Genomic DNA, 72,089 nt, shown 5'->3' with positions numbered 1-72,089 from the left:
GGAGGGGGAAAAAGAGGTTAAGAGAAGAGTCTCAGAAAATGGCTGAGCGAGAGCTACCCGTGGAAAGGATGTCAAAATAAAAAGAGAAAAAGGATTGTTGAAGTAAAAACCAACACTTTAAAAATAAACATACTTATTTGCTTCCAAAGCTTACAGAAATCTTATTATGCAAATGCAAAAGACGCTGTACGCCTGGATTTAGCATTGTCAGGAATCGTCCTTATGGGATGGGTGGCACAGTTCCAATAGTTTTCTCACCCTTAGCACCTACTTCAGCCCCATTTGGTAAATTAGAGAAGTTGTCAGAAGCAAATGGAAAGAAGGTTCTGAAAGAGAAAGGCCAAAAAAAATACTTTTGTTAATTCAGATGGTATTTATTTAGCCTCCATTATGAGCAACAAGCTTTCCCGGGCACTTGGAATATGTCAGCGAACCAAACAAACAAAAATCCACGTCTTCCTGGATTTTTTTTTTGGGTGAGTGGTTTGGGGGGGGGGGAGGTGACACAATATTCCCACATCGGTTTAAATATCCAGTGCAGCTGAAAGGTCTCGTAGTGAGTAAAGGGGACAGACGTTTGTGTGCTCTTATTTAAACAGTATCAAAAGATCATCTTAGTGCTCTTCGAATATTTTTCCTTCTTTGAGGACTACTGTGTCATACGCGCCAGGAAACTGTTGGAGGCACAACAGTCTCTGCAACAGCCTTTGCCCAGTCTGCCCCGGTTGCTACTACCATCCATCCTCCATAGAACAGTCAGAGTACTAACAACATGAACAACCAGACAGAAAGAAATCAAAGGAGGAAGGCAGCGAAAGAGAGAGAAAGGATAAGAGAGAGAGAGGGAAAAAGGAAGGAAGGAAGGAAAGAAGGGAGAGGGAGAGAGGAAGGGACAGAAGAAGGGAGGGAAAAGACAAGAAATAAACATACAGACTTAAGTTAATATATAGTGTGCCCTACAGGGGTGAGTGTGAGCTCAAGCCCTCTGCCCAGAGCCCAGTCTGTTCCCCACAGAGCCAGCACTGGTGTGTGGCACTCAAACTGGGCTGATCATAACTTCTAGGAACACTTCCCCCGGGCGAGGTTGGCGGACTTCTGTTTTACAGATTTTTTCAAAGAAAAAGTTTACCTCAAAAATCTGATGAGGATTATTGTAATGCTTGATATAATCATTTATATATATATATATATGTATATATATATACATATATATATATGTATATATGTATACATATATATACGTATATACGTAACACTTCCAGTAATATTCATATATATATATACATATATATATACGTATATATATGTATATATATAGGGTTTTTTATAATATTTATATAAATATTCAAATAGGGTTATGGTTAGAGATAGGGATTCGGGTTATATGTAATCATATATATATGTAAATGATTTATATATATAATCATTTATATATATAAATGGTTATATATATAAATGATTATATATATATGTGCGTATATATATATACACATATATATAAGCTCATGATGGGATAGCCTAGCTCATGTCTAGTTTCTCTTCAATAGGCCCCCTCTGCTACTGGCATGGATATTAGACACATTCTAAAAGAATTTAAGAATGTTTTTATAACATTAGTCCATGTTTGAGGTGAAGGACATGAAAAGTGCTCACGATCTTAAGTGTTTCTTTGGTTCTGCATATACTCTCGGATGAGATGGACTTTTGTTCGAAATGGTGGCATTTCTGGCATTCACATGTGTTCAGTTTTGACTCTGGAGGTAGCATTCATGGGAAATGAAATTTTACCTTGATGCTAATGAAGAACTCACTTAGAACACAAGAGGTGTTCTAAGAAGTTGTGAACTTCTAGGAAGTGTTCCTAGAAGTTATGACCATGAACAATGAGATCTGAGGTTAAATGTGATTTTGTTAAAACAGAAAATCTCCTATCCGAAGAAGATTCTGGAAAATTATCAGGAACACTAGAATTGGAGGGTGAGCTATGGAAAAGGATAAATGCATTTACTCTTATGAAAAATTACTTCTATATCCTCAGTCTCCGTTCTTCCAGTAATATTCAGCATCTTTTTTGGGCAATATGTTTTAACAGCATCATGAGAATATAAGACTTCCCAGTTTTCTCATTTTCTTGCTATTTCTGCCTAGTTTTAAGCTTCATTTGCTTCCAGAGTTAGTAAATATCCACTTTCCACAATTAGTCGTGCTGAGAACTATGACAATGTGTGAGTTCCCAGGTGTGCACGTTTGTTCTGAAAGATCCTGGAGAGAATAGAATATCTCAAACAAAAATAAAACACATCTCTCTCTGAAATCCCTCTTTGACGTCCGTGATCCTTTAAAAGTATTTTCTTCTTTTCTTTCCAAAATTAAACAACTTAAACTGTATTTAAGAATGTTGCTAACTATAAAATTCGATGAAGTTGGACAGAAAGCCATTATGGTTTATGTAACTCAATTTACTACAGTTCACTATACGGACCAAGTACACGGCTGTTCACAGTTTCCCCCCTCAGTGGCAGTAATTTAATGGGAAAGAATGTGGAATAAAAACTGAAATAACTACAGAGATTTCAGAAGAAGACGTTCCTCCGAAAGGGCAGTGGGACAGCAAGCACTCAGCGCTCTGTGGACGTGACCTAATGTCTTTTGTGGTCGTCATAAAGTCACAGTTAAAGCAATAGCTTCCACATTGCTGCTGGGAACTATGCTAACCAGGAAATCACAAACTAACGTTCGGAGGTGACCTCATGATTAGCCCTTCCATGGGAAGGTTCCAAACAAAGCCACGTTGCTCGCGACTGAGCCAGCAAAGGATTGTTCTCAAAGGGCAGACATGGGTGTCGTGGAACAAGGTAGTCAAACAAATGTCAAAGAAGTCTTAGAAAGCTTAGGCATGTGAAGCCTGTGTGTTCATTTATGACCGTTTTCTAACACTGGCTCATGGGCCGTCAGAAGAACAAATAAGTCAGGGAGAGAGAGGGAGGGAGGGAGGGCGAGAGAGGGATGGAGAGATAGAGAGAGAAGGAAGAGGGGAGGGAGAGAGAAAGAGAACCACGTCAAAGTCGCTGGCCCACGTAGATACATTTGTGAGTAAGTGAATGTGTTATGGAGGGTAATGGAATAGTGAGCGAAGCTTCGCCAGGCTGAGAACAGTGACTTAATAGATTCGTATCACCTTGGGGTCCAGGTCAACCATAAAAGCATTTTTCTCACGGCCGGCCGGGTCTCAATGAGTTCTGGTATTGTAGAACTGTAGTAGAGACATAGAGTCAGAAGATCCATTTCAAATCGACCTTGGCTGTGACTTCGCCGCTTTGCCTGTGGTTCCTCACCCATGAAACAGACAGAGAACCAATGGGAGCACGTCCTGCCCCTGCTCGCTCCCCCTGCCCACAGCAGCACACCGCGGCTGCTTCGTCCTTTCTTACCTGGGTTACAGGCCTCCTAATCGGACTCGGCGCGATCTTCTAGCACATTCTCCACTAACTTTCAAGAGCAAAGATAGAAGTACGCCACGCTCTCCATTCTCCACTTCTATCCAAAGTTGAAATACTAGGGATTTCCATCTAAATAGAAGTTATGCATTGGTAGGAGAAAACTCTTAAAAAAGAGTTGGCAACATATTAACTCTTAGAGACAGAATTTTCTTGCTTTTGAAAAATGCCGTGTTACTCTAAGATAGTGGTTCTCATACTTTCTCATCTCGTGGACCCTAAAACACTTAAAAAGCATCAAGGACCCCAGTGGGCGATTGTTTCCATGTCTTGTACATGTTCACCTTTACCGTACTCAAAATCAAACCTGAAATAATTTGAAAACCAAGACAATAAAATCAGACCTTTCTTAGCCATAAAAATGATGCTGTCATGACATGTAGCACCTGGACAACTCCACTGCACCAGACAAATGAAAGGCACATCATTTTACTAGGGCTGTGAAATTAGTTTTGACCTCACAGACTCCCTGAATGACCAGAAGAATCTTGGGAATTTGCAGGAATGGAGAGGGTTTTAGTCTTCCACAGGCCCAAGATTTAGCGGTCACCTGCGTACTGTTACCCAGATCTTAAAAGGCAGGAAGCCCTCAAATGACATACGAGTCATGTTTATGTATAATGATAATACGTTGGAAACAACGCAACAACCAACAGTAACTGGATGACGAAACAATTTTATGGAAGCTAAATCAAAATGCTAAAAATGACAGTTTCAATAAATATTTATTGGAAAGTAAAATGCTAACATTACGAGAATAAAGCAAGACTTAAAATTACTTGAATCATATAATAAATGTAATATATACCATATAAAATACAAACAAAAATACACCAGGAGAAAATATATTTAAATATTGACTTTCTCTAGATGTGCAATTGATCGATTTCTCTCTTTGCAGTTTTCTGTAGTTCCTTATTACGTGTCTGCAATAAATATTTTACATATTGCAAAATTTATAAAATCAGAAAATAGTGTTCAAAATCTTTTCGTAGTTTTCCGTTGCTTTCAGGATACAATCCAGACCGACCGTGTTGCTTCCCAGCCCGTCGTGGTGGCTGTCTGCCTCTCGGTCGGCATTTCTGCTTCCCCGTGACGCACTCACCTCTGGCATACTGGCCTGCACAGATGGAGGCCGCGCTCCCCGTGGGCCCGTGCACACACCCCACTGGGTGCAGGGACCGCCCCACCCCTCCTTCCACATAGGAGCCTGCCCCTCAGGACTTGGCTCTCCCTCCTTTAAGCAGCCCAGGCTCCTCGGTACTCGTGGGCAGCCCTGGTCCACGTGAGCCTTTGCGGCATAAGTGCGTACGAAGCTCTGTCTCTCCTTGTACAGAGAGCTCCTGGTTAGATCTTTCGTTTTCCTTGGCTTGCTTCATTTTGGGGTTTGGGCGGTTTGTTGCTGGAGGAGCTACTGAGACGCAGACACAGAGAGAGACCGTGGGGAAACTAGAGGAAGGCGTCTCTCTGGAATGCATTCTCCCACGTGCTGCCTTTTCAACAATACTTGAAGTCACCGATATGTTGACAGGACTGTGCTCAGAATGATTCAGAAAACTAGAGGAAGCCGCGTGGGTCCAGCAGTTGAGATGCGCAGAGAAGGGACAGGAGGTGAGGCTGTCTTCTGTGGTCCCTATAAGACAACCTGGCAGGCTTCTCCCCTACCCCCAGCCGCGGCTCGGTTCCGCTCATGTTTCAACCTGGTAGCTTTTCATCAAGAATGTGTAAGTGCTCACTAATATGTCTGTCTTTTTTTTTTCAATGGTTGGATGACGAATGTATTAGGGGAATTTCGACTGTGGTATATAATACATTACTGATGCAAAGCCCAGTGCAATGGTACTTTATTGGCAGGGACGTTGATGAACGATGGGCGGGAGGCAACGTTCAGGGAACTGCTGTGATGTGAATGAAGTGGATCATCAAAGGAGGGCAGATGGGCTGGGGGAAGCATCACTGTTTAAAGAAACATGGAAGCACAGCTTCACATTGGGCCGCAGTCGAAGTCTGCCAGGAAACTGCAGCTGGAGACCAGCTGACCCAGCACAGAGCAGGCCAAGTTTAAATAGGCCAGGAGATAAAAAGTCAGGGCAGGAAATAATGCCAGGTTATACAAATGAACAACTACTACCAGAAACCAGAGGCCTTTCTTAATGGTCTCTGCCGTAGAGAGAAAAACACTCCTGAGCAGCGGAGAGATCATGATCAAACCCAGGGCATCAGTCTCGTCTGCACAGAGTGATGTAAAGCAAATGCATGGATTTGTTTATAAGCGATTCCAGCTTTTGGCACCACCCCCAGTTTTCATAATGATGGTAACTTACTGCTTCGGTACAATTCTTATAACACAAGGTTAAAATACCAGCCATCCGCTTGCATTCATTGCTGCAAAGAAAATTCTAACCCTTTGACTTAAAAGTCCCTGATGAAAAATTTTAATACGTATGTGGATAATTTATTGCGCATACTAGCACAATTGTGATTCTTCATTTCAACTTGTCCCTGGGTTACTTTGGAGCTAAGTTTTCTCATCTGTGAGTTGAAGGTGCTGGCATAGGTGAGCTCTGTGGGAACTTCTAACTGCAAACTTACTCTATGGTGCAAGGAAAGATTTAACCATTCTTAATTCCATTTTCTTCTGACATGTTAAAATTCTGACCTTTTCGGGTGAAAAAAATAATTCTCAAGTAATATTAAGTCTTATTTAAAACCACAAACTCCAGATAATTTATAATATGTATAGAAAATAATGGTATCTCTTTATTCAATTGTTCTTCTATACTGATTGGGTGGTGGTTTTAATCTGTGAGCCTAATAGGGTTAATTAAGGACCTCAAATATAATTTGAAAATGTTTACAGACAGCACATTTTAGGTTGCCAATCCCATCTGTGGACACTGCTATATTAATGACACAATATTTGTTTTAGAGGTCATAGTGCTATTTGCCAGGTTAAACATTTGTAATCTGGATACAGCCTTAAAACACCCTTTCAAAGAAAGCCACAGACAGCCATACACTACATCAACAGCACTCTTCAATCGAATGGTTTGTCAGGATTACAGAGGCAGCTGCGCCAACAATAACAGGCACCTTCCTTGTGGATGCTAATTAGAATGTTGACATAATAAAGCCCCTTACTGGGGACAAGTCAGCGTTCAGTACTTGCAATCCAACATCATGCCTAAGGCAAAGCTGTTAATAGAATTTGTCCCCAAAGTGACCAAAGGCAGAGCACAAAGAGCTGCAGCCCTGTTTGTGCCCTGTGGCGGTGGTGAGTGTGTGGGTGGACGCTCCTGGCTGCATCCTGCTTAGGATGACCACACAGTGGTTAATTTGTATTTCTCCTCCCAAATATCGCTTTTAAAGGTCACGCTTCTGTTTACTAAACTATACATAGGTAAGCAACATCAGAACAGAGACCCAAGTGTGCATTCGAGCTTTACCATCTTGCCCTTCTAAAATGATTTCAAGTACGTATTACCTTTATTGTACTTTTTATGATATTCTAGAAGATTTATGTGTTTATACAGCGTCTCACTCTCGAGTTTATCGTAATTTCACATATATTGTCTCATCCTCATTTTTAATACTCCTGTGAGATAGGAAAGGGATTTAAAAATTTTAAGCAGTTAGGTAGACTGAGAAAATAAGACAGAAAAATACAACTTGACAAAGCTGCAGGTTGCGTGGTAGCAGGTTGCAACAGCAGTAGCGACAACAAGAGCAAAAGCTAGTGAAACAGAATATGGAAGGGTAAGTGGCTTTCAGACCAGACAACCTCTAAACTCTCGAAATTACAGCACATAAAGACAACCAGCCAACCAGCCTCCCGTTCTTGGGCATCCATGATACGTCCGGCTCTATTTGCAATTTTTACGGTACATTATTGTTTTATTTATATGGAAAACTTTAACCTTAACTGAGTAGTGCCAAACTTTAACCTTAACTGAGTAGTAGAAAGAATGTAAAATGCCTTTCCTCTTATAATTGTCATGAGACAAGTTCTGTCTTTCATCGTCTCTGTGGTGACCAGACATTAAGAACATCCCAAATGATCCCAGAGTCTAATCCCCTCTCCTTGAGTGTGAACCGGCCTAGTGACTTGCTTCTAACAGATTAGAGCAAGGGAGCAGAATGTCGCCTCCATGACTAGGTGACATAAGAATAGTAATTTCCATCTTGCTAGCAGCCTCCCTTTCTTGCTGGCTTTGATGAAGCAAACTGCCCTATGGAGAAGCCACATGGAACCGGAGGCTGGCCTTCAGCCAACGTCCAGCAAGGAATGGAGGCATCAGGTCAGTGACCCTCAAGGACCTGAGTTCTGCCAACAGCATGGAGGCTTGAGCGGAGAAGCCAGATAAGCTACGCCCGGACTCCTGGCCCGCAGACATTGTAACGCAACGGCCGGTTGTTGCTTAAGCCACGAGGTTTGTGGTGATTTGTTATGCATCAGTAGATACCTCATACTGTCTCTAATGCAGAGAAAATGGATTTCAGGTTTGAGATTTATCATTTACTTTGAAAGATACCTCGGCTTAACTGTTGGCACAGGGTGACCCACGAGAATGTCCCACCCTAAGGGTACTTTGGTAAAAAGCCAGACACTAGAAATCGCTGCTCATTTTCGTGTTTGAATTAACTTCAGAATAGTTACTTATTGAATACATCCCTAGATAATTCATAAAATGCATTAAAACTTTCATTTGTTAGCCACTTGCAGAAGCTTTTTTCTGTATTAAAATATCTATTAAAATAGAAAAAAAATGATATTTCTCATTTGATTGTAACAAAAATATAAGAAACTATAGATTAGATCAGTAAATTCATTCTGGGAATGTTTTTTGGAAGAGTCGGGTTGCATGTCATGATGTCAAACCTTAATCAAAATTATTTTATAGGTTTAAAAACCACAATGATAGCTCATAGCACTGTTTGGGATAATGAAATTATTGATGTTATTATCAATTGCCATAAAATATAGTATTCTTTAAATTTGGATCTAAATATAGTTTCTCGAGCTTAATCTCAACTCCTACCTAATTTTATTTTTTAAATTAATTTATTTACCACCTAACTAATTTTAATATACAGCCATCACATTTGGAAAAGTTAGTGTCCACACTATTTACTGGATTTCTGATTTCACAGTCTTGGATGATATCTCTGAACTGCTGTAACCTTTTTGCTTTAATGGATCATTTTAAAAAGTCTGTTACTGCATACATGGGGGCCTCTCATCTACTTTCTTATATTAACTACCCTTCTCTGAAATGAGCCCAGTTTCTGTATGCCATTCACAATCTGCTCAAAATATTCCAGATGCACAATAATGAGATAGCATACGCTCCTCCAGGATCCTGTGGAAGGATTGCCTGTTTCACCTGGCCACGTCTTTGCTGCGTGGTGCCACTGAGTTCACATGGGACCTGGAGCCTGGGAACAGATAAACTTAAAATCCATTGTGTGGCATTGGGCAAAATACTTCTTTAAGCTGTAGATTTCTCCTCAGTAAAACAACAACAACAACAATAATAATAATAATTCTTGCTTCGAAGAATTATAAGTGTACAAGGAGAGAAAAATATATTTTTTAAAATTCAGAACTGAGCATACAAAAGGGAGTGCATCATTTCTTTCCAGATGACTTTATCTCTACCTATAAAGGAGAGACTGTAAAAAACTCCAGGCATAATTTTCAGAGAGGAAAACAACGAGAAAGCTGCACTTTTCTGCACAAAGAAGTTCTGGAGCAAAGGAGAGCACAGAGGAACAGAGGTGGAAGTGGGCGGGCCAGGCGGGCCCAGAACAGGGTTTAGGTGGAGAGGTGGGTGGCCATGGAGTTCTGGGGAAAAACACCAGAACTGAGCACTTCCGGTCATGCATATTTCTAAGAAACTCTTAAGGGATGCAAGGTGATCTTATTGCTCCAAAACTTAATAAATTCTGTTGCACATGAAAATTTCTACTACGAATGCTATATGGGGACATTAAACATAAAGGACAGTTGGGAACCACCTCTGGCCATGTGGAAGCAAAAAGTGCAGCTAATGGGATGCGATGAGACCCGATTGGGAATGGAACCTCGAGGGAGACAGGAAGCTGAAGAAAGAAATGGCCTTGAGAAAGATCACAAGGTCCCTAGAATTCTGGGAGATCAAACATCCACAGGAACATGGGAGAGAGAGTTTTGACTAATGGTTTGCAAATCTCAAAGGACGGAGTGACCCCAGCTGCCATTCAGATAACCTAAAGATTTAAAATATCTAGAGCAGAGCCTATTTCAGCACTGAATAAAACAAAGTCGGAGATAGGTCTGGGGAGTTTAAGGAATTACTTTCCTAGATTGTACTCTTTGAAATAGCAGCTCACCTGCCCAGCATACTCACCCTGATTCCTGCTTTCTTAATTAATTTATTAATGCTCCTCCAAAGCAGTTACCAGTATCCAACGTACTGTCTGTTTTACTCGTTTATTTTTTGCTTTCTCTCCATGACATAAGCTTCATGAAATCAAGGATTTTGTTCTTTACTGTTTTCTTCAATGTCATTTCTTGATCACCGAGAACGGCGCCTGTCACCTAGTGAACATTCGGTGACGATTTGCGGAATAAATAAGTGAATTAATGAATCCTTAACAAGGAGTAACATAAGGAGATGCTATGGCCTCTGTTCTGTCCATCCTGTTTTTGAGTTAACGTCATAGGTTCTGAGTGGCTTGCTCACCTGCTACCGCGTCCTCTACCTACTTGTGCTGCAGTCATCACGGTTTTGAAGCAAGACTGTTATGCACACTGGACTCTCATCATTTCTATCCACACCTGTTTTAAATTCACATTTTAAAGACAAAATATTTTTGAGAAATCATTGTTTAAAAATATGTTTAATGATATGGTGACGAAAGCAATTTTTTTTTAACTGGGAAAATGGTTATAGTTGTTGCAGTTTATCTATTTTATTTTAAACATGCCACAGTTTCTATGACAGGGAAGCTCGTTACGGGCTGATGGCATCACTGAAGCCTCTGTAAGGGGCCGATTTGTCTTCTTCCCTCTTCTTGGGATGCTCTGCTGTCCTCGATGGCCTCTTACCTGTTGCCACCAGGTCTTTCTACTTGGCGAGCTCCTCCCCTCTGCGATGACTCTGCTCCAAGTCTCCTCCTGGCTCCTCTCACTTCTTGTATCAAGATGATCGAGATACCACAGAAGCTTGAACTTCAGGGACTCGCCCTTGCACAGGCCCCTTCCAAGATAATTTTATATTTATAGTTTTTGTAGTCTTTTTCTTCCCATTTCCCACTCCTATACACATATCAAATTGTGTAAGCTCAGGCTGCTATAACAAAAAGACCGTAGATTTGTGGCCTAAACACACTTATTTCTCACAATTCTGGAGATTGGTAAGTCCAAGATCAATATGCTGGTTCCTGGGGAGGGCCCTCTTCCTGGTTATATCCTCATAAAGTTAGGCTGAGGGGAGAGGGAGAGGGAGAGAGAGAAAAGGAACACTCTGTGGGGTTTCTTTTTTGAGGGCACTACCTCCCCAAGGCCCACCTCCTAATCCTACCACGTTGGGAGCTAAGATTTCAACATGAGCTTTTGGGGAACACGGACATTCAGACCATAACACCTCACAAAACCAGGTCTGCCCTGCGATTGCCTGACAGAACTTGGTAGGACCTAAAGGACTCACTACATGTTACCATACTTACCTGTGTGTGGATTGTATTCACGCAGAGCATGACCTTCGAGTCCAGGGTTCATGTCGTACTATCTTTCGATTCCTGAGCGTGTGTACAGTGGTCACTCAGTGGGCTCTTGTGGAAATGATTTTTTGAGAAAGAAGTGGCAGCACCATTCTCTGACTCCGTCTCAGGACTTTCTCAGCCCGTACTGCAGGACAGCTTGTTTCCTTCCCCCACCCACCCAGAACGTTTCTTTGAGTTAATAGCTTCCTACGAGCAGTTACATTTCTCATTTCACTCTTTTCAAGTTGGAGATACACTGTTTACATACTGAGAAGGGGCCGAGTGTTAATGGAAGAGGGATGAAGTTTTTAGCTTTAGATCTGGAGCAGCCACCTACCGTTTGCATGGCTGCAAAGAAATCCTTCTCCTCTGTAAGCTTCAGTTTCCTTATTTATAAAAGACCAACAAACAAGCAAACAAACCAAAGGGGCAAGAAGCCCGGGGGAGAGCAATATTTGACCTGGTAGGATCACAAGCTACTTGGTAATCACATGAAATTATATATATGAAAGGCCTGACACTAGATAAATGTAAAGTGTTAATATTATTTGGAAAAGTAAGGGGTAACTTTATTTATATAACTTTATTTATATATAAACATGGGTTAGCATTACTCTTTAGTTAAATGATTATGATCTCCCAAGTTCACAAATTTAAACTCCAGGATCATAAAGTGATTCAAAGATCAAAAGAAAAAAATACATAAATGCACTCATAATTAAAATGTCATAATAATAAAGTTCACTTGCTACTTTTGATTTCTTGGGGTTTAGAAACAAACAGCTCGCTCAGCATATTTTGGCAGGACTTCTTTTTAAAAAAACAAGGTTAACTACAGAATTATGAGGACAGCAAATGGAAAAAAACAACCGTAATGTTGCTAAATAAAAATATGAACACAAATTCTATATTGGAGATCTAACTAGTATGTTTTAAATTGGAGTTTGGGTGTTTTGTTTTGTTTTTTGTTTTGTTTTGTTTACTTCTTATATTGGATAAATTTTCCAAGAGTCTTATTATACTTGAAAAGGAGTGCCATTCTTTTGGTTCTTTCCCTCCAAAGTATGAACATTTAAAAAAAAACAAAACTCAGTGACGTCTATTGACAGAGAAATAAATAAATATGTCCCTCTATTTCAGTCTTATTTAAATATGTGTGGTATGTAAAGGTGTGATTAGCACTAAAAATACATGTTCCATGCTAAGAATTTGTATCTTTAGGGTATAACACGTCATAGGAATGTCATGAGAAACTTTCCATAGCGTGTGTGACATAAGGCTCCTTGGCCATAGACTTTCAATCGAGGATGTCGGTGTGGGCTTTGCCCACCGACTGGGGGGAAACACAAAGGGAGCCAGCCCGTGGGCGGACAGCTCTTCCTAATAATCAGATCCACAGCGCTTGCCTCGGGAACCCCCCAGGGCTCTACCAGTTTGTGGGGGTGGGGGAACCAAATTGCTAAGACCACCACACACAATATTTCTAGAGTCGCTTTATTTTAAAAAATAATATCCTTCTTATGACCAGGTAGACTGGCTGTGTTCAAAAGATTTTACTATTCAAACAGTGATGGAAACAAATTGCAATAAAGAAAATAAATATATTTTAAAACCACTGGCTTACAGAGCATAGAATAGCTACGCTGACACTACGTGAGCATCTAGTCCCGCTTCTTTCAATCATTGACTTGACTTGGTTAAAACTCAAGGGTAGTGAGACTACCGAGCTGAAACAGTTTCAGGAGCTGCTGTGAATCACAGACCCTTTCAGAAGGTTGAGCATCTTTCTCCTATCGGCTTCCGCAGCGACCTTGGAAACAAAACATGTTCCCATTCCTGGTCCCTTGTTTCCTTCCCCAAGTTTCATTCACTCTTTACCCAACTCGTAGGCAACTCTGCTTTCGCTGTCCTGCGTGCTCTCTCATTTCCTGGGCCCTCGCTTCTGCCGCGATCTTGCTGTCCTGCTTGGCTTGTTCGAAGCGTAATTTCGGGCTGATATTTCCCACGAATTATCAGAATGTTGAAAAAATGTTTACATGAAAAAAGGATTCCATGGGAAATAAGTTTGGAGAAACTGAGTTAATTAAACTGCAGAGTTTCTCAGGTTTTAAGTATGATATTTATATCCAGGGTGGAAATAAAATATGGAGCATTCCCCAGAATCATTTGATTGTGGAACATTTTTTTTTTTTTCTCAATGGAGAATATTTTAAGAAATGATCCTCTGGATGGAAGTGATGTAGTGTGAATTCTGCTCATAGGCACAGAAAGCCTTTCCATCTCTGTTCGCAGTTAGCATCTCAGCTTCTTTTGCCTGCTCCTGCTCGCAGCCATGTCTTTGGTGTGAGAGCAGCGGAGACGGGGTGGTGCAGAAGGGGATTGGGCACAATTTTTCAAGCATCCTGAATCGACCCCACTGTCTCCTCATGTTATAAGACTATTTGAACCTCAGTATATCTCATTTTTAAGACTCCTTTTCCCTCTAAGAATTTTTTGCTAAGTTTCCCAGACTCTCAAATGCTTGAAATTTTATAATCTTGTGCTAATATTTGAAGATCTGTGGACCTTGAGTGCCATATGCTCAAGCTCTGGCTGGCCCTCCTTCTCAGATTTTCCATTCGGTCCTGTCTGTAAGAATAGTGTTGTACAATTTTAATCTTTGTTTAAACATGCAATAATAATAACATAGAGACCTTCTGAGTAAGTTGCCCTCGTAAAATCTTACCTGTCAGGATCCTAAAGATTAAATGAAAAAATGTGTAAAACATCATGCCTGCTACATAGTGCCTGAATAAATGGTAGGGACTCTTTCTCTATAACTAAATCTTGAGGGTTCAGCTTGCTTTCGTCAACCACAGCTATGTTCTCTGGCCATGGCTAACTGAAAAACTTCACTCAAGCTAAATCAAACACATTTCCTTTATTGTCCCAAATACTAAGTGGCAGATGATCACTTCCAAAAAAAAAAAAAAAAAAAGATTTAAAAAAAAAGCAAACAGATAACGACAAAAAAACTCCAACCTGTCTGAGCCTAGAAAGGCCCTTTCCTGGAGAATTTCTCTGAACCTAGGCAGTCTGAACACCTGTCCTATAACTTTGTTAATTTTATTTAAATTGTGAGGCTAGGAGGTTACTACATTGTTTTAGTGTAGCTGTTCTTTTGTTAGCCAGAGACAGTTTGGCAATTTAGAAACTTTCCGTATTTTTCTTTTTTTTACCTATTTCGAGTACATTGAGATCAATTCCATATAAATGGAGTCCCGACTGGGTAGGTCATTATTTTGACTATCTGAAGCTTATTATCTTTTTAAGGCAAAAGAATGAGTATAAAAATGAGTGTCATATAAAGTGGAGTAAGCTCCATGAGATGTGGCAAAAGGCTGTGGTAATGTGGAGGAGAGGGATGTGATACAGTATCCGTGGAGACGCAGAAAGACTTCTGAACTGATGTAGCAAGTTCAATTGCCGTGAAGGCCAAAAAGGATTTTAACAAATAGAAGAAAGGAGTGAAGATATTCCAGATATGGAAAAAAGACACATTAAGGAGCTTGACCAGATATTAAAGGTGGAATGAGACCAGCTTATTTAGGGAAGAACTTTCAGAGTGGTTAAGATCCCAAAGGACAGCAATATAGAGAACAAAAGAAAGTGTTCAGAACAAACCCTCAGATGTGTCTTTAGAGAACATCACTCTTAGAGTTTGGAGATTGAAGAGTCGAGGAAAATCAACGAGAGACTTTAAAGAAGGAAGTCCAGAGAGTAATTGTAAGTACTTCTGAGGTGTTGAGAAGGACTAAAGCTGAGAAAGGATTTTTGATTTTGGTGATTGGGACACAGTTGGAGACGGGTGGAAGTATCATTTCTGAGAAAAATAGACAGTGGTGGAAACCACATCACAAGGGATTAGTAATTGTAGTGAAAATGTGCTAGAGATGGATGTAAATGATTTGTTGAAAATTTTCATGATTAAGAAAAGGACATTGCACCTTGGAAAGGTAGGATATGGAGTCTGAGTGAGGGAAGGACCCAGAAGGAGGAGAAAGAGAAGGAGGAGAAAGAATAGATTATAAATGAGTATGATTATTTGAAAGATATATTTTGCTGGGCATTGGACAGAATTTTTGGAATATTGTAAAAAATTAATTTTAGGTGCATCACAAGTTAAACCAATAAAATATAATCTACAAGAAATTATAATATATTTTCTGGTGTTCATTTTAACATTCACATTTTAATAATATATTGGATTATCATTTATCAAAAAAAGTGATATAATTACTTTGCAATGATGCAGGAAAGGCAAGTGGTTCCATAACACAAAGTCACTAATGTTACATAAAAGTAGAGGTAAATAATAGTAATAGCAGGAAAAAAGATAAAAGTGGTACCCTCTGGAAAGCAAGATTGTGGGGATGCTGTTTGTTTTGTTATTGTTTTAATATAAGCCTTTTAATAATATTTGCTTTTTTTAGTCAAATGCCTATATCTGGCAATATAAAAATTTTGATAAAATTGATTAAAAATTTTATTTTAAAAATTTTATAAAACTTCAATATACAGTCACTATAGCCAACTTTTAAATACATGGAACAGACATGGCAGACAGTTAGCCACGCAGAAGTCAGAGGATATGCAGCCCTGGTCTCATGAACAATGAGATGTTTTCCAGGCGGAGTCAGAGGGTGTTGATGGGGCAGACAGGTGGTGATAGGCCTTGCATATCATGGTGAGTTGTTGAAACTTTGCATTGTGGACGAGAAGGAGCTAGTGTGTATTATAAACAAAGAAGAAAGAAAGTTAATTTTTTTGGAAAGATACCTGGCACCAAACTGGTGAAGAGAAAGAATTTTGGAATGCAAAATAATAAATAGCTGTTACAATAGTTTTGAGACATGATGAGGGTCATAGAGCAAGTAGAAATAGAGAAAGGTCCAATTCAAGAAATATTTCTGTGATAAAATCAGTAACGGTTCATGAAAAATTGGATGCAGAGAATGAGGGACATATTCTAGGGTAATTCCAAGCTTTCTAACAAGGGTAACTAAGAGATTAGTGACCCATATTATTGAGACTAGGACACATGAAAGAGATCATTCTGCTGCTGCAGATAGCTGAGAGAATGAATAGAACACATGTGTCTCCAAAGTAGGCGGCACACCCAGACAGTTAGCGTGGGCGTGCACTTTACAACGTCAGAGAGTCAGATGTGCTGAAAGCAGTTTTCCTTCTTCATAACGAAGTCACCTCTGTTCGTATGACTTCAATTCAAGTTATAATAGAAAATATAACCTTGCTATTCTAATGTAACTTCATCGAGCCCAGTTAAATCTTCATCATCTTTGGGTAACTGTTTGGATTTTTCCAGCTTCCTCTTCTCCTTTTCTTATTACCAGGAAAAGGGAGCGATCTACATTCTTGTTTCAGAATACCTAATTAAGAAGCAGACTGGTACATGGGGTGGCTTGTGAATTGTCCTGGCATCAAGGGAAGTGTGTTTATTCTATGGTCCTCGCATGTCCTTGCTGGCTTCAGCTTGTACCCCACTGTCTTGCTCTGTGGCCTCTATTCTCAGTACAGCCACTGCCAATGTCCATAGTCTTGCCACAGCCCCTACTTCTCAGAGCCACATGTTACGCATCCTTCTCTCCCCCAATGAATGGTTACTTCTTCTCTTCTGGCCCTCGAAGCTATTTCCACACCTTGCTCAAAGGGTTTTAGAATTCCCCAGTGTTTTCCCAAAAGCTTCCTGGCATGGGCTGAAACTTGTAAGCCTACACTCTAGACGCTTCCCACAGACTTAGCAACTCTGGCACTCAGGAACCATGTCGAAGTCTAGGCTTCTCCATAAAAATCTGTATACCTATGGAGAAACAACACTTTTATCTCTTTCACTGATGGAACTCTTCTTTGTTTTTCTCTACTTGAACATAATTTATTTCTTAGTTCCTTCTTATTCCATGTATGAAGTTGTCTGTGGATCTCTTGCATGATTACTAAAATACTGTTATTTTTTTCAGTGCAAAGATACTAATTGTTAATTATTGTAAATTAGGTCTCATGGATCCATACTTTTTATTAATCCACTGAAATGATGCATTTCTATCTCAATTTATAGTATGTATTATCTGTCTGTCTCTCTGTCTATCTATCTATCGCTATTTCAAGTAAGCCAGTCACTTTCAATTACTTCCTTAAGCGAGTCACAGTATATGTGAATCTGACAATTGGAGGTCATGGCAAGAACATGGCTATCGACAAAAATGCAGAAGGATGAAGACTAATGGTTAAGATTTAGAGGAGCGATCTTTACTGTACTGGAGTTCAGCAAGAACGAATGATGGCATCCACATCAGCTTCTCCGCTCACGATCGTTTCAGGATACACCGGGATTCCCCTGTATCCCTCGGTGAAAGGAGAAGGAACAGGGTTTGGGGGGTAACTGGGGTGATTAAGTAGTTACGCAAGACGGACTTAAAATTGGTTCCAAAGATGATTTTCATTTCTTCATAGACTGGTATGCATCTTCTTCTGCAAGAAAATATAAATAGGAATTAATACCAAAATGAGATGAAACATATAGTATACACAGCTTTCCATCTGTAAATTTAAAAGAAAATGTTCTCTTAATACAGCAAAGTAGAAATAAGCAAACTAAATGAAAAATGTTTAGAATTTGACAATAACAAAAACTTTGTACATCAAAACCTACCAAATACAGAAAAATCAGAAAATTAATAGCTTCAATCATTCACATAAATAAAATAAGCATGAAAATAAATAAAAAATCAACTAAAGTATTAAAAAAAATGAAACCATCCAAAAACACAGAAGAAAATTGTGAAGATAAAAATAGAATTATTAAATTGAAAAAGCAATGAAAGTATAATTCTGGGAGTAGTTTTTGAAAATGACAAAAAAAGTTATTGAAATAGATTCTTTTCCCCCAAACTTTATAAATAGGTAATTCTACTATTATTTGCACTATTTCAGAGTATTGTAAAAAGGAAAACTTTTACATTTTTTAAATAAGTTCAGTACATTGGCACTAAAAGCTATTAAAATTAAGCAAAATTAATTTCAAAAAATTTAGTAAATTCTGCATGAAAACAATGCAAAATATTTGCAAAAATTTGAAAAACTACAAAATGTTTTTTAAAGAGTTTTTAGACAGCTAACATATTTAATAATTAAAGAGGTTATTCAAATGTGGAAACCAAAACCAGTTACCAAACAGGAAGACAGGCAAACATTCAAAATTATTTTAAATTAATGTTATGATCAGCCACAATATGAGAAATAAAAATTAATGTATAATGGGATATCATTTTTCTCTAATCAAATATGCAAGAATTGAAAATTATTGATTAAAAATATTTTGGCCAGGGTGTGTCGATGTGGATTGGAGATAAATTCAACAATAACCATTAAAATTTTAAATGTACTTTCCCTTTGACTTAATAATTTTACTTCTATACACTCAACCTGTGGATAAATACAACAGCATGCATTTCAACATTCATTTTATTATTTTTATGGTAACAAAAATTGGAAGTGACTAAGTATCAGTAGGTTAAGGTATATCTATCCATATGAATATGTACATTTTATATTTATTAAAAGCAATGAGTCAGGTCTGTTTTTATTGATATGAGCTTATTTCCAACGAATATTAAATGAGAAAAAGCAAGAGGCAGAACAGTGTACACATGTTATCATTTGTGTTGAAAACATGCATACATATATGCTTTTATTTGCGTTAAATGTTTATAGGATGATACACAAGTCAGTGGCAGAACACTTGCCTTTCAGGAGTTGCTTTGTATTGGTTGCATTTTGTTTTTAACAAGTTCATGAATTGTCCATTTAAACAAAGGAAAGACGGGAAGGGAGGGAGGGAGGGAGGGAGGAAGGAAGGAAAGAAGTAGCTATTGAAGGGAGGCATGAGTTTAGTTTTAAACCAGTCAAATATGTGCTGTTTGCAAGATCTCCGGGGATAAATTTTCAGTAAGCAGATGGAATTCCAGTCTAAAAGATGAGAAAGGAGAAATAAAGTGTTAAAAAGTTAGTGACTCATCAGTGTACAGTAGAATTCAGAGGACTGGATAAGATCGTCTTGAGAGAGAGAGAACGGAAGTCCTGAGACAGGAAATGTGGGAAACAATATTTAAAAAGCAAGCAGAAGAAGAGAAGCCACGAATGTCACAGATGAGTGACCAGAGGAAGGGAGACAACAAAGCAAGAGGGGAGGAAGCTTCAGGAAGAAAACACACCCCTTCTCACACGTCTCAAGGCCACTGCAGTAACCACGTGGTGTGCTGCACAGACAGCAGATGGAACTCAGAGCAGAAACTCTCTCGTTCCGACGTTATGTGAGACTGCAGCCTATCTGCGCCCACGTGCAGATGTAAAACGCTACATTTCGAATTGGTAGACTGTATTCCTACTTATAATAATTATTATTTTTGCTTTGTAGGGGTCTAACAAAGAGTCCTACAAAAACCTAGCATTTAATCTCACGAATCAAAGGGTGAATCAATAGACAGTGTTTGACATACTGTAGGAACTCAGTAAGTAGCTGTTGCATAAATGTCAAATAAGCACAATCGCTTTGTCAAGCTCAACACACAGAATGTTAGTAGTGAAATCATTAGAATATATTCTTGCACTTGTAAATTAAAACGAGCATTCTTGAGAGATGCCGTGGATGCCCCTTTCCTCGCCCTCTCCACGATTTGTTTTTAAGCTGTGGTACGGGGAGGGTTCCAGGGAGCAAGAGAAGGAGGGGGGAAGGGGCTGCTCATATCCACCATGTAACACCACACACACACACACACCACACACACACACACACAGTTGTGCAGTTCACAAAAGAATAAGATCTAAAAACAAACATTCAAAATCTATATTAAAAAAAAATTAAATGGCACTTAAATAATAAATAATAAGTAATAAGTACTTATTACAAAGTAAAGGAAGCACTTTGGAAGACATTTTGGCAGTTTCTTACATAACTAAACATATCTTACCATGCAACCCAGTGGTCACACTCTTCGGAGTTTGACTTGAAAACTTACGTTCACGCAGAAACCTGCAGATGAATGTTTATAGCACTCTGCTCATAATTACCAGAACTTAGAGGCAACCAAGAGATCATTCACTAGGCAGCTGAGGTGACTTCGACAAGGACCCAAGCAGCATCCCCTTGAAATGTCATTAAGAAAGACAGTGATCAAATCAACATGTTTTCAGTATTTAGAACCTGACATCATTGTTGAGCCTCTGTGTGTTAAAAACATACATTTCTTCCCTGTATATTTTTGGGCAATTTAAAGAAATATTTATTCTTTTAGTTATATATTAATTCGTTTTCTGCGAAATTAGATTTTGGACAGTTAAGATTCCTTACATTTCAGGTGGAGATAGACTCAAATGTTCTGTATAAAAATGCTTCTTTTAGTGTTCTTCCTTCTTATCAATGTTCCAAAATACACCTGGGTTACAAGTTCCAACACAGCCACATGGGGCCCACCGTCAGGCGCCCCACAACGCCGCTGTGAATTAACGCAGCCGTTGAGTGGCTTTCCGGTTTCAGAACCTACTTTCGCTTTGCTGAGTGTTATAGGAGATCTTGGACTTGCGAAGCGGATGCAGCTGGGTGTCAGTGAGACATGATTTCCTCAGAGGAGAAAAGGGCTTTGACCATAAGGCAACTCTCACCAGCATTTTGATGAGTTAAGTGTAAATGAATCAGAAATGTATAATGTTTCCTTTGAAATGCACAGAGATTTAAAAATTAAGGAGAAAATGACTTGGCAAAAAATGTGTTAGGAGGCTTTGCCAAACCCAAAACTTTTGAAAAAAGTCTGGATATTTTCAGAATTCTAACTGCCATCAGTTTTGCCTATTCCTAAATTTTATAGTTTGACATTTACTCATGGAATCTGGTAGAACAGGATTGAAAATTTTGAGGGAAAGTAGGTTACTATCCAATCGCCATTTATCTGGTACTATGTATTCTATAATTAACTTTCTAGTACATTTAGAATTTACGTTCAGAGCAAAATATTTTCTATTCCGACCTGGGTTCACGTGCTACCTCCTCCAGTTACTAGCTGTTTGACCTTGAACAGGTAACTAATCTACTCTGTGCCTCATATTCCTTATCTTTAAAATGAACATAATTATGTAATATCACCTACGTCTATATAATATACTTAAGAGCCTTGAGTCGTACCAGGGACATAGTAAGTGCTCAATCAATATGAATTATTATTAGATGGTACAACTGCTTTGTTTGCTAAAGACAAACCATTTATAAATAACTTTGCTTCCTCAATCCCTGCTGGAATTAGAGAAATTAAACATCCAGTTAAGATACTCGGCTTTTAGTCCTCACCCAGTTTTGTCTGTGAGTTCTCCAGTTCCTTCTCCCCTTTACATACTTCTCCTTTGAGGTCGCTCGCACATTCCATCTGCAGAGGAATTGTGGGCAGTACTGCCGTCAGAGCAGCTGGGACCAGGCTCCTTCTGCTCCCGCTGTCCCACGGCATACACCGCAGCAGTCGCTCCATCCCTAGTCCCTTCCATGCCCTCTCTGGGGAAGAGGGGGCCCTCCCAGCGCTTCCCCCAACTCCGGCGTGTACTCCACTCCAACGCCTGCCATCACCAGTAGGAGCATTCATACCAGACACAAAGGCTCAATCTCACATTGAGGTGGCAAGTTTTTTCTGAGACAGTTTTCAGAACTGATCTTTTGTCATTTCTGCATTCATTCATCAAATACATACTGAGGATACAACAAGTGACTTGATGTAGTACAGGAACCACATTTTATGAAAGACAGGAAGTTAATCTATCCTCGCACGCTAGCCGGGGAGACGGTCCTTCCGTAAATCAGGCGTCAGGGAGCAGGCCGCCTTTAAAGGAAGAAGCGAGTCAGCAGAACAGGCCGCGGTGCTGGCTGAGAGGAGCGGAGGCTGAGAGCTCTTTGCAGCCTGAAGGGGTCCAGAAAGATTCGGGGGGAGAGGTGAGACTCGAAGGCTGACTCTTGTGAAGTCAGACCAGGATTGAATAGATAGATAGAGGGAGAAGCCAGGGCGTTCCGAGAGCCCAGACGACACAAGCCGAGAATAGAGAGGGAGCTCGCGTGGACGGGAACAAGACAGCTGTCAGGAGAGAGCATGGTGGAAAGTGCACATAGGCTTTTGAGGACGGTCTGTGTGGGGAGTACACACGCAACAGCGCACACCTGACGTGTGCACAGTCCTAAATGACACCGTTGGCTGGTGTTGAGTGAACGCCCAAGGTAAATGGGCAGCCCGGAGACAGGCCGGATTTGTGTCTCTCCTTCTCTTGGTGAGTCCCAACAGCTCGTGGATCCTGCATTTAAAGCCATCCTGTGTCTTATCAATGACATCCTGAAACGTAAGCATTTGGGTAGGCTGCAGTGACCCAGCGAGCTGAGTGGTTGGCCCGTCCGGCTGCCTCCTTGTCGGGCCTGAGTGAAGCCCGCGCACTTCCTCTCCTCTGGCTCACCCCAGCCCCCCGCCACACACACACACACACACACACTTTTCTTTTAGGCTCAGATGTTCTTTTTTCGCTCTTAGTCCGTCAACTGTATTTCTAAAAACAAGAAACAAATGCAACTGTACCTTATTGCTCAAACCACGTGTCTGGGTTTTTCTACTATCGTGTTGTATATTCTATTATTTTTCAGATTGTTACAAGCAATCTGTGCCCCGCCATCAAATCCAAATACTGCTGGGTGCTGGAAAGGGAGGACCTGATAAGTGGACATACAACTCTGGTGATTTTGTAATACTCTCTCCACAAACCCTTTATCACACACACACACACACGCTCACACACTATATCTATATACACACGCACATACATATCATCATTATTCATTCCGTAAATACTTACCAGCATTTAATACACAAAAGGCACTATTCTAGCACTGGGAACGCGGCAACAAACAAAACAAAATCATGCTTTTAATCCAAGAAGGTGGGAGAACAGGAGCAAACGTGACTGTATCATTTGTGTTGTGACAGGATTGTGAAGAAAAATAAAGCAGGAGAATGTGGGGTGGCCACCGTCACACTCCACACTCCACTACACCGCTGTCCTTTGTTTCAAAGATAATCGTGTCTCTGTTACCCCGGAGGCTTTCATCTCACTCGTTGATAAGACTGCAAAAGAGGATCATGAGTGATTCGCAGTCAACTTTTTTCCTTCCTATGACTGATGAAACTCTGGTCCCTGGCAGCAAGCAAACAATTATTTCAGTTCTATTTGAATATATATATATTCATTCACCCCATGTTTAAATTATAATTCTTCTTCCTCCCTAACTTTGTATAATTATAAAGAACTTACATTTTTCAAAATGAACTGACAAAGTTTGTAAAGCTAACTATAAGCTCATAATTCTAAGGTCTTTTAATAAAACACAAGCATAAATATTATCATAAAACTCTCTGTATTTAAAAGTTTCTGCAAACACATCTTCTTTGTCTGGCTTTTTTCACTCAGCATCATTATTTTAAGATCCGTCCTTGTTGCCTGTATCGTGCATAACATCTAATTCCATTTACATTAAACTCTAGTAAAACACACAGAGAAGGCGGATCCGAGGTTGTGTTATAATGAAACGAATGAACAAGATCAAAGATAGAAAACAGGCAGAAGTAACTTTAGAAAAACTATTAACTATTTCGATGATTTCTGAATGATGAAAGATAATTCATGTGAAAGTCCAGAAAAAGAGTTGCAGACAGAAGCAAAGAATAGGTCCAGAACCGACTGAAACCTTCCAGGCTTAGGGTGACAGGCAGATCTACTCAAGAAGTCTTTTCTTCATGGACGACCATGTGGAATAGCTAACAGTCCTGGAGAGATGTCTGTGGATCAGGCGGTCTTTGAAGTCCTTTATGCATAACTTTCTTAATCGTTTCCAAACCCTATGTGGTTGTTATTACCCTCATTTTATAGATGAGAAGACTGAGAAACAGTGACGACAAATGACTTCCCAAAATCTTAAAGCCATGTTCAAACATGTCTTGTCTCCAGAGTCCACACCATCATGCTATTCTGCCCGTGCTAGAGCTTGTAGGAAGCTAGTACGGAAATATAATGAAGCTTGCTCGGACTGTAATGAAATGAGCCAGAAAAGGATATTTTGAGATGGACAGAAATTCCACAAAGGCCTCTCTCTCTCAGACACACATATCCTTCCTCATCCCCCTCCAGGACCGAGGGTAAAAATCATGTGAGCATCAGTGTCAGGCTGTCAGTCCAGTAGATATAAATCTGAAAGGAGGTATGAAGCCAGGACACCAATTAAAAGAGGGAAAGGCGTGTGTACACAGAAATAGGACCTTTCACATCCTGCCCAGAAGGTCATTATCTAGCAATGGTGGCTTGAGCTGAAAAGGCAGAAAATCAAACTTAGGGTTTCAACTTTAATTACATACATGTGGTTTCACAGAATTTTTCCGACTCCGACTGGTAATAGCTACATGGCCACGAGGTGGCTAGAATTCAGAGACGGGACATTTTCCAGTGGGAGGACAAATTAGGAACCTAGCCGAAAGAGACCTGAGAACCAAAAGGGAGGTCTATGAGAGAAGAAGACAAGGTCAGATACTAGAGAACTGGAAAGTCAAGGTCCTACACTGACTAGGATGAGGTTAGCAAACCTATTTTTGATCTTCGTCCCTTTATCGTCTTGCTTAGGTAGAAAGCCTTAGGCCTTCAGCGTCAGCCTATGTGTTAACTCCCCCAGTCTGAATGAGAGTCATGACACGGAAGACTGTAGGAGCAGGTGACATTATAGGCTAACAACACCGAGGCTATCCAATCCACGAACATATTTTGAGACCCACCACGTGTCAGGTAATAGGGTGCCCTCTTTGTGTCTATCTTCTCAGACAAGCCAGGGGAGGGCAAATGCACCCCTCGACTCTCCTTGACTTGTTCTTCCCCAAGCTGGATCCTTACAAATAGAAGGAAAATAGACACAGTAAATACCGTAACTAAAAATAAACTAAAACGACCATCGCACACAACTTGGACTTCTGCCGATTAGATATTCCTGAACGGATCTAAGCCAAACTTCTGAGCATGGAACCGGGAAAGAACCAGATCACCAGGACGAGAGGGCACCACGGCTCACGACGTCTTACTCTTCACTCATCCCAGCCCACTTTCCACAAGTCTCCAGGCCATTCTTCTGTCACCTTGTCCTGCCGTAGGTGTTGGAACCTAGGTGGAAGAAGGGGAAAGTATCCAAGAAGATATCTTTCCTCACCAGTTCTCGTGGAAAAAGTCCATGTGGCAGTCTCCACTGGAAAAGCTTCCCTTCCCCCCTTCAGTGTCCCCGACAGCCGAGGAAGCTGTTTTTTTCTGTTGCTGTGATCGCAGAAAGGTCCGCAAAAAAGACCCCAAGATAGTTCTGTGTGCATGAAGCCAGAATATGAGGACGAGGGTATTATTCGTAGTGTGGGGCAAATCTCGTGGACGCCTTAGAAACAGCACGGCAACGCTGACGACAATAGCAGATGGGGAAGGGAAACGGCGTTATTAAAACACTGCCGAACTCAGTGCCTGGGCGAGGACTCGGCGTCAGGTTTAAACTTAGAAACAGAGCAAATCTTTTAGGCACTGAAACACTTTTCCAATCACGCCTTCAATAAAGTAAATGGCTCCTGAAAGAACATGAAGAGCTAATGGAACTTCAGAGAACAGAAGCATCCAATTTTCCATTCGATGTGGTGGAGAGACTGGGGGAAGGGGAAATGCGTGTTAAAATCGGATGAGCCATAGGCATATTTGCAGAGGGAGGCCGAGGGGTGTCCCTTGCTTTTTAAGTCCTCGAAGTTTAATGGGCTGATATCCTGAATGCAGAGATGCATTATATGTAGGTCAAAGAGAGTGTAAACTCTTTTCCCCCCAAGTTCCCTCTAAGCCAGAAGCTGGCTTTCTACCTTTGACAGATTGTTGTGTACAAGCGGGCACTCAGATCTCTGCTCAAGAACCAGCCAAAGTGTGGCCGTGGTCAGTGGAAATGCTTATTTGTTCTGGGAAGCAAAACTAGTGGGAGCAAAAAAAAGCAGCTTTTGAACAAGATATTAAAAAGAAACAGATCTGAGGAATCTGGTGAAATTGAAACTTTTAATCTGGAGAAGATAATAATGACTGAATGGAAAATAATCTTCATACCCTCATATTTTGATTTCAAACATTGAAAATTCTTTTATGGTCTAGAATTGCTGCCATCGCAGTGGATAATGGTGCTCGATTGGCAGTTGTTTATTGGAGTTACTTCTTCTCTTAACCTCAGGTTGACTGATGGCAGCAAAAGAATTAGTTGGGCAAATTACTTTAAAGATAACTATTTCAAGTGAGAGCCCGTCAACTAATACTGGGTTCTGTCGGCTTTGAGGGGAAGAATGATCACGTTATAGGGAGAGAACTGTACACAGACGCGTCTAGTTTCCAAATTTAGCATCTGAGCTCCACACAGAAGGATCTCTTCCGGGTACTGACACGGCCTTGCTAATGAATATGTGAGGCTGGCTTACATAATGAGGGGGGAGCTATCAGTGTAGATATTTGTACATTCATAGTCCAAGTCCAGAAGTACCACGCAAGTGCAGGTGGGAAAAAGCAGATACTACAAATTGGAGCTAGAAGAAAGCCTTTCCACTTACCACTCATACTGAGCAACGTGCTTCCTATTTTTCTCATTGAATAGGTTCCTCTTCCCACGCTTGGGTACATATTTTTTAGCAGGGATTTAAAATTTTCTCTCATGTCTTCTCAACCCTCCATGGAAAGCTCTTGAAATGTTTTTTTTTCTTTTCTGTCCTTATGAAAACCGTAAATGGAAATGTGGTGAAATCATGTTTTATGACTAGCAATGATAACAATAAAAGTTTCTTGTGTTCTTTCTTTACACTGTTTCTCAAACCAATTGCTCTATTAAAGTGTTTGTTTTAATTATTCATCAATATAAAATGTAGTTCCTCTAAGGCAAGCCTGAAATTCAGCACTTTCTTTAAATGACTGTGAACCTTAGATAACCAGTAGGAAAATTCTCTTTAATGATGAGACCAATAAAAAGTATTCTAGAGAAAATGTTAACCCATTGGCAGAGAAGGAGTTACCATTAGCTTTATTGTTGTTTTTTCTTTTTTTTTTTTCAGCTATAAAAATGTTACCTTGCATATTTTTTGACTTCTAGTTAACCTTCCCCAAATCTCAGTCTATCCTTTGTCCAACTCCAGACATCCAATTTGGATGTCTTTTGGAATAACAACATAGCGTTTAGCTAAAAATCTAAAGCCACCTAAATTTTATTGCATTGTACTTAAATTACATATTATTTCTATTTTTATATTCATATTGGAATCTGGTTAGTTTCAGCATTCAGAATTGGGGGTTAAGAAACTACTTCTACTCAAACTTTTAAAATCAAAAAAGGAATTCAGAACAACTTAAGTTATGTTGTTTATTGTGTTACTTATGCTAAATGCTCAAAATTTTTTAACTATACAAATATGAATGTACTTTATTATCATATGAAAATATTATACATTGGAAGTTTTCTCAGCCCTCTATCCATGTAAGCTCAAATTTACTGTAACATACACTCTTTTAAACTTTTGAGGGGCGATCTCTGTTTGACAAGACTGCTAGAAATTTGATGTGATTTCTAAAGGGAAAAAGGTTAAATAGCAAAATTACCTAGCAATATTTCAGTTGAGAATGCGAGCAAACTCTGGTAGTTTTGTAAATGTTTCACAAAATTAAAACAGCAAAAATGAAAAATTTATTTTGATTTAGGAGGAGGAAAGTCAAAATTTTACATTGTTTTATTCCATAAATAATATGAATACATCAGAAATTAAATTGTACAGAGCAAAACCTCAGGGAGAGGTGAAAACCATATTAATGCAAATGTATTTGATGATTTAGTATCAAGTGGTGGATCCAAAGGCTAGATCACTTCTCTTGCTGTCGCCGTGGGTGAACATCATAACGTCTGGAGAATACACGTAAAACATGGTTCCTTGGTCTTTACTGCAACTACTTTCACTTCTAGAGTCCCCTGAGTGCTATTACCTGTAATAACAATAGTATTATTCATTCGCAAGGAGTTATTCTGTCATTAATTAGGGGCAGTGTCATTATTCAATGTTTATCAAATTCTCACTAATTTACTAGTCCTTGTGTCAGGAAATCTACATACAAAATCGAGTAGTGGTTAAGAACACGATCTACAGTTAATTTGCCTGGGGTCAAATCCTGGCTGTACCACCTACTAGCTGAGGTCACCTTGCTTATGTTACATACCTATGTGTTCAAACCCTATTCACATTTAAAGGTAGTGCAAAGATACAACCTTGATTCTAGCAGTGTGGTAAAATAAATACCGTGAAAATCCTTCATACTCGAACTTATTAAAATTCTGTATAATACACTTATTTGTTTTAATGCATTGCCGAGCTGACACAAAAGGATGAATCCGAAGAACGTTATAGTGAAACAGGAAGTAGGTGGGTAGTCTCACAGGAGACTTCATATAGGGGTGGACCTCCTCAGGATGAGAGAGAATGAGAAATAAACCCACCACACAGGAGGAGACAGCTGGAAACTCTGCCCGACTTATCTTGGCACTGGACGGAAAGAAAATAAAATCGTCCTTGAGAATGTGTAACCACAAGCTAGCCCTTACATGACAAATGCTTCCAGTCCAAATCCACTATGTCTTTGTGGTCTGAAAAATCTGAATCAATTTAAAGTAGTTCCACATTGGTCGTGTCCCTATGAGACTAACTGAAGTAAAGGACGTGCCTCTTAGAGAAACTGGGCTCCAACCCAGGCCTCAAGTAATCTCCAGATAACTTTCCTGATTGGGTGCATGAGGTAGCAGGGCAGAGAGGGGAGCTGTATGCCGAAAATCACAACAAAAACAAATCGGCAAGAATATTAGAATTCAGATATTAGAATTATTAGATATAGGACATTAAATACCTACAATTAATTTCTTAAAGAAATAAAAGCCTATAAATATAGAGAGGAAATAAGATACTATAAATAATAACCAAGCAATTTTGAGTAAAAAACAGTTATATCTTTGAAAATGAAAACTCAGATGTTTTGCTATTTTTTAGAATTATAAGTCTGATTTTTTCTTATTGACATCTTCAATAATTACAGATATAAAAATTTCCAGAAGGGCACTATATACTGTTTCTCCCAGTATATACTGTTTTACACTGTTCTACTTTGTCATTTTAGCTTCTTGATAAGCAGGTCTTAATTTTGATTTAGTTCAGTTTATTGATCTATTTTAAGATTAATATTTATTTTGTCCTGTTTAAGAAATGTTTGTGTACTCAAAATTATGAAGATATTCTCTTAGGTGTTCTTCTAGACACTTGATTGTTTTACTTTTCACCTGTGTGTCTACGATTGCATCTCACGTTATTTTTTGTGTATCATGAGAATAGGATACAATATTGTTTTTTTCCCAAATAAATATCAAATTGATAAGGAACAATCTATAGAAAATATGAACCATAATGAGATTGCAGTGGCGCCTGTGTCATAAATCAGGAAACTTATGTGTATAGGTTTGTTTCTGGACACCCGATCATTTTGATTTGTCTGTCTCGACCTAACTATAGTAATAACATTAGCCTGAGATTTAATCATGCATTTTCTCCAGTACAGTGCTCCTGCAATTAAAGCTTTTCTTGGCTATTCGAGGTTCTTTGCTTTTTCATATAAATTTCAGATTTAGATGATAAATCTTCTCTCTCTCACACACACACACACCACTAGAACTGCAGTAGGCATTGCGTTGATTTCATAGATCAATTTAAACATTTCAATCAATTAACTTTTAAAATTTCTTATGGCCTTTTTTTTTTTGGTATTCTTGTAGGGTCAAAGTCTTGCATTTTTTTTTCATTAAATTTATAACTAGCTACTTGATACTTTGATACTACCGAAAATGAGTTTTTAAAATTTCATTTAGTTTTTCTTGCTAATAAGAAATTCAAATTGGCATGTGTATATCCAGTGACCTTGTTAAATTTACTTATTATTTCTAATTATTTGCACATTCTTTTGGATTTTCTATGTATGCAATCATATCTTGCATTAGCAATGACAATTTTCGTTTTTCTTTTCTGTTCTTTACATCTTTTTTGTTCCCTTATCGTATTACACTAAGACTCAAGCACAATGTTGAATAGAAGTGATGATAGTTTACATCACTGTTTTATTCTTAAACTTAGTAGAAAATTATTCACTATATAGCCAGATTAAATATGGTGGTAGTAGTAAGACTTTTCATTTCTTTCTATGGCAGTTTTGTTAATTTTTTTCAAGTAATTTGTCTATTTTCTCTCAATTTTCAAATGCAGTGGCATAAAGCTATTTATAATATATTTTATTATCTTTTTAATATTAGCAAGATCTGTAGTGAGTTCTAGTTTTTCATTCTTGATATATTTTGTTAAGCATGCATTATTTTATCATTTCGAAGAAAAATCTTTTTGATTTGTCTGTTTTCTATCATATATCTAATTCTTCATTTCTACTTGTACATTTTTTTCTTCTATAGTCTGAGTTTATTTTGCTATTTCTTTGTTAGCTTCTGTGATGGAAGTTTTAAACATTAATTTTTAATTTGTCATTTTCTACTATATACATTAATACTATAACTTTATAGCTGAGCACTGCTTTAGTTTTATTGTTCAGTTAAAAACATTTTATAATTTCCATGCAATTTCATTTTTGATCCATTGATGAAATACTTAATTTCCAAACATTTGGGATTGTTCTGTTCATATTTATCATATTTTTTTCGAGGCTAATTCTATTGTGATCAGAAATTTCAGTCTTTTGAAATTTTTAAGTCTTACTTTCTGGCCCAGGAAATGGTCCAGTGTAGTAAATGGCCCATTAACACACATACAGATGTTATTCTGCAGTTACTGGATAAAGTCATTGATATGTCTCGAGTAAGTCACATTGGTTGACCATATCTTCAGTGTCCGTCCTGATTGTTTCCTCTGCTGATTCTGTCATGTGCTGAGATACGTGTTAAACCCCCCTCTGTGACTGTGGAATTGTCTATTTTTCCTTTTAGTTCTGTCATCTCTCCGTATTGAAGCTATGTTACTTGGTGCATAAAATCTGTAATTTTTATATCGTCTGGTGCAGTCAGTGTAAAATGAATCTTTAATGTGAATGCTGATATAGATGGATTTTAAACTACTATCCAGCCACTTATTTCCATTTGTTTGCTCTTTGTTTCTTAATTCTTTCTTTATTGACTTCTTTGGATCAATCCCTTTCCATTTTTCTGTTTTATTAAGCTTTTAGTTTCATATTCTTTTATCATTTCTTTAATTATTACTCTAGAGATTATTATTTCTTAAATTATTATTTAAATTAATACTACTACCCTTTCTTGATCAATGCAAAAACTTAGAACAGTTTAATTCCATTTACCCCTTCACATTACTGTTGTAATATATATTATTGTATATGCATTAAAAACTCCACGAGACATTATTATTATTATTAGCATATTAAACAGTTAGTATTTATTTGTAATTACTATCTTATTCACCTTTCTGGTGTTCTTAATTGATTCCTATAGTTTCGTTATTTCTCCTAGGAGCACCCTTTTTTTTCCCTGAAAAGCTCTTGTTAGTATTTATTACAATATAGATATTTGGGCAGCAATTTTCTCAACTGTTTTTTTTTTTAATCTGCAATTATTTTTATTTCATCTTCACTTTTGGAAAGATACCTTCTGTATGTCTGGAATTCTAACTTGGACACTTTCTACTTTCGACGCTTCGAGGACATTATTCCTTTGGATTCCATCGTCCAGAGTTTCTGTTGAAAAGTCACACATCGGTCTTGTTGCTCCATTAATGAAAACGGACCTTTATTTCCAGGTGTTTTCAAGATCTTTCATTGTCTTAGACTTTTAGCAATTTGACTATGAGGTCTTAGGGGTGTGTGTGTGTGTGTGTGTGTGTGTGCGCGCGCGCGCGTGCACGCATGCATGCTATGGCCAGAGTTATAGAGCTTTTTAAATCTCTTGGCAAATGTCTTACATCTCTTTGAGAAAAGTCTCAGTTAATCAGAGGAATGTATAACTTGAATTATGATTATAGATCATGGCGAAGGGGTGTAGGGGATGAGAATTTAGTTTCGATATTATCTTCAGAAAGCCTTAAGAACCCACACTCACTCACGGTGCCTGGCTTTCCTCAAGATGTCCTCTCTTAGGACATTGCGTTTTGGCACATTTCATACTGCATTGTAACTGTCTGTCTTTTTCACTAGTAAAATGAGCCGTATGCAAATAATATGAACACTTTTCACTCAAACGTGTATATATGTAAACATGAAAAAAGATTTTACTATGCCGTATGTATTTTTAATTGATGGGCTTTTTGGTTGTGTGTTTTGCTTGTATTTTAAAAATAGAAAAAAACTAGAAGATTGAATAAGTGCTTTAAAATGTCCTGAACAGTATTTCATTACTAGAGGCAATTAATAACTAGTTATATACATTACAAAGTTGTATTCTGCCAAAAATCATTAAATTTACTTAATAAGGGGTCAACTCTTACATTGTAATTGCTATCTAAATTTTTATTAAGTAGAAATTACCTATAGTATTCAGATTTAAGAATACTTTTAATCAAGCATAAAGTATAGCACTGAACAATTGTTTAAAACATTTACAACTCCATATCAAGTACTTAAACTGTTAATTAGTCAGTGTTTCTCTTTTACTTCATTCTCAAATATCTTTAAGAATATCACCAGCCACTTGCCTGTCTACCTGAAGAAGAAATAACATTACTTTGTCAAGGTCGGGAAACTTACAATCTTTTACATATTCTCTGCCTAGATTTTGTTAGCATACATTGACTGTTATTTCTACATTTAATATAAGTAATGCAAAAAAAAGTATTCAGTGTTCCTTTAATATTATTCTTCTAAGTTCTGTAAGTTTTCAACAGATTGATACTACAAATAGTTACAAGAGTGGCATCTGTTGGTGGCTCTTGTACCTGCAGCTACCTGACTAAAGCAGAAATAATGTAGCAGCTTGACCACAGTCTTGCACAAAAGCATTATTTATTTCAATAGAGATGGCTATTTTGTGATACTAATCTGTGATACAATGACAACTATAGCACAGACTTGTAGCATGATACAAAATATTTTTAAAATTTTATGAATATGTATTAAGGGAGGCTAGAAGGTAAATACAATGATAGAGATACAGTTCGAGTGCTGTTGGTACTCAAAAGAAAGAGAACAAGCTTGTAAGTGAGGAAACCAAAGATTCCCTGTAGGAGGTAAAGTTAAAGCCAGGCAAGAGGAATTTTTGTCATAGAGCATGCGCGGACACACAGACACACACACACACACACACACACACACACACACACGTAAACCATATAAGACTAGACAGAGATGTCAAGACATTTAGATCAGGGTATGGGTGATATCAGGTAGTTTCATTCAGTATAGAAAAGGTGTGTGAAATATAGCCAGAAAAAACTACAAATACAAACTCTCATCTCAGCGTAGGGGTAATTAGATGTGAGGAAAGGTTGTTTGCATTTATTCTGTAGGGAGCAAGAAGCAAAAGAAAGTATTTGAAGAGGGGAGTCACACGTTAGGGTAGACCTCAGAAAGACTGATTTAGCGATAAGTTGTGCCATAAATTCACTTTTTCAATCATAGTTGAGAACCTATCATTTCTCACTGGAACCACTCAGAAGCTACAGAGAAAGTAGAGGTCAGAGGGGGTACAGAACCTAAGGAGAAGAATTTGAAGAAGAAAGGAATAAACTACTACCTCGAGTGCAACAGAGAGATGGAAAGTAGAAGTGCTAGCTGTTTCTGATAAATAGATCACGAAAATCTTCCCAGGCGGTTTCACTCATTGAAGAAGGAGCGTCATCAGGTGTTTGCACAAACTTCACCTCCTCAGTGAATCCTTTCTCGACCTCTGCCACCTGAAGAACCTGCAAGCCCTTCATCCTTTTTCTCCACCCTCTGCTTTTTTTCTCTTCATAACATTGATCTCCACCAGGCGTTTTATTGTGTTGTTATTGGTTTCTTTATGGCTATGTGCATAATTACAATGAAATACAGAAATGAGCAGTCAGAGAGGTGTTTAATGCATTAATCGGACTTGTTAGTTTCGACTGTTTACTCATGAAAGTCTTTATCCACAGTTCTTCGTCAGGGTGTTACTGCATGCTTCCCGCTCCAGGAGGGCATTTAAAAAGGTTTACAGGTAACTTTGGTTGTCACCATTCTGTAGAAACCAGTGAAGGCTCTATAGGCATTTGGTGTTCTGACAAGCCAGGGAGGATAAACGCCTTTCAAGGCAGGAGACAGTCTCACAGTAAAATGTTCTTCCACCCAAATGCCAACATCACCCCTACTAAGAAACACTACTAAAAATCTTTCTTCCTTGTCTCTAAAGATAACACAGAGGATTGCCTGTTGCTGTTATGGGTCTGTTTATTAATAAATAGGAAAAATATGTGAACATTATGTTTTACTTTAAGGAGGATTTGTAACTTATCTGAACGCTTCCTAGAGTAATTACATTTTTATAGAGTTGTTGTATGGTATGAATTATCACTTTATTCTCTGTCTCTAAAAAGGTATTTTATATTCTTAGACTTCATGTTTTTTCTATATGAATATATTTCTCCTTCAAATTGATTCAATAGCTTAAGTCCACGAATCTGGCTGAACATAAAATGAATAGAAACCTCACTTTCTCAGTGTTCTCTGTAGGGGAACTGGCCAGCTGCCGTGGGGACAAGCCCCGGGCTGCAAACACGACCACCGTGTCGTTCCCAGATCGCCCTGTTGGATTCGCATGGAACTGCTGAGCTGCTGTAGCCTTTGACACCCTTCTTTCTGCTGCTGCTTCCTCCGTCGGCTGCCCTTGCTGTTAAGCACAGACCGCGCAGGAAAAAGCTGAAGAACTTGGTGTTGTTTCCCCAGCATGTCACGCTTTGCCTCATTCTTTTTGATATCACGGTGGAATCGGGGGCTGCCATCAAAATGTCCCTCTAGGGAAACCGTGGCATAAGTTGGCCACTCAGATGACAGGGACCTGTTCCCGAAGGATGTTAATTTAATCCTGATTTCAGCTACAGAATTTTAAAGAAATAACAGATAAAAGATACCCGTTTTTTGGAAAACAAGCTTGGTTAACTGCTTCTGTGGTAAATTAATTGTTAGCACAAACTCTCTAAAAATATAGTTCCTATATTTTCCCAGTTATTTTTCAGAACATCACGAAAAAGTAACGGTGGCGGTAAAATGATGATTTGTGTACGTCCCTTATCAGGGACTGTGTGTGTGTAATGCTGTACGTGCTTGGCCTTAGTTAATCTTTACGGCTCCGTTCAGTCATTGGTCTATGTAATGTTGACTGGGCACGTACGACATATGAAGTCCAGTTCTAGGCCCTGGAAACATAGCACCAAACAAGGTCAAGTCTCTGCCTTCGTGAAGCTTGCATCGTAGTGGGACCTCGAGCCTCCAGGGGGAAAGACGGCCGCAGAGCAAACAACAAGAGAGCGAGTGTGAGGTCGGGGAGGAACTTAGCAGGAAGAAAGCGAGGATGCCTGGGACAGAGCGAGCTGCAGTGAGAGACGCGGAGGGGAATGCTGGCGAGCGAGGCAGAGGCCAGCGCAGGAGGACCTGGTAGGCGGTGGCAGAGCCGTGGGTCTTACTGAGAGCCTGGCATGTCGAAGGAGCTTGGGGGCAGGAGAGTCCCTGGTTATGCTTCACCTGGGAGGAGAGCAGCCCGGAAGGTGTGTGGCGTGGACCATCGGGAGCAAAGCGGAAGCAGAGAGAGAGGCTAGGGAGCCGCCAGCGTCCAGCCCTGTCACCTGCCAACATCCTGGCGCTGCACCCTTATCTGCAAAAAGTTCTCATCAGGCACCCCACTCTGTAAAGTACAAAGTTTACTAGTATGTCTTAGACGTTATACCATGCACTGACGTAGTGTACGCTTTATGAAATAAAAATAAATAAAATATTTAGAATAGAATTTTTAAAAATTAAAAAACCAGTTATGAAAGCATTTTTCCTCCAGGAAAATATTGTTCCAATCTTTCTCTTGTTTTAACTTGAATTTTAAAATTACTAGTTTTTAAAATTTTCATCAGAGCAGTATGACAAAGTTTGCTCAATAATTTTGGAACATTTTATTTAGTACATAACTTCAAGCATCCTTTTACATTTATATTGATGTAAAAACACTTGCTAATCATAATAGCTTAGCTGCCAACAGCTAATATATCCAGACAGATGTTCATTATTAATGAATACTAGCACATTTACCATTCCAAATAGTAGTTTCTCATAGCTGATTAGGTCATGATAATTTTTACTTCATTCTGTGGTCTCGTTATCATAAGCCAGGGAATTATCAACAGTTAAATTTCCTTCATGACATTTAAATTATTTTAAATCCTAGTTTTGAATAAATTTTCTAGAAATATGTGCCAACGTTGAACAGAAGCTGGGTTTGAAAATTAGTTAATTCTCTTACCCAGAGTCACTGAAATGCACTTAATGTGAAGAGCCTCGTGAGGTGCCCCGTGGGCGTCTGGCCGTCCCTCAGACCCTGCCAGGCCCCCAGGGGACCCAGGCACGTGCACATGGCCCAGGGAGGGCCGCCACTGTCAGTCTGCTCTCTCGTAGGAAGTCGTAATAATTTCTTTCTTTTTTCCTAGACAAAAGTAAACATAAATGGATGTGCTCGTGGTTTTAGGCACTTCTCTCAACGGTGGTTCTCATGTGGCCTCGGGGAGCATGCGCTCTGTGCTGGTCACCATTGTCCCGTATGAGGAGCAGGGTGGCCGGGTGGGTAAACTGTAGCTCAGGTGATGCCGAGTGTCCCTTTTTGTGACGGATGGTGATAGAGACAACAATCAGGACAGTGAATGCACTTGTCACTACTGGCTTGTCGCAGCACTTAGAGCTTTTTGCCATTCGAAGCTAAAAATGTCCATTTTCAAAAAGTTATCTCGAGTTAATATTTCAAATTCATGTTAACTATTTAAATGTTAGTTAACTTTCTTTTTTTGGGAAGTTGTGCTTCTTTTCTCTTACAGTGAAAACTTGCGTTTCAAAAGAGTGGCCTAATTACCTGCTTGAGTTACTTCCTCCTCCTCCCCCGCACTCAGCAAAGTTAAGTGTTTCTTTGCAGCTCTGTCTTTGCACCATGTTCCACTAAAGATAGACTCTCAAAACGCTAGATTTTAAAGTCGTTCGAAGCATCTTTGTTCCCGTCATCCTGTTCCATTCTTACTCCCAGAAATAATCATCTTTATTTTTAAATTTATGATTTTTTTTTTTTGCAAATCGAAACACATATGTATTGTAAACGCGCGTGTGTGTGTGTATACGTGTTTCCCCCTGACCTTTCTCCAGGGCAGGCTTCTGCGTGCACTCCTGTTCCCGTGTACCATGCTTTCTCACTTAGTATCTCCCTGGGAGACCACTCCACCGGCTTATAGGGTGTTCTCATTTATTATTTTTTTTTCAGTTGCATAGTATCCCTTACGTGGACACATCATTCAGCCAGTCCCTTCCTCCCAGGCCTGTGACTGGGTTCTGACCTTTTGCTAGTACAAACAATGCTATGATGCTTCTCGCTGTGCACGTGTCATTTCACATGTTGCCAGGGTATCTCAGGGAAGGGTTTGTGGAAGAAGAATCGCTAAATCAAAGGATAAATGTGTGTGTGATTTTTCAAGTTACTCACATACCTTTTAAGTTTTAGAATTAAGTGGCGTTATTCTGTTTTCATGACCTTTTTATTTTTGGAAAAAAAATCATTCAGAAATGATAATTAAGAACATTGTTCAATTTATTATGTAGAAACTCAGAGAACAAGTCTCTGTCTGTACTCAAGTTTAATAAAACCTACGTGTCCCTGACTAGCTGGCATGTTCCCTTCAATTAATAGGCTGTTAATGAAAGCAGCATGCCAGGACCCCACTCCCCTCTCATCAAGGGAGAGAGCGAGTGCCAGAAAGATTCGGCGGGGGTTGGTGAGGTGTCTCCAGTGGCCTACAGCAGGCCAGTCACTCCTTCGGTGTTGGCTCAACAGTGTACGCCTGGCTCAGGAAGGAGTCTGTGCCCCTGGCACCACAATGTCAAGGTTGCTGTCTCAGGAGGCACTGGGTCAGAGTCATTGACAGTGAATAGGCTTGGCTCCCAATAGCATAGTGTGCTTTTTCTGGGAAGGTCAGTGTTTGTCTTGTCAGGGTAAACACTCGCTTCTCATGAGCCATCAGCCATAACTCTCACTGGTGGGGAAGGAGGAATGGGATTAGGCACCCTCCTGACCCCCTATTTCTTCACATTCGGAGAAGTGCGGGACCAGGGGGATGAGACTTCATTAGCATCCAATAGGCCTAGTCGGAGACTAGACTCTGCAACACACAGACACACTCACACACACCAGTGAATGGAGCCCTGTCTCCTGTGGGGATGGACGGAAGTTCCCAGACATGTGGCTAGGAGACCAGAGGCTTGAAAGAGGAAGAAGGGAAGTGGAAGGACCCGCAAGAGAAAGCGGAACTGAGAGAGAGAGAGAGAGAGAGAGAGAGCTCCAGGGCTCCCGCGGGACCCTTGCAAGGGCTTAAGTTCACAAGGCCTCCTCGTCTTATGTGAAATGTGGTAAGAAGAAATTGAACGTCCTGGATTTGGGCCCTCAGCATACTGGCCTGTGAGACTGACCATCTCACCAGGAAGGAGTGACCCCTCTGCCAGGCAGAGCCCCCCAGGAATCATGGCCTCGGGGGGTCAGAGACAGCATCTCTCCCCGAGAAAGGCCTCTGCTTTCTCTTCAGGCCCTCTGTGTGGGGAGCATAAAAATATTTACGGTCAACTGATGTGGTTTTCCTCAGACAGAACTTCTTGATATGTTGTTGTTTTCCTCTTTCCGCATGGAAACGTCTTTTATATTGGTACTTTGAAATGTTTTTTTTGTAATCAAGTAGAAAAAGAAGGAAAGAAAGAAAGAAAAAAAAAGGAAAATAGAAGATTTCATGTACTTCAGTGATGCATTAAAATATAATCATTGTTGCTTTAGAAAAATAGGTCATTTCTTATCAAAATTATTATGCCCTGTCATTCTGAATCTATTTTAAAACTCTATTGAAAACAAACGATTTTAAAAACAAAACAATTAATTATAACATTTTATTTAAAGAAAAAATAGTATGGTTGAGCTCCAAAAGCTACAGTTGTTATACTTGGTGAGGACAGAGGCTTACGCAGGTTCCACGTGTGTACACGTTCACGACGCATCGCAACATCGAAGGCGCCTTGCACGGCCGCGTGTTAAGTAATGAATAAAACTCATCCAAATTAATCTTTTCAATAAAAAATATCTAAAATGATACAGTGTATTTTAGGATTATGTACATATTCGGAACATTTAGATATTTTAAAAACATTATTTTCATATGTGCATCACAGCGATCTCTAATTCTCAAAATAGTATGGTACCAAAATTCTGTTTGTCAAGTAACATAACACACAAGGTGATGTAATCTATAACCAAGCACCAGTTAAAGTCAGCATTTAATTCTCCATCAAACTAACACATGCCAAGTCAAGGGGGTATTTAAAATAACCATTGAAATAATTAAGAGCCTCAAGTTTTATCTTTAATTGGCTGATCATTTCAGAGAAAATAGGGGAACTGGATGATTCAGATCAGTGTTTTTCTAACTGTTTGATGGAATCCCAGGGCTCTCAGAAGAAACGTCCGAGGCTCTGGGGAGAGTTTGGGGGACAAACGGCGTCACTTTACGTGCATCACATGTCAGAGCTTTGTGTCTGAGATCATACACAGAGGATTCTTGTTGCTTTAAAATCAATTTGAAAATACTTATTTGGAAAATCGCTTCAAAGCATATTTCATTGGTTCCGCTAACATAGTTTAAGAAACATCTCTTTCAAAACGGATGAGTACACTTGGTCAGTGGCATAACCCACCTGAAAGCTTCCCTACAAATACGGCCTTCGTGAGTCACAGGTAGTATGATCAATCTTAAGCTCTTATGTTCATTTGTTAGGCTAAAAGGATTTGGAATGATACAACTTTATTATTAGCTCAGTAGTATGACCAACGAACATTATCAAATTATAGACCAACAAGTAAAGGCAGAAAGATAATCTTTTTATATATGGAATTAACTATTTTAACATATTTCCTTTTTATCATACGTACTATGCAAAATAATAATAAATTATTGCTTCTGAAAATGAGACACACTTATAATTAATTCTGTTTGGTAATTTCAATTTTAATTGTATTTAAAATGTAAACCAAGTGAGAAAATGTATTTTAGTAATGCCTTGTTAAAGAAAAAAAGAAAAACACTGCAATAAGCACCTCAGAACTGGAAAATCATGAAAAACGTCAATATTTAGGAAAGTGGATACCAAGATACAATATTTATTCTTATGCTCTTAGAAAAGTAAGTCAATAGAGTCAAATGTTTTTAGATGCTGCCAGATTTAGAGAGTATCTGAGAATTCTAAAATTATACAACTTAAATTTTTATCGAACAAGAGAAATAGCTTTTGTTGCAGGCCAAGTAGCCATCAAGAATTGGTTTTGACCACCACCAGAGGGCGCCAGTGCCCGCAGCATGGTTGGTGTAGGTGTAATCTAACCTTTAGGTGATTCTTCGACATTGCTCAGCTGAGAAATGCCTTAAAAAAGAAAACTGATAACTTCTCAAAAATCATATTTACATCTGGTAGCAACTAACTAATTTTGGACTTTTGGAGTGAAAATAGAGTTCATTGGCCAATTTTTGGTTAAGATTAATTTAACAAGATTTTATTACTGTTTCTGAATCAGGAATTGAATGGCTAACACTTTTAACAATGAATAGAAAGAGCATTACTAAAGCTGTTAACACCGACATTTAGCACCATGTGTTTAGCACCAGAACAGATGATAGCTCACACTTCGTAAAATTTTAATTGCAAAGAAACCTCAAAATTGTAGCAATTTTGGTGGTTGTAATGTGTTTTCAGCACCATTAGCCAGTTAATTATTATTCAACTTCCTAAGTTTTTGACTGACCTCTCATAAGTCAGAGTTATAATGACACAATTTTTAAAAATCACTTTGTGTATGTTTAAATATGCCTTCCCCCATACATATGACAATACAAAAACAAAACAAAACAAAACGAAACAAAAAGTGAAGATAATGTTAGACTTTGACAGAATCTAACTTGACTGTCCTCAAACACTTCAGTAGGCAAAGGCTTTGCTCCACGTCCAGAGTCTCACCCCAAGACACTGCAGAACCAAGGGCGTGTTGTTCAAGGACAGGACGCAGACCACAGGCCCAGCGGCTCCTCCCTGCGTGGGCTCATTCCAGCGACCTGTTGGGTTTAGCTCAGGCCTTCGTTCAGTAAGCAGGGCATGAACACGGAGCACGTAAACCAGCTCAAACGTGGATGAGGTTGGCTTATGCGGAGCCTGTACGCTGATCTCACACCGGCACGTACCAATGGGAAAATACACACGCTGCTTCGGTTCACACGTCCGCAGTGAAGTGTGTTGGTCGAACTTGCGCCAGTGCTTGGTGAACTGGACTCAAGCTGCACGGAGCTCTCGAGTGCATGTGCCCAGGATTCCGGGCGGACATCGCAGCACTGCCACGTGACGTTAGAGGGGACACTAATGGGCCACAGAAGTGATGGGACTGGCACTACTGAACAGAAGTCAAAGGGGTAATACTAATTGTTTCTGCCACGTTTTAGAAGCAAGCTTATCTATCATAACCAGGAGCATTACGGCAGCGCCTACACGACCAAATACATTCCGAAGACAAATCCATCAGTTTAACAGCTAAAATTGTCATTTTAATTTTTCAAGTCTTTTGAAGACAGGAAAGCCAAAAAATCCACTTGTCACAGATTTTCTTTTCTTTCTTTCTCTCTCTTTTTTTTTTTTTACTTTTCTACTGAAAGAAAAGGTGGTATGAAAACTCTATACCACAGAAAAGATCAGTGCTATAGAATATGTATGCCAAGTTCTGTTTCTTTCGAATGAAACCTTTTGAAATGAAAACCTCAATACTGACTATTTAAAGCTGCTCTTATGAAATAGCTTAGCCCCAGACTGTTTCTGCCTCTGGGAATTACACTGAGAATTAGCTATCCAAGCACCATTGTTGCATGCTGTGAAAAATATGACATGCCTGTTGATACTAGCAAACTTTCATTTGCTGTAGCCTGGGAAATAAAACATTTCACATGGCCACCTTATCTTACTAACTTTAAAAAGTACAGATAGATATAGAATAACAAATATACCCGTTACATCTTCAGCTGAGTTGTTAAATTATAAATAAACATACAGTTCTAGTTGTAGTTCAGAATGGACTATTATGTCAGTTATGTGTTTAGACCATAGTCTTCATCTGATGTGTTTGAAAGTTTATCTGGATTTTCGATGCATTCAGAGCTTTGCATTTAGGATATTTTGTCTTTATAAAACACAGAAAGGTAGGATTCTTCTAAATCATTACAATTCCAGAATTTTAGTTAATTCTAAAAATCCATTCATTTATCACATTACAGTCACTATGGAAGAAGCTGGGATAAATGCAAAGATTTAGAGTTTCTGCCCAAGAGAAGCTCATGAAAACTTAATTGTATCTTAAACAGAAGTTTCACACTACTGATAATTTTAATATTTATAAATTCCATTCATGTGGTAATTTTACCTTCATAGAAAACTCTGTGAAATATATTGCAAGTATTCTTTTTTAAACCTGAGCAACCAAGCCACACGAGCAAACCAGCAACAAAACTGGCCCTAAAATAGCCATCTTTGACTTACCAGTACTTTCGCTACTTCTGTAGAACTAATTTAGCAAAATCAAGGATGGAAATACTTTCTAGATAAATCAAGCAAACATCCTGCTCATGAGATTTCTCTCAGTCACCTATTTTGTACATTAGATAAAAGTTGGATTCGGGGGCCTGAATCATAATTATTTTTGTTCTTTATTTAAGTCTCCAAAATATTTCGTTTTTATAAAGTCTGTACATGCTCACAAAAGCAGAGTAGTATGACATCAACACATTTGGTCACCATATTCAATTTGTAAAGGGAATCAGGCCACTTGTTTGTCATCACGGAAACCTAAACTGCAGATGGTGGATTTCTCCTCCACTGAATGGATTTAAGGGATTTCTCCCCCATCTTTCAGTGCATCCACCCAAGAAACCGCAGATGTGTAGGGGGTTTTAAATAAGTCGCTTCCTTCTGTTTTTTTGCACTCTGGAACTAACCCTGTTGAGTTATTCTGCAACTCGATGGAAGTATTACATAACTCGAACCTCTCTCTCTGTCTCTCTCTCTTTCTGTCTTCCTCCTCCCTCGTGATCTCATGCACACACACGAAATGCATCATATCAGGTGTCTTGACCCAGGTGACAATTGAGTTCTCTCTAAGGAAACAGTGCATTTCCAAAGTAACGTCAGTGAAACTTTCATAGAGACACTGGTTACATGAACTTAATCGAGAACTGATCATTATTCTTCTACATAGGCACAGAAATAGAATTTGGTGCTTAGTCCTTAGAAAATCGTGTGACACAGACTCCTGAATGACTTGTAACTGTCTGTGATGTGCATGAAGGGTCTTTCGTGTAATACACACAGACCCATGATTAGGTCGAGACTCACCAAGTAACGACGACGAAGAATTGGAGGTGTCCTAGTCACCCCGATGATTCTGTCTGGCTGCTGCACCTCCTGCCAACAGGCCTCAGGGTATACTGGATGCTCAGGATAGGCCCTTCTGAAGCTCTCCACCTAAATTTTTTGTGCAATAACCCTACTTCTGTGACTTTTCACACCTAAATCTTACTTCCCTTGGGCCTCATCAGTTTCTTAGTGTCTTGCTTTCTGCCTTCCAAAGTCATAACTATTACTCTAATTCAGAAGTCTCTGGGCAGTTTTAAGTCTTCCCTGCCTCTTTTTGTTCCAAGGCCTGTAGCTGAATTTTTGTGCTGGTCAGAAGCCTCACACATCACACAGCAACGTCATTGTTGGGTTCACTTCCTCAGAGCAACCTGAAAATCCCTTTGTTAAAAAATAATAATTTTACAGTGAAATCATTAGGCTGCTTTATTTCCTGAATATTTTTGCGAGCTTCTTGAAGGCAGAAACCATATCTTATAATCTTTGCATTATTAGAACATAACTATCAGAGTGCCTTGCACATAGTAAGCACTCAACACACCATTACTGATTCAGTAGCAGAGATCAAGCAAAAGGCATGATGGGAAACTTACATGAGTTTGAGCATATCCTTTTGTGAACCCAAATAAGATAAAGTATCTCCAGAATGAAACCCATGGTCACTTAATTAAATTACATCCAGATATCACTGAGAGTTATTTTGTAAACTCTCCTTCTGTGAGTATTATAAAAATGAGTGCTGAAGATGTCTCACCAGCTCATATATAATTTTGAATAGAATTTTTTTTGTTTCCCTCAAGTTAACTACTAATCATATTATTACCTGTTACATCATTTATTATGTGTGTGTGTGTATGTATATATGTGTGTATACATATACACACACCCACACATATTTATTACTGGTCAAATAGATTTTTTATGCCTTAGGAACAGAATTCTTTTGAAAAGCAAGGTTTGGAATTGGACGAATCAGTTTTGTCAGTACTACGTACACAATATTTTAACTTAGGCTTAGCAGTAAGAAAATAGAAACGGATGTTTTGATCACCTCAAAAGATTAAACAAACATACTAGACAAACACTAATTTATACAATGAATAATAAAAAGAAAACAAGATTACTATAAAATATGTATAATATGTGCAAAACTCAACATATATATAGACCTATGATTCCCAGAAACCATTCTGTTTCTGGGAGGAAAAGACAAACTTATTTAAACCAGTATAGGTAGTTTGACGTCACTCCTGGAAAACACAGATTGTCAGTACAGGACGCCCCATAACTTGGGGGACAAGCTGAGCACGGTACCCCTACTTTATATGGTGCTTCTCCAATCCAGTTGCCCCTAGAAAAAAAAAGGCAGGGGAGGTAGCACTGGTGTTACTCGCCCATTTAAAAGAATTTGTCCTTAAGTATGTGACCACATGTATGGACACATAGTGATCTTTTTGAGAAGTCTGTCATTTTCTAAAGGCACTAAAAGTTATATCCATTTCTTATTTCTACAGTAACTTACTTTATATATCTTACTTTTTCAATATTTTCTCTCTGAGTTCATATTATCTTAACTTGCAGAAGTGAGGCACTATGAGGAATGGTGACATGATGGGCCATGTGACCCCAGGCTCGGTGCTTGTTCCAGTCACCACGTCTGTCTTCCTTCCCACAGCCACCTCCTGGAGCACATAGTTAAAAATTCACACTAATGCTATTCTAAGGATCATAATATATATATAATTTTTTCTAAGAGGCTTAGAAATGATGACGAACAGCAGGTTGTCATAAGCACAAAAAATCAGTTATAAACGTTCACAAGACTTGTTTCTAAAGTTGTGAAATATTTTAGATTCTCAGCATTCAAAAAATGATGGGTGAAAAATTCCACTCATAGTAAGAGAAAAATGGCTTCTAAAGGAGTCATAACGGCGATTGTAAAACATTTTCCCATATGTAAACTCATAATCTTTTTGATTTTTAGTAATGCTATTCATTTTTTGATAATGAACACATTTAACTGAATTACTTCGTGTTCCCAATATTTTTATCTGTATTGATGACCATGATCAAAATAATACAACAGTTCACCATTTAGTATAGTTAAAAACAGTCACCTTGCCTTACTAAAGAAGGTAATGTATTTTCATAGCATGGCGAGCAATAACTAGAGTACTAAGAAATGGCAATATAGCCAACAGTGTGAAGGAGCTGGAATGGTCAGGAGAAAATGTGCTTGTCAGTAATAAAAGGTCCGAGTTGAAGACAAGACAGTAGGTAAGAGGTTAAAATATGAAACAGGTGGTTCTTATCTTTTTGAAGACCTGAATAAGACCAAGCAGTGCCTTAGAAAATGTATCCGTAAGACATGAAATATCTGCTTAAATCATAGACTTAAATCTGTAAAATATCCACAGAAGAAAACGTATCCATAAACATCAAAAACATGCTGACAACTATTGATGTTGAAAACTGAGATGAGGTTCCAAGACTGTCCACTCCATTCAGTGTATTCTGCAGTCTGTGCTCTAGATAAGCTTCCTCCAGTGTGACTGTGGTCATGCGTGAGCTTGCCAAGAAACATTCACCGAGGCCCCTTCACCTATGAGTGTCTCGCCCTCCTCAGTCCTGGTCTCGGTCATTTTATGTTTGTAATCTTCCGTCCCTCTATAACTTTACCCAGAGCTGTAAACGTATATGGACCCAGCCTATGCTATTTTAATTTATTTTATACAACTTTTTGAAATTATACAGCACATATTTTTGAAAACATAAACTTATAATTTTATTATGTGTAAAAATTAGGATGTATTATATTATAAACCTTTACGTAAATCACAGATTTTTGTTGAATAGAATATAATTATATTCAATAGTAAATCAGTCAGTTAATATATTATTCTCTCTTTTTTTGTCTTATTCTGTGTAATTAAATTCTCTCTCTCTCTCTCTCTCTCTCTCTCTCTCTCTCTCCCTGCCCCCCCCATTCCCCCCTTTCTTTTTTTGCCCTCCTGAAAAACAGGCTTGATTTGAGACAACTTCATACTGGCATTGGAAGAATCATATCCAAATATAACTCAGGATTTCAAAACTTCCCTCATTGCCTAGGTTTCAAAATAATGCCTTTTCATTACAACAAATATAGCATATTAGTACAATATCTTAATCACTTGGACCCATAAAACAATCAAATCTTTCATCAGTGGTATTAGAAAATTCTAATCATTGGCCAAAACCAGAAAAGTTAAATGAATGAAATAAAAATTTCTTTCACCCCGTGGGTACTCTTTGACCCATTTATGTCAGGAAGAAGGGTAAAAGCTTAACAGGAAATATAAGGTGCGAAACTGAAAATATCAAACAAATGCACAGTTCAATGCTTTTCGTGATGCACACGTTCTACTTTACAAAGTTTACTGTTGTAATCGTTGTGAAGAGGGGGCCATTGGAGAAATTGCTATTTTTCTAACTTTGTGAAAACACTGGCATATTACCATAAAATGAGTAATGCCGTTGTTTGTGAAACGTTTTCTCCTTCCCTCCCCATACTGGCAATGCTGGAGAAAATCTTTGTTTGGGACTTACTTTGGAAGACAGCGAGAGTGTCATAAATCTTTTGCACATTTTGGTATTTACTCGAAATAAGAACAGACTCATGAACAAATACTGCAACCTTTTATCATCTGAAGAGTTATTGTTACCAAGAAGGCATTTTATCAAATGTTAGTACATGCTTATTTATCCTCGTATTGTAGAAAAATGTTCATAAATATGGCCACATTTTATAATCTTGAATCGATTTTCATAATACTTTTTATGTATGCCAGAATATGAAAATAATAATTTTTAACACTGAAATTTAAATCATGACGAAGCCTTAATTAAAAAAAGTCATAGCATATAAATTTGCCCTTCTGATAATGAATGGCTCCTTAAACATCTATGGAATTAATCTGTAATTTTAAATCTTACTCTTAAAACAAAGAAGGAAGAAAGGCTTATTTTGCTTTCCTCGTGAAAAACGTAAGCCAACAGTCTTCCAGTACTGAAAGATGAGGATATTGTGGCGTTGATAAATTCCCTAGAAGATTCTTTTCTGAAGCCTTTTTATATAGCTATCAAAAGCCTGGAACTAAAGTGTTTATTTTACATATTTTACAATTACCATGACAGGAGAGGCATGGCAGGGAGAATTCAGCGACTCTCCATGCTCAGATGCTTTGCCTACTGTGTTAGCCCAGAATCCCTTTCCTTGTGAAAAGAAGCCTTTCACCTCAACATTTTTTCAGGCATATGGGGATGATGAAAGATTTCAAGCTTCGAGGCCACTGTAGTTAAGTCTTACTCATATTAAAGTACCCACCAGACAGAGTGCCACCGGCTACTTACTTTGGGGCGTAGTTGCACACCAGGTAAACTGCCCGTCGCCACACCGCTCCCCACACATTCATGTTTTGGCAAGTGTGAATTGCACATCCTATTCGATTGGAGGTGGCCCAAACCATCTGTGAAAATGCACCCACATACCATTAGTGAAGTCAGAGCTAAGAGAATGTGCATTCGCCGAAATAGTTAAGAACATTTTTAAAAAATATGAATCAGTAATTAACAAGGCAATTGAAATAACCTGCGTATAATGTGTGCACATGGGGCCAAAACACCTCATAGGACACCGAGGATTGCAGTCCTGGGGGTATGGGAAAGCATAGTCCTTCACTTCGTCATACCATGGCTTGACCAATTGGAGAATAGAGCGATATCTAGATATGAAGAAAAACAATGAGAGAAACAATGAGTACGACAGTGGTAGTGTAGAGTGAGCTCATGTTCGATTTTAAGTTTATTGTTCTTTTTGCAGATTACTCATGATGAGTCAAGTGGGTATCCACCCCTCACGATTACCGTTACCACCTAGTAGAATCCTCTATTCTTCCAAGTAGGGCCGCCATAAAAATGCCCAGGACTGGGACAAGTGGTCCTGTCTTTGTTTAAGTATGTGTCTGGTTGTTTCAGAAACAGAAAGGCAAATATTTCAAGATTTATCATTTTTATCTTATTTCATCTATGTCAAAAATTTCTTCCATCAGAATCTTATACACAATTAAGAATTAGCTATATAAAAGTAGTGTCATACTATAACCCAGTGTTTTTTTCCCCTCTTAAACTTGGATCGCTTCGATTTTGATGATAGCATACCTGACTTTCCTCCCCTACATGGAAGAGAATGGGTCTTTGGAATGTTGGATAACAACATTCCATAGTGGTAGGAAAATCATCCTATCACTGAGAGCAGCTGTCTATAGTTGTGCATATTTGCATAGATACAATTTACATAACACAAGCATATTGATATATGCGGCCATGAGAAAGTTGCACACATGTCAAGGGATCTTCTCAAGGTGGAAGAGTCAGAATTAAGGATAAAGCGCATATCTGATCCTTTCAGAGATTCTGTGATGTAAGTAGAGATTACAGGCGAAGGGAGAGTGTTCTGAGGTTGAAAAGGGACACTGGTCTTGTTAGGCCCTTTGAACCAATTACATAATCCTCGAGAACATCGAAAACAGTCATAGGCCAAGCATCCACGCCTGGCACGTAGTAAGCACTCAATAAACAGCTGCTGATATTACTGGAAATCGATGTACCCCCTTGGCAATGAAGTTGCATGGATCAATGGTAGCAGTGAACCTGCTGCTTCCTACCTTCCAGTTCGTACAGATAGATTTTGGCCCAAAAATCTCAGTAAGTAGGAAGGTCCATGGTCCCAAATGCAAGTAGCTGCCCAAGCCTCTGCAGATTTTGCAAGATTTTCATCCCAAACCTGTGAAGGGGAAAAAGCTTTCAGCTTTACAGGTTTGCTGATAAGACACAAAATAAAAGAAAGGAAATGGTACTAGTAATTCCTAAAGTTTTTTCAATTCTGATTCCTGAGACTTTTAACTAAAGGAAAGCAAATTAAAACCATTGATAGTTCAATTTTATAATGCAATATAATTGTGATTGTACCAGGAAAAAAAAAAAACTTTATTGTTTTTACAGTGCCATCTAGATCCAAAGTCCAGACATCAGCTTTTTGTAAAGGATGGGTTAACAAAAATACCATGTCTAGGTGTAGCCTGGGGACACCTCAGACTGACCACTGAAACTAGAATCCACCAAAGTCAATTGATTTCTGTAGAGGCCATTTTCTAGGAATTTCCAGGTACAAAATACAAAGTAGAAAATATTTATAATTCTTGAACGTAAATATAGAAAACATGCTTTCAGAATTTCCCCCTAGTGAAAATGTAATTTACTGAAGAACTTATCTGTTGTAAAAAAATGATTTTAATTGAGTTTTATAGTTAAATATCATTATTTTCTGTTATGTGAATATTTATATATTGTTCTATTCTGAAAAATTTTGAATTGTGACAGTGGGCACTGGTATGTTTTAGAAGGTAAGACCTTATTTGAAGAAGGAAGGGATGGTTTTATTACTCAAACTCTGTATGGGAAGGCTTGTACATGTCCTTCTATTAATCTTTGTCTTTCTGCTTTTCATAGTCTCCCTTATTTTATCGGTCTCTTGGTGACTTTCTCCTCTGCCCAGTTGCGTGGAGATAAGCCAGAGGCATCTCCATTAGGGTCAATGGCCACGAGTCTGCTGTGCATTACAAGCTTCCAAGCAAACCCTGGGGACCGCGTAGCTAGAACACTGAAAAGGCACAGCTTTCCTCAGAGATCATGGGACACATAGACTTACTTAGTAATCAGTATAGTTAAATGAACAGAAATTAATTTAGCGACTTTGAAATAAAATAGGAAAAAAAAAAAAATCAATGAGTCCTTCCAGAGACATGTTTGCCCTAGGAAGCCATGGCAGCCACCCTCAAAAGGAATTCATTAGTTACTCAAAAGTCATTTTAAATTAGAAAAACAAAGTCATGTTACATAAATTTATCCAGAATTGCATTAAAATATACTCACTCCCAAAGTTTATATAAAATCAGAATTATTTAGGAAAGATCTGGAGCAATTCTGCGGTGGCCACGTCTCCTTTGTCCACATCCTAGAGTAACAGAGATTACTCAAGGAGCCGGTTCAGTCATTCAGAATACAATCTGCACATTGTGTGGATTAAACTAAACATGGAAAAATTTTACATAAAACCATTTTAATAAATAATCGATGTTAAATACAGTATCAAAAATGGATAATACTCATCCTGTAATTTATGACTAGTGTCCATTTCTTTATATTTTTTCCCTCTGAATTGATATCATACTCTTTTACAATTACAAAAAGAGATTTTGTACTACTTTTTAAATAAATACTTAGTTTACTAAAACAATTATTGGGCATAAATTTTATGAATTATTGAAACTTCTTTGTTTTGTTTATAAAAATCTGGGTAAAGTATATCAGCCATACGAAATAAATTTATAATGAAAATCATAGACTCTTAGGGCTGAAATTAACTTTTAAATACATTTTGTTTGGCTGATAGTTAATTTATCTATTATTTATTCTTCCGATATTTTTGAATGAAATATATGGATTTATGACATGTGGGTTATAGTTCCTCAAAATACAAAACAGCAAGATTAATTCAAAAAGAAATTCCAGATGGAACATCAACAATTTATGTCCCCTGAAGAGTTCTTAAATAATACAGTCACTGGAGGAAAAAAATATATTTAAGTGTCATTTACTTATTGAAATACAGTGTGCACTCAGATCAAAACTGCTAAAAATGCTTTATTAGAGTCTTGGTCTAAAATATCAGCACAGCATGACACAAATAACATTGGCCTAAAAATTTAGAAATGTATTCTCACTCTAATTCTACTGCTAAGATCATCTGTGGCTGAAGGCATGTCACTTATTGTATCTCCCAGTTAAAGCATCTGAAAATTAAGGTTGGATGACGTCATCTCATTTAATTACCCAAGTAGCCCAACATCAAAGCCAGGAAGATCTATGTATTGGGCTATGAATTGCCCGGTTCTAGCTCCATGGAGAGTAAACTTGATTCTTTTCGAAATTATCAGAAATACGTGAGTTAAGAATTTAGCATATGTAATCCTTTCGTTATATTCATTCACATATTTGAAAACTAAGTATTGTGTATGTCAAAAAGATGAATCAAAAATTTCATGCCTAAAAAATATCTAACATAAACACACTCCGTTAACTGTGATAAGGGATCCTGATAGGAAGACAATGTATTTAGCAGTACCAACGCCTACATTTTTTCAGGTGTTTCTATGTACACGTGTCGCAATTAAAACTTTGGAGAGGATAGCCATGGGAGGGAGGAATAACCACTTTCTTTCTCTCTCTGTGGTGTTCGTTTTTAGGGAACCAATGGGAGGCATTTATTTCTATCTCAAGATTCCTGAAGAAAGATGCTGAAGAGCCTGATGGGCAACGGCCAGGGCCCACACAGAGAGCGTGGGCCATTTTGCCTCTCTCTGGAAGACACCATCCACTCTCCCTTGGATGCCCACTGTAGGGTAAGTCAGAGGTTCTGTATTCTTTTTTGCCTCTCTGTCCCCAATCAGTTCTCATATTGATCCTGTAGAGAAGGGAAGACCCAGTTCAAGTAGGGAGCTCTGACTGAGGGACTATAATAGTCACATCTATCGGTAAAGTGGAGATCTGCATTTGCTGCTTCTGTCTTTCTCCATTGATGCCAACTCCCCAGAGAAGATGGGTAAATTATTTATCCCTTTAGCCTCCAGTAATAGTTAAATTGATTAATATGATGAGAGGTCTTTGAGGTTTGAAAATAGCAAGCAATAATAACTTTATTTAATAACAATAGGAAATTTCAACAATTGGAGGCTATAGGGAGTTGCCCAACATGACCTCTTCTTTTCCATCAAGAAGCTCTAAATTGCAATGAAATTTGCCAGTGTAACCATGTGAAAGAATTTGAACAACTTATAAAAGTTCAGGGAATGGAGATGTAAATTGCTATTAAGCATTTAACTTAATATATACATTTCTGATGCTTGATGGGCATCTGCCGACTTTCTGAGTATCTGTGGCGTTTATTTGAAATGATTTCAATATTATAGTCTACGAAGACAGCAACAGAAAAAAGGAGGGCACACATGTGCATCTACTTAATATTCTATGAAATGCCTAGTAAATATGCAAAATTTTTGGTTGGAAAAACTAAACACCTTATACTTAACTTTTATTCAACCAGCTTCAATATTCTGTATTCCCTCTAAACAAATAATTTAGTTGTAAACACTTAAAATCTGATCCTGCCTCCTAAAAATGAGGTAAAAATTAAGAATATTATACACGGATACTGAAAAATATTTACAGGACACTTTAAATGTTAGATATTGTGATTAAATTAGATAAATCACAAAATAAGGATGGCTTACGGCAGTGTCCATACAGCCACATGCTCAGAGGTTTACCCTGTCACCCCACATGGTTTTCTTCCATTCTTTGCTGTTAAGAGTCATTTTAGTTGGTCAGCTCATAAATTGATTGATTTAGCAATGGACTAAAATGTTCACAAGCTATTCTGCTTATAGAGTCAGTGCCATGTCTGTGGCAGCCACATAGCTGGACTAAGGTACGAGAGAGATATCTAGAATTCACAATGATGTTATTTAAATATCTGAAAGACCTGTGGTTCCAAGAGATAGGAGGGTTATGAAAAGAATGCAGATTCTCATCAAGTTCAGAGGTCTTCGGAGCTTGAACCAAAGAAATACGGAATTGAGTCAAAGAATGTTGCAGCATGGGAGAAGGTTGTTGACTTTTCTAAGCAGACAGACAAGTTAGAGAATGGCACGCTCTGGCCAGGGATGAGGTTGTTTTATTGGTCGTTTCCTAAGTTCTGGTATCCACAACACAGTGGCAGCCAGGTTCAGGAAGCACGCTGACGTCTGAAACTCCCCTTAAACCCTGGTTGTATCTCTGGATGAGAACTGCAGTCAAACTGGAAGGCAACCTAAAAAGCGCTTGGGAATGTATCCCCAACATCGCGATGACATACCGCTTTGTTTGTTTCAAATGTGGGTAACATCTGTCACATCTAAACAGAAGAATTAAATGTAGAAGTGTTCAAAAGAACCAAATTTAAGGTATTAAAAAGGATAGAGATTTATGGCTAAGGAACCTGTGCATTTTTGATACTATTAAGATTCGTAATGGTTAAGAGAATGTTGGCCATTGAAGCAACAGGTTAGCCTTGTCATTTCAGCATAAATATATCAATGAGTAATGATTCATGCTTGCAATTTTAAGTTGAATTTTACAAGAAACCTTGTTAAATTTTTTTAAAGTGTTGCAAAATCTAAAACTTAAGAGTCACTGCATTTCTTAAACTTTTAAGACATTTAAATATATGGAAATTATTATTTTCAATTAATTGAAATACTCTAAAAAATCAAATATATTAAAACTAAATATAGTTTGTGAAATTTAATAATTAAATTTATTAGTAAACATTAAACAAACATAATTGTCAAAACTTGCTAGATTTACGAATAGGACAAAAGATTTGTAATTCAGAGCTAAATTAAAAAAGAACAAGGAATATTACTTGTAAAAACAAAAGTGACCTTTTGAAAAATCCATTATGCACATGGAATCCATAAACTATTAAAATAAAAATATCACGCTGAGTTTTTGGAGACATGTTTCTAAACTGCTATTGGCACAGATGCTGTGACAGTGGTGGCATTGGAGACGGTATGGCACGTGCTATAGACATTTATTTTCTTGGACACTTATTTGGTCATTTCCGGTATGTTACGTTAGAAAGTAGTCAACTTCGATAAGCTTTGAAGTTTCAAAACATAATTTAGCTAGAACTGCTTGATCTTTTTCTGGGTTAGTCAGATTGGAAAAGGAGTACCGACTTGCAGAAGTGAGGGAGAACTATTAAAAAGAAATTAAGTGCCGACAAAATTATTTCCCCCAAGGGCAGCAAAGTTTCTAAAACGCTTAAAACTGCTTTCGATCACAGGCATGATAGCGGTTCTGTTTTGAAATTGGTGGGTTTATTCCCGTTAGGTAGAAATGCCTGTGAAATGCCGATAGAGAAACTCAGAGCTGAATAATACAAGACCCGGAGTTAACCAGATGCGGGGGCAGGAGTGAGTGTCGGCAGGCTGGGGAGGGGTGGGGTCAGGTGCCGTGGGGTAGGGCAGAGGCAGAGCAAGGGTCGTCAGGTGGAGTTCTGCCATTGATTAGAGTAATTAAATGCTATTAAACCGTTTCTACTTTATAAGATAACAGAGAGTTAAAGGGACTTGATAAAAAAAAGAATCCCTCAAGCCACAAAAGTAACTATAAAGTATGGGATCGCATTATGTCATAAAGTATCACAGTGCAGTCCTCAGCATCTCTTAAACGTTTAAAAGAGGATGATGAATTCCCTCAGGTAAGATGAGTAGCACTTCACATAGGTGAGAAAGGTAAACTGTAAAGAGATGGTGTGAAGCGTACTTTATTTTAGAGGGGACCATCGCCAACAGAATACATTTCTTGAAAACAGAGAAAGCCCTTCCTTGACCCCCGCTCATCTTCTAATCATTGTACCATTCTCCCCCTTCCTATAATAGTGAAATTCCTTGAGAGTTGTCTTAACTGAGAATTTACGATTTCTCGTCTTCCATTCTTTTGTGAGCCCTTCCCCAGGCCGGTTCCCCACCCTGTCTCCACTCCACCCAACTGCTCTCAAAAATGGTCATTTCCTGGTCGTCAGAGTCCTCGGCCTGTCAGCAGCTTTCGGCATGCTTGGCCACTTGGTCCTCCTGGACACGCCCCCAGCTCTTGGCCACGTGGCCTCATGCTTGCCTTGTTTTCCTCTGGCTGCTGGTTCTCTGCATGTTTGCTGACTCTTCCTCACCGCTCTGACCTCTCCATGCCGGAAGGTCCCCAGGCTTCAGGCCACGTCCACTTCTCTCTCTCCCTCTTTTTGTTCTTTTCTGTTTTATCTGCATTCACTGTCTCATCCTGTCTCATGGATTGATATACCATTAAAGGCTGGTGGTATTATTACTCCAAATTATATCCCTAAAGCTCTTCGTTGAATTCCAGACTAAGTCATCCACTTACCTACTTTAAACGTCTTCTTAACTCGTTCGAAATTGAGCTCAGTTATCTCCAACCCTGCCCCACTGCCCACCACCTAACCAGCTAGTCCTGGACTCTTCCTCTTATCAGCGAACGGCAGAGCCCGTCTTCTAGGGCGGGAGTCACCAGATCTGTCCCATTGCCATCTATGTGTCATTTATGGTTGTTTCCATGCTGCTAAGTCAGAATTAAGTAGTTGCAACATAAACCATAAAGCGTGCACAGCTGGACATATTTGCTACCTGACCCTTTACAAAAAAAGTGTACAGGTTGCTGTGGTAATTGCTCAAAATCGAGCAGGCTGAATCTAGGCTGAAAATCTTTGCTGTTTATTTGTTTCATAATCTTTATCTGCCTCATCAGCAAATCTTGTCGATCCTACGTATACCCAGAAGGTAACCGTTGATCATCGCCACTATTGCCACCACCTTGGTCAAAGCCACCATCCTCTGTTATCTGGATTATTGAAAGAGACATCTAACTGAGGGTGTGCCTAATATAAAAATACCTTAATATATAAATTAATGAAGTCATGGTTAAAAGGAAAAACATTTGGAATTTGAGATAAGAGTAAATAAGATTGGTGATCAGGAAATAAAGAAAAAATTTCAGTGCTTTAAATCTATGCATGGCTAAATCTACACTGTGAAACTGTACATCGGTTAAGTACTTCGAAAATGCCCAAACTCTAGGTGAATGTAATCAAACTCAAGTAATTGTGTAGGGGGTCGGCCTGGTAATGAGGTGACTAAAGTAGCACTGGGTATCGGATGACAAAGTGCAACTGCCACTTGACCTCTGGCCAGTTCCATGAAAAAAAAGAGACACTCAAAAGTGAGCAAATGTGCCCCACCCAAAGAGGCTACTCCTTTCTAAGCAGTTGATGACAAGTAGGAAGTGGACTCAATGTCTCTAGACCTTACCACCTTTCAGAATAATCTAGAAATCCTGATGTTTATGTAAAATATATTAACTTTTACATGTTGGCAAATAATTTTTTTAAATGTAAAATTCTGTACAGTTTAATACTACACAGAGCAAATTAAACATATCCACTAATTAGAGTGGTTGACGGGCCTATAGTTTACGAACTCTGATCTACGGTATCATTATCACCATTACACTTACATGGATACGTTATGTAATATCCATGGATGGTGGCACGATATAGTGACCCTGGAAACTATGTTTGCCCCAGACCTCCTTACAAGAAACTTACCACATGGGGAGTACTGTTTTTAACGCGACAGTGCAAAATTCAAGAAATGTAACTTTCCAGGTTAACCAGTAGGATCCTAGGTAATTCATTCATCTAGGCAGCCAGTAAGTGAATATTTATTGGGAGTCGATGGATACCGTCACCTCAACAGTCAGCAAGACTGAGAAGGACTCTGCCTTATAGTTTAAGAAAGAGACAGGCAACAAAGATACTACCAGACAAGTGAGCGGAAAGTTGCAAGTCATAACGCATTATATAAATTCATCGTTACATATATAAAGTGTGTGGTACGTTATGTAAAGAAGCTCCAAAAGAATCATGTGCTGCTAAAAATTCGCTTCTTTTGAACGGTGCTTAGCCCACCGAGTGTGTCCCAAGCGAGTGGCGATCCACATTGCAGACCTGCTATTCTCATTCATTCTGAGAGCAAGTCCAGGGAAGGGGTCTGTAGCCCATGGCTACGCAGATATGAATGTAGAGGTAACAGATGGTGTTCGTGCTGCTTATTTAGAAATCATAGGAAATCTAAATGGCTTTACTCACTGATACAAGAAGCAACATGTGGAAGAGCTATATACGTAAATTTCTGAAAATCCAAAATCTTGAAAAAATAGATGAAAATTTTCTGAAGAAGTCAATCTCTTTCCATCATAAGAACATCAAACCTGTCTTTAAAACACACATTTGGCCTGCACGTGACTTAGTTCATGACATGAATCGGCAGGAGGCCATGCCCAGCAAACCTGCCAGCCCCACACCAGAACCCACCCACAGGAGCAGAACGAGTGGAGAACGCGTCCCCACTACCCTGCGCTGCTCAGGCCACAGCAGTTCCAGGCGCCTGGCTGTCAGAATCCCACACACGTATTGGAACCCAGCCGGTACGACAGCCAGGTGAAAGCCTTTGACCAGGGACACACTGCAGCCAGTTCCCAAGATGACCTAATTGGCACGGTTCATGCGTGTGTGTAGCAGAAGGGGTGAGGGAGTCCCTCGATTCTCCATGTCCTTAATGACACAACTGACCTCTGCCAGGACTTTCTCGGAAAGCAGATGTCTTCCCTGATGGGCTCTGCTGGCAATACTCCCGACCTTAGGCCTGGCCGCACAGGTATTTAGCGCAAACGAGCTGGAGGCTAAGGAAGAGCTGTCGGGGACAAATGCGTGAAGGGAGTGCGTACGGCCCGGTCTTCCCAAGCATGAGCTTTGCTGTCGCTAGAACTGCGTTCTCGTCATCCCGAGGTGTCTGCTCTGTGGCTCATGCTCTCCGAGCGCCGGGTTTCCTGTCTCTGAATGAGGAAAAGTGTCCCCCTCTCTTGACTGCCGTGAAGGTTCGGTAAGATAGTGACCAAAGAGCATTCAGCCCAGCCCCCCGGCTCGCGGGTGTGCTCAGTGGAAGATATTACCAGTTCGGGGATCGAGCGCTGAGAGGTGGTGGAGTCCGGGAAGGAGAAAGCTCCCTAGAGTGGGGAGCAGGGCGAGGTGCCCTTTCGATCACGTTATCTGGTAGCCAGAGGTTTAAGAGACATCAAGCTTTAATCTCAGCTGAGCGCGCCATCAGATAAAGTGAAAACAGAGAAATCCTAAAGCAAGGAAATAATCAGAAACGGAATTGCGTAGAGATAACGAAAAGCTCCCTTCAGGGAAAATAACATCAGGCAGTGGAAGATAAAAACTAGAGAATATTTTAGAAGTTTTAAAACTTAACTAATTTCCCAACTTAAATCCCTCTTTGACGTAAGTTTTATCTTTACAGACCCTTTATTAGTGGATTCTAGCAATAGGCCTTCCTACCAGCAAAATATAACACCCATCAGCTATCATTTCATACTGGCATTATGAGCCAGGAAGATATTTTCATGTGTGGCGATTTTTTTTTTCCACAAACTCAGTGTTACAATAATCTGAAAACAGATGCTTGATTGTTAAACTCTCCTGGGATACACATGCAAGCCCAGTATTTTGCCATTGCCCACTTGGTCAGAAGAATTCAAATGCCTTTCCGCCTACCTGCTGCCTGCTGAAAACATGATCTCCCTGGAATGCAGAGCGACAGACTTGCTAGAATGTTCACATTTAGTGAAATTATGAAATTGAATATGATGCACTTCTTAGGAGGAAAAAAACATGTGTCCTTAAGTAACATTTCTGGACTGTTTCAGTTTAGAGTATGTGGTGTGAAATTTTAAGAGTCATGAAAAGTTTAGTCTGAAAACATAACTTTTTGGGCATGCTTTCATAACTGTGTCAAAAAAAATGCCTGGTACCTGATTTGAGACGCTGTGGGTAACAAGGACTGGAAACATTTGCATCCCACCTCTCCAAACCTCACTCTAGGATACATTTTGTGCCAAACGTTTTTCCTTGTCCAGTTTAAGCTATTAGTCTTTCTCCCCCCTGCCCCTCCCCCTCCCCTTCTTTGGAAATTCTCATAGACAGTTAAACATCTCGAGTTCGGAACTATTTCATGGCCACTGACTGGCTAGTAAATGGTTTTCAGATAAACTAAACTCAGGACGCCAGGCCAGCCAGACTAGTCAACCTCTGTTTTTCTACAGTTCTTTGATTAGTTTCCATAAAACCCTTGTTCTGAATGTGTCAGGAGTACTCCATGGGCCTGGTGCTGTTTAGGCCTCTGAAACAAATGTGGGTTTGTGTTGATTTAAGTCTTAGCATGTATTCAAAAACAAAAAACAAAAAAAATACACAAACTTTCTTGCAAAAATGACCGAGTAGATTCTCAGACATAAAATCATCCATCCATGCCACCCCCGTGACACTGCACTACCCCTGTATGCGAAGTGGTCCATTTTGATTACTAAAGCAGCTTCCCACCCAAAATTCTTTGTAGTAAAAGAATGTCCCCTCCTACACACTAGCTACTCTTTTCAACCTCCGTAGATGTGGACCATGGATAATAAACCTGCAGCCACGAAAAACTACCTGAAACCTGCTCTTTATTTTGTGTCCCCCGCCTCAGCCCGTCGTCCCAGTCAGAACGAAGGCATCCTCCTCCACTGCTTCGGCACCTGAAGCCTCATTTTGCTTCATCGTATAAATCGCTTGCTGCAGTCGATTTCATCTCAGGCTCCCTTTCTCACATCCCTATGGCCTTAACCTTTATTGAGGCTTCTTCAATCACCTCTCACCAGACGGCCAGAGTAAATGACTGTCCTGGACTGGGGTCCCTGCCTTCACTCTGTCCACCTCCAGTCTCCTCCTCATCCCGTAGCCAGAATCACCTTTCCGAAATGCAAATTCATTACACACCTTTCCTGCTTCAAACCTTCAGTCACCTCCTTTGATCTTAGACTCGGGCGCAGCAGATGTCTTCACGCCTTCCCCAGCCTCGACGAGCAGCAGTTTCGCCCTGACACACTCCACCAAGCCACACTCCACCAAGCCACACTCCTCTCTGTCGCCCCCGTCAGGACACCATGCGCCTTCTCATGTTTACTGTCTGTTCCTCTTTCCTTAGCTCCCTTCTCTGCAACTTCTATTTAGTTTTTATATTTAATATTTGAAATCATTTCTTTCTGGAAGCCTTCCCAGCCTGTGTACCCCAAGTCCAAGTCTGGGCTGGGTACACCCCATGCGATATCAGAGCCCCTGGATTTATTCTGCTGTGGCTCTCAGCTCGCCGCGTCGCCCACTTACTTGTCTGCTCACAGTACCTTTCAGTGAGGGGTATTTCTGCTCCCCCCGTTCACTCCCCTCGGCACAGAGCCGGGCGCGTGAGCAGACACCGCGGAGTGATTGAACATCGACTGCCTTTTGCCCACAGCCACACGCGCTTTACGTGGGTGCCCAGAAGAAGTTAGAAGACATCATTCAATTGTTCCACAAATACGTACTGAGTGTTCTCTGTGGAACAGACATGATGCTATGTTCTACCAATACTTGGCAGGAATACAATGAAATTCTTGTTCTGTGCTATTGTGTCAGGTCAGATATCATTTGCCATCAGAAAGGCAGTGTCGAATATTAGGAAACATGGCCACCCTGCTTGCGGCCTCCGTGGGTTCCACAGCTCTTCTGTCTCCCACCCCGCAGTGCTGTTCGGAGTCTGATCGTGTTTCTGCATTAGCATTCCTCAGAGCCTGTGCTCAAAATGGTCACAAACAAAATGTCCTTCACTTCCAGCTGGCTCCATACACGGAGATCTGAACACTTGTCTACAATTCTAAGTGGTGCTAAGCACCGTGCACCTTGAAAGAAAATTCCTACAGAACGTGCCCGGTCTCCATCTGCAGCCAAGATGCTTAAAAGGCTCTACAGCTGGCCGGGGAATGCAGTGTCTGAACGTGCTGGGGAAAGGCCTTCCTGCCGCCGTCTCCCAGTTCCCTGCTGGCTGGCAGCGGGCCTCAGGAGGCATTCCAGGGGACACGAAAGCATCCATTGAAAAGATTTAGGTTAGGCACCTCAAATTTCTCATGTTTATAACACAAAAATTGCGTTATCCTCCCCACACGAGGGAAAAGTGCTGTCTGGGACAACGCAATAGTAAGGGTAGGCATCAGAAGTGTTAGTCAACTATAGAATAAAGAAAAAATGTGGCTGACATATCTACATTCCCTCCCACGTGAAGCCCAAATAAACAAAATCAGCATTTTTCATTATTCCCAAGTCATAAATTCCTGAAGGCAAAGAGTTTGGTAGATATTTCCAAGGATTAATCTATTCTCCATCCGTCCATTCAGGTCATGCTTAATGTCATGCTGCTGCCTGCTATGACTTGGTAACAAGTACTTTTCTCTTTTCCAGAAGCGTGTAGGAAGCCATATTCCTTTAGCTCAGCCAGTAACATTTGCAGCACCAAACGAGCGAGATAAGCCATGTTATCAGTATCTCCATCTTCGTCCTCACGCTGCCCCTCACCTGCCTTTCCACACTCTTCACCATCCGTGAAGCCTGCGGCTAGTGCCATATACCAGGTCATTGCTTATGCCCGTCTCCATGCGTGGGTGTAGCCGCCCAGCTCCTCCCGCCTTCGCCTGCGGCAGTGGCACCGCGGACTCGGTGCTCGCCACCTGTCCTGTCTCGTCCACTGTTAATCTAAACCGCACCAGCCGCTAGGGTCACCTTTCTAAAAGGCACCTCTGGTCCCGCTCTAAAACCTCCACAGCCTTCCTGATGCTTTCGTGTCAAGCAACCCTCAGTCTCTCCTCAGACTCCTCGAAAACAAGGCTCACATGCTGTGCTTTCTCTCTTCCGGCGATTTTGTTCGTGCCCGGCTTTACCTGCCATCAAGCCAAGCCCTTCCCTTCCTGAGGATCCATCTCAAATGTCTTTCCTCCAAGAAGCCTTTCGTGGTTTTGCCAACTAGAGATTATCACTTCCTCTTTGACTTCTCCATGGTATTTATCTGGACCTCTTTTATTACATCGATCTTATGCAGCAGTGTTTTATAGTGATTTATAAGCTTAATGGGTTGTTTTCCTGTTTGTTTTGTTTTGCACCATTTTGTTTACAAGACAAAGATTTCTTTGACTCTCATCTTCTCATGAAGGGACTTCAGATTTTTTTAAATTAATTTATTCAATTGAGTTGAATTCAAAGAATATCCTACAAATTTTACTCCATGTGTGAGTCTTGCAATTTCATTCTTTTGGGGATAATTCTCATTCTGAGAAACTAGTGTGGTTTGTGGTTTAGAGTCATGGTTTAAACTGCCCTTAGGAAGAATGAAAAACAGCTGGTGTCCAAGGAACTCTGGAAATTTGTCAGTAAACTAATTGTAGAACAGAAGCCAAGAGTAAAGAAGTTTGGCTTGCATATCTTAAGCTCTGTCTATATTATTACTTTTTGAAATTTATGAAAAAACTTGTATGTATGAGATAAAATATTATTATAAATGATTAGAAAACTTCTATTAAAATGTAAATAGTACAGTTTTCCCTCGTTATCCGTGGGGAATTGGTTCCAGGACCCCCGTACATACTAAAATCTGCAGGTGTTCAAGTCCCTTAGGTTAAATGGTATAATATTTGCATATAACCTACACACATATTTCTAGATTACTTATAATACCTAACGCAATGTGAGTGCATTAGGTATTATAAGTAAATAGTTGTTATACTGTATTGTTTAGGGAATAATGACAAGAAATAAAAAGTCTGTACATCAGTAGGTATGGCTACATAGTACACTACAGCAGCAACGTAACATTTTCTTGAATAATTTTGATCCGTGGTTGGTTGAATCCATGAGTGGAGAACCTGGGATGTGAAGGGCCAACACACATTGAGATTAATGCTACAATTTCAATACACAAGAATTCATGGGGATTTCAATTAAATTCATGAAATAATGGTAGATCACTGTCTACGTGCAAGAAATTACCCAAGAAAATAGTAACACGAAGATAGACAAACATATACTTAGCATCCTGAAAGCTTAAAATTAGGAAGTGTGCAAGAAACATACAGATACCTATAAATCAAGTTCAATTTTGCTGAGAGCTAGACATAATAGGTTATGGTGCTTCAAAAGAAGGAGGAAGCAAATATGGTTGTGATTGTGAGAAATGTCAGCAAAGGACACAGCGTTCTGATTAAAACCTGAAGGGTAGGGTTATAAATAGCGGAAGACGTTAACGAGGTGACATTAGCAGGAGAGGAAATGGCAGGGAAAAGGTTCAGAGAGAAAAGCTGAATGAAAGCAATTGTTGCTAATCAGGCCGGTGCAATTAGGAAAGGCCCTGAGCTGAGTCCGCCCTCCACCAGGCTCCCGTGGTGACGTCACGTCACTCACGGGTGGGGATCATTTAAACACGTGGCTGGTGGCCAGAGCGAGCCAAGTGTCCCAAGTTTTTGAGGTACATAGTAGGACTGACTTTCAGATTGCTCACAATCCAAATCAATGCCAAACAAGTTAAAATAAAAGTAGCGGTGTTCGATTGAGATCTGTACTTTCCACCTGACCTAGAGATTGAAGTCACTTACACCCCTGCTCTGATCTACAAGCTACTTATTATATCGTACTGCCCTCAGAGTTTTTCTGAGTCTTCATGAGATCCAATGAATTAATTTCAATTGGTCAATTTACTCAAAGAGTCCTATGATTTCACTAAATCGAGCATGTTTTTTTGAACGAATCAGTTTTCTCCTGCCTCAGGGACTTTGCCCTTGCTCTCCCCTCTGCCCGGAATGGTGTGTCCACACCCGCCAGTGTGGGTCACTCTCTCACCTCTCTCCAGGACACTCTCACCAAGCAGTTCGCTAACCACCTTATTAAATATCACAGCCTCACCAGCACACATGCTTTATTTTTCTTCATAAACTTACTACCTTTGAAGGTAGTATGTAATTTATTTATTTATCTTGTTTGTCGTCTGATTTCCCACCCAGATGGCCAAGGATTGACTGTTTTGTTCATGCTTAGAATAGTGCCTAACATATAGTAAATGCTCGATAAATAGCAAATGAATAAATATATGTACAAATGAACTACAGGCAGTGTTTACATGATAATTCGAGACAGTCATGTGTTCGTTTTTAGAACTTAATTGTTCTAACTACGATTTCTCATCAACTTTACTGAAGTAAGGAGGACTTATAAAACATCTACTATATAACCAGCATTGTATCTGTTTCTTGCAAAATAAATCATATGTAATAGCTCCTACATTTGAAAAGCAGACAAGAAGTGGATGACAAATAGAATATGACTACTATGGGATTTTAGCTGGCATTTTAAAGAAGGAAACAAAGATATCCTGACATCTCCAGGGGTTTCCAGCAGTGGAGCATCTGCTAGATCTAGCATATGAAAAGATGCTCCCACTACCAGCATGGGCTTTGAAATCGCGCAGACCCGAAGTCTAATTGCAGGGATAATGTTCCATATGGATAATGACCCATTCCCCCTTGGCCTAGACATGAACTTCTCTGGGTCTCAGTGATTTCATTTGTAAAATGGAGATCACCATCTTGACCCCACAGGGAAAATGTGAGCTATCCAATGAGATCATCTGTGGAAACAGTTAGCCAAGTCCTTGGCACATAGAAGCAACTAAATAAATGCATGTGGAATGAATTAATTCTTGATCAGTGGGGAAAGATGTAACTAGAAAAACGTGGCGTTTTTCAGTCTATTTCTATTGTGTCGTACCCCACCTACGCCTTTACTCATGAGACTCCCTCTTCCCTCGGTACCATTGAAATAGTGAATTGCGTTATATGCCAATTGGTTATTATGTAAATTATCATCCCCACTTTACAGATAAATAGATCGAGTCTTAACACCTTGAGTAACTTACGCAAGGCCACAAAGTAAGCAGCAGAGTTAGGATTTCAGCCCAGACGAGCTTGTCTCCAAAGCGGGCTCAGGTGTCTCGATTCTCACCTTAGTCTTAGCAATGCGGTTACCTCCAGGAAGCAGTGCCTGAACCCACACTCTGCGTATAATACCTTTTTGAGCTCACATAGCATCTCATGCACATTTCTCTCATAATTGACGGTAATTTCGAAAACGGGTTTCTTCCCATCCTTTCTACGTCTGTACATCACCTTCTAGAAACACGTCTTCGGTGTGTGTAACTGTCTCTGCTTTTAGGTCTTGAATAGGTTTTCACTGGGCACCTTTCATAAGAAGTTCATAGAAACCCATAGAAGTTAACGTTTATTTAACACCTCCTTTGCGGTAGGCTCTGGTCAAACTGCTCTATCACTCAACACGTACATCCCTCTTAACAACTCTTTGTGGTGGATGCTGCCTTCATCCTCACCTTAGAGACGACGAAAATGCAACACGAGGCAGTGAATTCACTCGGCTTACATTCTAGGACTGGGGTTTGAAAGCAAGCATGCAGATGCCAGAGCGCCTATTCTTAATCACGTGACTCTTGCCCCTGATACACCCTTGTTCTTTTCCTCTGAGTACATTTTCTTTTCCTCTTTCTTCAAAAAATCCTAGAAAAATACATTTTTATAGAGACTAAATTATACTTCTATGGATATATTTGGCAAGCCTTTATTTTTCCTGTGACACTGATAGCTGCATTTAGTCAAACTTAAAAAGCTTCTGTAAATAAAGTAGATGAATTTATAATCTGATAGAAATCCCAAAATTTTAGGTTAGCACATAAGAAAAATTGTTAATGGTACCAAGCACCCGCCCACCCAACTTAGAAATCCGTATTGGTGGTCTTCATTGCCTTCAACAGGCTCCAAGCTGTGCTCTTGGAAGTGCTGGAATTTAAACCATAACCTTGCTTAAATCCAAAATCAAAACAAAGAAACTTTAGAAAGACATCTATCCTTTCAATACCAACTTAAAAAAAAAAAAGCTTTCTAATGATTTAAACACAGAGAGCCTATTTTTAAGAGAGAGCAAAGAATGTGTTCATAGCTAGTTGGAACAGTGTGCAAATGCACTGGGTTCACTGCTCTCTGAGTGACAAAGCATTAAATCACAAGGAGGAAAAAGTCAGCATGTTCTTTGAGAATACAGATAGATTAACGTCGGAAAGAGCTTCGTCCAAGAAAGGGAAAAAACACCTACCCAGAGAATAAATCATGCACAGGAAACCTGTAATTTTTAAAAATTACTTTCAAGAAATGTTTTAGCTAATAAATATGACTATTAGACAAGGTATAGGAAAACTTTAACGTGAAATTTGTTTTAAAGTGGACCTTCCGGATGTAGTCAGTCAACATACCCCACTCTTTATCTACGTTTCTTATATAAGACCTGATTTATCGATGGTTGTGGGACCCACAAAAGATAGTTAGACCTCCCCTCCTGTTTAATTCTATGATGGAACAGTACTTAAGCTCACCAGGCACATAAGAACCTTTCGCAAATTAAAATGTGTAACAAAGTTCCCCACTCCCGTATCTCATCACGTCTAAACACTCATTCGATTCTTCTAACATACAATTCAAATACAGCGCTCTCAGAACTCAAAGAAAACAAATCCGTCTTACCATATATTCCATATTGGCTGCTGGTGGGAACACTTTGCCCCGAACTTGGTTATGGTAATCAAGAATCGCGATCATGTCATTTTGCGAAATGTAGCGCTTCCGCCGTGCCTTGGGGATGTCCGCAGAGTCTAGCTGTGCTGTGAGAGCTGCTTCGATATCAGTGAAATTATTGGTTGGCGAGGATGAGTCAGTGGAGTTGAGTAAGACGACAGCACTGGCTTCACAGAGAAGGGAGAGCAGGACGGCGCTGCTCACGGCAGAGATTGCTGTCATTTCGAGGGGCGGAGGAGAGGCCACCGAGGTCACTTGGCTTTGAAATCAGAAAGGTAGAGTTAGGGTCGATGGAAGGGAAAAAAAAGTAGGTCCAGAGAGTCTGGATTTACAAGGCACTGTTTGGGAGCATTGTGTGATTCGATTTTCTCCCCCAAAAATCCAAACAAATGTTGAAGTCTCAAGCCTAGGTGACAACCTGTAACGGTCTCTTTACATTTTACTCAGTGTTATGAGGCAGATTCCCGAGGGGAATTTTCTATAGCTAGAGAAACATTAACAGCATGACTACTAATTCTAAAATGAATGAGAACCTTCTGCCCTCGATGCCTGAACCACAGAATGCATCACTGCAGAGTTATTTTCAGAGGGAAATCTTTAGGAATTGAAATTCATCTGGAGAGTGAAGAGGAAAAATGCATCCCAGGTAACAAGAGAGAATGTGCTGATAACGTCTCCCAGATATATATGGACACCGAGTGATAGAACACATACAAAAAAAAAAGTCATAATAGTAAACCTCATTTCTAAAAGTAAAAAAAAAAAAATGTGAGCTACTTTAAAATCAATGCATGCAAAATAAACTCGTTGAGCTAAATAGCTTACCTCTGCACAATGCCAAACTGAATATTTTGTTCTTCCAAAAATTTAAAGTTCTTTGCTAGGTTGTAGTATATGAACTCTTGTAAGAGAAGTGTGTCTTATTACAAACTCTCAGAGAGCAAAAGCCTGCAAGGTTTGAATGCTGCTGGCCACAGGAGCAGCTGACAGCTTTTATATGTCACAGTCGGCAGCGTCCAGGAAGGGCAGGCTCTCTTAGGGTCTCTCCTAGCCAAAATCCAAGGGGAGGGGTTTGGGATAGAAAAAACAGTGATTGGGTGGCAACCTTTTTTATGTGGGTGGTGAGGAAATTGAGTCACACCCACAGCTTACAAAGTACAAACCATAAAAGACAAACCCCTTTTCTCTGGGCTTCCACATTTTCTGCGAGTGGTTAATTTTTCCCATTTAATAGTTCCTAGTTCCTGATTCCCATACAAAAAGAAAAAAATGGGGGAGACTATGACTTCTTGAAAACACAGACGAATGAGTAACAAGCGGTATACTTTTTAAGATAGTACATGACATGGGAGCTGAAAAGAGCGAGCTGATATTAAATCAAAAGATCAGCTCACACAGTCAGTATGAATGGCCACAAACATGGTTCACGAGGGATGCCAGACAAATCAGCAGTAGCCAGACCGTAGCGTGTGATATTAGGATGACAGATGCTCAAGCATTTGGGCTCTTTCTCCATGTGGTTTTATGCCTTTAATTTCTACATTTGTTCCCTCTCTCTCTCTCTTTCATTTCATCCTCCCTCTCCCTTTTTCCTTTCTCTACGATGTGAGGCAGCAAATTACCTGCCTTTAATTTGCCTTGCATATAATGCAAATAGACAAGCCCATGACAAATGACAGCAGCCAAGATAACATCTGTTTCAGGTTTAGAAGCATATAGTTGAAATTTTAAGCAGAGAGTGGCTCAGCTTCTTGGGAAGTGTATTGGAGGGCACCGCACAGAGTCTGTGAAGAATTTAACAGCAGCAGCCGCAGCCTCCAACAGTCAGAAGGGCCTTCTTAGAAAGATGCCATGGGAGTGAAATCTGTGTCCGGCAACACAAGAGCCAAGAATGTACATTTTAAGGCAATGCATAATAAAAAGAGACCTTTAAAAATGCCATATGTTCTGATAACAAAACGTGGCCCGTTCACAGTCAAGGGCAACAGGGATCCTGGAAAACGCACGTTATTCAGTTTAGAAACTTACTTAACAATGCACTGACTTGTCCAATGTCCCGATGTGCTTGTCTCCTGCATGTGTCTGCAGGAGAAGTACTACGAGAACTTACAGTCGTCAGAAAGCATGGTCACGTGGTTAGAAGCACACCGGGCTGAGAGCCAAGTTTCCTGGGCTGTATTCCCAGTTGGGTCTCCAGCAATATGTGTGGCCTGATGCGTATTGTTTAACTCTTCATTGGTGCATCTAAAAATGAGAGGAGTGAAAGGTGTATATCTTACACTGAGACTGCTTTTGTCAGATCTCCTAAGAGAGCAGAAAAATGTTGGAAGCCAGAGGTACCACTGAAGTTCAAAGAACAGTGACGAGATGCAGTCTGAGAGGTCGATAACATGTGTCAAAAATTCAGATTTCACTATATTTTGATGAGTATCAGTCTCCCAACTAAAGTGAAGTCATTTTCAGAGAGCTTGAGCTGCAAGACTGAAAACTGTAAATAGGACTTAATTAACACTGTAGAATTGAAGAGGCAAGACCCTACACGTGCCAGAGGCGAGCGGGGATCGTGTGAGATATCAGAGCAGCTGGAGGAAATGCACGTGACCGTCCACAGCTGCGGGTGTTTAACCGCTGGAGCTGTCCAGCTAGGGTCTCACTCTTCAGAAAGTGCTCATGGCGCCTCGAATGAATTTCAAGGATGCTGTGGTAAGGATTCCTGAATCAAATGGGAGGTCAGACAACACACTCTTTATGGGCCATCCAGCTCGAAGGCCCCAGAACCTGTTGAGAAATGAGTGCCAGTGCTCATTACCTGTGCTTTTCAGCACACGTCATGTAGCTGTCTGGCCTATAGGGGACTAAAGGACTTTTAATGCCTAACGAGTGAACATGAGCCTTTCTTTCTCCAGAGTGGCTGAGTTCTTGCTTACACTCTCCTAAATAACAGCCTTTGCTTCCAAGGTCACCTCTTTGTCATGCACACAGAGAGGTATTGTCCATCTCTTAGAGTTTGACTTGAGAAACTCCCATACAAATAAGAAAGTGTTCCTTGAGAAACTCATCTGAACCATAAGTGGCTTTCCTTTGAGAGAAACCGAAGGGATGGAGGAGGACAAAGAGAAGGAATTTCGGAGATATACCTCAACATGCCCAGCATGAGGGTAGAGCTGGCGGTTGCTTCATCTTGAGACCCCGAGGCCCGTCGATGATCTCAGACGTCTTCCAACACCTGTGGGTTACATAGCAGACCGTACAGGAAACCCGCAAGGCTGTGGAATCATAAACAAAAGATCTGCGGGGGGAGAGTGATGAATTCTGCTTCCAAGCCAACTTTATTGCCAGAAGGAGTATTTGAAATGCTTTGAAAGTAACTTTAATTTTAAAATGCATGCAAAATTAAGAGCATACCTCCAGGTTGTAATTAAAAGAACTATTAATGAACAACTAACAGTGAGGGTGGTCTTTATGAGATCTCTTCTTGAAAAGGACCACTGACATGTTTAGAAACATTTAGGGGAATGCTCGCCAACAGAGACGGCAGCGGAATGCAGTGACATCACTGAAAGGAAATGTGTATGCGATTGGCAGCAACTATTGTCCACCTCGAAACCTGTGAGAAAATGATTGTGGTTTTAAAATTGGAATCAGATACATTGTAATTGTCTCAGAGTATCACACCTGCAGAGGTACTTCGGAGAGTGTGTGTGTGTGTGTGTGTCTGTCTGTCTGTGTACAGATGCGCGTGTGTCTTCAGTCTAAATTTTTTTCCAATCCAACTGTGTTCCGTGGATCAGTAGCATTGGCGTCGTAGGGAATGCAGAACCTTAAGGCCCCATCCAAGACCCACTGAATCGGATTCTGCATCTTATCAGAATCCTCAGATGATTCATATGGTCAGAGTTTGAGAAACTATCTAAATCACTTTTTTCCTGAGACACACAGACAAACCTAATACACACATGCCCGTTAAATAAGCTATTTGTAAAAGTCCATTTATCTAGTATCATGGGGAGAATCAAAGTCGATATAGGTATATACAGGAATCTTTGAAGAAGGAAACACAAGTCGGCCTCTTCTGTATAAGGAAAAAAAAAGATGACTGGGAAAAGTATATACATATAGCATCTCACAAAGAAATGATTTAGTAGAGGTCAGAGCCTTTTGAAGATTACTGTATAGACCAACTATTTGTTATTTAATACATATGAATTTATCACAAGGTTGTTGAAACAATGGAATGCAGTATAAATGAAAATGTTAGGTGAATTGTGACATGCCACATAAATAGAAGCCATAACTTTACTCTGTCATCCTAGGACAGAGTCCTAAATTGTCCTTTGGCCCTCACTCTTTCTCACCTTGTTTTATATACCCGCTAGCTCTGCCAAGCCTGTGGATTTTTATTCCTAAAATGTCAGCAATCTACTCCTTTTTTCTTTTATAATTATTATGCCTGCTTAAACTTAATCCCCTTATCTTTCCCTAGGATTACTCTGGTGTCTCTCATCTCATTCATTATCTGTGTTGCCTTTGGTAACCCTCCTAAAAATTGAATTGAATCATTTCACTCATTCACACGGAACTCTCTAGAGGTTCTCCATTGTCCATGGGGTCAAATTCAATTTCCTTGAACTTGAATCACTTTACCTTTTAAGCCTAATTTGCTGCAACCATCCATTTCTGTTTCTCTACCCC

General features: G+C 39.5%; 1 protein-coding gene across 2 annotated transcripts; it reads right to left on the bottom strand.

Moving 5' to 3' along the window:
* Nucleotides 1-28,258: 28,258 nt before the first annotated feature.
* PI15 (peptidase inhibitor 15) lies at nucleotides 28,259-68,364 on the bottom strand. Of its 2 annotated transcripts, none has more exons than XM_039841902.1 (6): nucleotides 68,223-68,364; nucleotides 67,347-67,656; nucleotides 49,805-49,923; nucleotides 48,730-48,862; nucleotides 48,492-48,607; nucleotides 28,259-28,376 (listed from the first exon to the last, which is right to left on the bottom strand). In XM_039841902.1, exons 2-6 carry the CDS (start codon nucleotides 67,617-67,619, stop codon nucleotides 28,373-28,375), a joined length of 645 nt encoding a protein of 214 aa, XP_039697836.1. In that variant the 5' UTR covers nucleotides 67,620-67,656; nucleotides 68,223-68,364; the 3' UTR covers nucleotides 28,259-28,372. The 2 variants fall into 2 exon arrangements, with proteins under 2 accessions (XP_039697836.1, XP_039697835.1); XM_039841901.1 differs by lacking the exon at nucleotides 28,259-28,376 and adding an exon at nucleotides 39,601-45,453.
* Nucleotides 68,365-72,089: the final 3,725 nt, after the last annotated feature.

Source organism: Pteropus medius, unplaced genomic scaffold, assembly GCF_902729225.1.
Source record: "Pteropus medius unplaced genomic scaffold, Ma_sr-lr_union100, whole genome shotgun sequence".
NCBI classification, from domain to species: Eukaryota; Metazoa; Chordata; class Mammalia; order Chiroptera; family Pteropodidae; genus Pteropus; species Pteropus medius.
This window is presented reverse-complemented; position numbering and strand designations above follow the sequence as displayed.

Coding starts and splice junctions, on each gene's coding strand:
- PI15 (XM_039841901.1), bottom strand. CDS start 67,619: ATGACAGCAATCTCTGCCGTGAGCAGCGCCGTCCTGCTCTCCCTTCTC. Junction 49,924..67,346: donor CAGCCAATATGGAATATATG/GTAAGACGGATT, acceptor TCCCCTTCACAG/GTTTGGGATGAAAATCTTGC. Junction 45,454..48,491: donor GTGTGCAACTACGCCCCAAA/GTAAGTAGCCGG, acceptor TTTTTTTTCTAG/GGGCAACTGGATTGGAGAAG.